This window comes from Haliotis rufescens, unplaced genomic scaffold, assembly GCF_023055435.1.
Source record: "Haliotis rufescens isolate VD_foot unplaced genomic scaffold, xgHalRufe1.0.p SCAF_15, whole genome shotgun sequence".
Taxonomy (NCBI): Eukaryota; Metazoa; Mollusca; class Gastropoda; order Lepetellida; family Haliotidae; genus Haliotis; species Haliotis rufescens.
In genome coordinates, this window is record NW_025963835.1 from 5,889,038 (window position 1) to 5,961,126 (window position 72,089).

Consider the following 72,089-nt stretch of genomic DNA (forward strand, 5'->3'; position numbering starts at 1 on the left):
TGACACCACGCCTCCTTGACTGACTGACACCATGACTCCTTGACTACCTGACACCATGACTCCTTGGCTACCTGACACCATTACTCCTTGACTACCTGACACCATCCCTCCTTGACTAACTGACACCATGACTCCTTAACTTCCTGACACCATGCCTCCTTGACTACCTGACACCATCCCTCCTTCACTACCTGACACCATGCCTCCTTGACTACCTGACACCATGCCTCCTTGACTACCTGACACCATGACTCCTTGACTGACTGACACCACGCCTCCTTGACTGACTGACACCATGACTCCTTGACTGACTGACACCATGCCTCCTTGACTGACTGACACCATGACTCCTTGACTACCTGACACCATGACTCCTTGATTACCTGACACCATGACTCCTTGACTACCTGACACCATGACTCCCTTACTGACTGACACCATGCCTCCTTGACTACCTGACACCATGCCTCCTTGACTACCTGACACCATGCCTCCTTGACTACCTGACACCATGCATCCTTGACTACCTGGCACCATGCCTCCTTGACTACCTGACACCATGCCTCCTTGACTGACTGACATGATGCATCCTTGACTACCTGGTACCATGCCTCCTTGACTACCTGACACCATGACTCCTTGACTACCTGACACCATGCCTCCTTGACAACATGACACCATGACTCCTTGACTGACTGACACCATGTCTCCTTGACTACCTGGCACCATGACTCCTTGACTACCCTCACACCCTGCCTCCTTGACTGACTGACACCATGATTCCTTGACTGACTGACACCATGACTCCTTGATTACCTGACACCATGCCTCCTTGACTACCTGACACCATGCCTCCTGGACTACCTGACACCATGCCTCCTTGACTGACTGACACCATGACTCCTTGACTACCTGACACCATGACTCCTTGATTACCTGACACCATGACTCCTTGACTACCTGACACCATGACTCCCTTACTGACTGACACCATGCCTCCTTGACTACCTGACACCATGCCTCCTTGACTACCTGACACCATGCATCCTTGACTACCTGACACCATGCCTCCTTGACTGACTGACATGATGCATCCTTGACTACCTGGTACCATGCCTCCTTGACTACCTGACACCATGACCCCTTGACTACCTGACACCATGACTCCTTGACAACCTGACACCATGACTTCTTGACTACCTGACACCATGCCTCCTTGACAACATGACACCATGACTCCTTGACTGACTGACACCATGTCTCCTTGACTACCTGGCACCATGACTCCTTGACTACCCTCACACCATGCCTCCTTGACTGACTGACACCATGATTCCTTGACTGACTGACACCAGAACCACTTGACTGACTGATATAATGATCCCTTGAACTGACTGACACCATGACTCCTTGACCTGACACCTTGACTCCTTGACTACCTGACACCATGCCTCCTTGACTGACTGACACCATGATTCCTTGACTACCTGACACCATGACTCCTTGACTACCTGACACCATGACTCCCTGACTGACTGACACCATGCCTCCTTGACTACCTGACACCATGACTCCTTGACTACCTGACACCATGCATCCTTGACTACCTGGCACCATTCCTCCTTGACTACCTGACACCATGCCTCCTTGACTGACTGACATGATGCATCCTTGACTACCTGGTACCATGCCTCCTTGACTACCTGACACCATGACCCCTTGACTACCTGACACCATGACCCCTTGACAACCTGACACCATGACTCCTTGACTGCCTGACACCATGCCTCCTTGACTTCCTGATACCATGACTCCTTGACTACCTGACACCATGCCTCCTTGAAACATGACACCATGACTCCTTGACTGACTGACACCATGTCTCCTTGACTACCTGGCTCCATGACTCCTTGACTACCCTCACACCATGCCTCCTTGACTGACTGACACCATGATTCCTTGACTACCTGACACAATGATTCCTAGACTGACTGACACCATGACTCCTTGACTACCCTCACGCTATGACTACCTGGCACCATAACGCCACGACTACCTGATACCATGGCGCCCTGACCATCTGATACCGTAACTCACTGACAACTTGACTCAGTCATCAGTGGCAACTTGACTACCTGACACCGTGACTCGTTGACTAGATCAAACTATGACACATTGACTGCCTGACACCACGACATCCCGACTACCTGACACCATAGTTTCTTGACTGACGACACCATCTCCTTGAGGGCATAACTCCTTGAACTGGCTGACACCGTGACTCCTTGAACTGTCTGACCTCATGACCCCTTGACTCCTTGACTACCCACACACAGTGACTCCGGGACTACCTCACAGCATGACTCCTTGAACTGACTAAAACTATGACTCATTGACTACCCTCACGCTATGACCTCTTGACGACCATCACCCCATGACTCCTTGAACTGGCTGGCACCGTGACTCCTTGAACTGACTGACAACATGACTCCTTGACTACCGACGCACCATGACCCCTTGACTGACACCATGACCCCTTGACTACCCTCACGTTATGACCCCTTGACGACCCTCACAGCATGACACCTTGAACTGGCTGACACCGTGACTCCTCGAACGGACTGACACTATGACTCCTTGAGGACCCTCACGCTGTGACTCCTTGAACTGACTGACGACATGACTCCTTGACTACCCTCACGCTATGACCCCTTGACGACCCACGCACCATGACTCCTTGAACTGGCTGACACCATGACTCCTTGATCTGACTGACAACATGACTCCTTGACTACCCTCACGCTATAACCCCTTGACGACCCTCACAGCATGAGTCCTTGAACTGACTGACATAATGATTCCTTGAACTGACTGACAAAATGACTTCTTACTACCCTCACAACACGACTCATTGACTACCCTCACACCATGACTCCTTGAACTGACTGACACCATGTCTCCTTGAACTGACTGACACGATGACTCCTTGACTACCTGACAGAATGATTCCTTGAACTGACTGACACCAGAACCCCTTGACTGACTGACACTATGAGTCCTTGAACTGACTGACATAAAGATTCCTTGACTGACTGACACCATGAATCCTTGAACTGACTGACACGATGACTCCTTGACTACCTGACAGAATGATTTCTTGAACTGACTGACACCAGAACCCCTTGACTGACTGACACTATGAGTCCTTGAACTGACTGACATAAAGATTCCTTGACTGACTGACACCATAACTCCTTGACTACCTGACACAATGATTCCTTGACTGACTGACACCAGAACCCCTTGCCTGACTAACACAATGACTCCTTGAACTGATTGACACCAAGACTTCTTGACTGACCGACACCATGACTCCATGACTACCTGACACTGTAATTCCTTGATTGTCTGACACCATGACGCCCTAACCACCTGACACCAGAACTCATTGACTGTTTGACACCACGACGCCTTGACTGAATGACACCAGATACTCCTTGACTGCCTGACACAAGAAATCCTTGACTGCCTGACACAAGATCAGCCTGACTGACTGACACAAGAACTCCTTGACTGCCTGACACAAGAAATCCTTGACTGCCTGACACAAGATCAGCCTGACTGACTGACACAAGAACTCCTTGACTGACTGACACAAGATCTCCTTGACTGACCGACACAAGAACTCCTTGACTGACTGACACAAGATCTCCTTGACTGTTTGACACAAGAGCTCCTTGACTGTTTGACACAAGATCTCCTTGACTGACTGACACAAGAACGCCTTGACTGACTGACACAAGATCTCCTTGACTGACTGACACAAGAGCTCCTTGACTGACTGACACAAGAGCTCCTTGACTGACTGACACAAGATCTCCTTGATTGACTGACACAAGATCTCCTTGACTGACTGACACAAGAACTCCTTGACTGACTGACACAAGATCTCCTTGACTGCCTGACACAAGATCTCCTTGACTGACTGACACAAGAACTCCTTGACTGACTGACACAAGATCTCCTTGACTGTTTGACACAAGATCTCCTTGACTGACTGACACAAGAGCTCCGTGACTGACTGACAGCGGAACTCCTTGACTGACTGACAGCGGAACTCCTTGACTGTTTGACACAAGATCTCCTTGACTGTTTGACACAAGATATCCTAGACTGACTGACACAAGAGCTCCTTGACTGACTGAAGCAAGAGCTCCTTGACTGACTGACACAAGATCTCCTTGACTGACTGACACAGGAGCTCCTTGACTGACTGAAACAAGAGCTCCTTGACTGACTGACAGCGGAACTCCTTGACTGACTAACACCAGAACTCCATGACTGATCACGACACACTGAATACTTGACCACCTCACACCACGACACACTGACTACTTGACCACCTCACACCACGACACACTGACTACTTGACCACCCTACATCACGACACACTGACTACTTGACCACCTCACATCACGACACACTGACTACTTGATCACCTCACATCACGACACACCGACTACTTGACCACCCGACACCTTGTTTCTTGACCACCTCACATCACGACCTACTGAATACTTGACCACCTCACATCACGACACACTGACTACTTGACCACCTCACATCACGACACACTGACTACTTGACCACCTCACATCACGACACACTGACTACTTGACCACCTCACATCACGACACACTGACTACTTAACCACCTCACATCACGACACACTGACTACTTGACCACCTCACATCACGACACACTGACTACTTGACCACCTCGCATCACGACACACTGACTACTTGACCACCTCACATCACGACACACTGACTACTTGACCACCTCACATCACGACACACTGACTACTTGACCACCTCACATCACGACACACTGACTACTTGACCACCTCACATCACGACACACTGACTACTTGACCACCTCACATCACGACACACTGACTACTTGACCACCCTACATCACGACACACTGACTACTTGACGACCTCACATCACGACACACTGACTACTTGACCACCTCACATCACGACACACTGACTACTTGACCACCTCACATCACGACACACTGACTACTTGACCACCCTACATCACGACACACTGACTACTTGACCACCTCACATCACGACACACTGACTACTTGACCACCTCACATCACGACACACTGACTACTTGACCACCTCACATCACGACACACTGACTACTTGACCACCTCACATCACGACACACTGACTACTTGACCACCTCGCATCACGACACACTGACTACTTGACCACCTCACATCACGACACACTGACTACTTGACCACCTCGCATCACGACACACTGACTACTTGACCACCTCACATCACGACACACTGACTACTTGACCACCCTACATCACGACACACTGACTACTTGACCACCTCACATCACGACACACTGACTACTTGATCACCTCACATCACGACACACCGACTACTTGACCACCCGACACCTTGTTTCTTGACTACCTTACATAACGACTCATTGACTAACTGACATCACGACGCCATGATTCCTTGACCATCGCGATTCCTCCTTAACTACCTGTTGCCATGGCAACTTCACTGTCTGACACCACGTCTTCATGACCAACTGACACCATGTCTCTTTGGCTACCTGACACAATTCTTCCAAGACGTTATAGCACCCCGTCTTACTACAATACCCAGCACCCACTCCCCACGTCAGCTCCCTGGCAGATAGCTGACATTCCATGTGTACATCTACATGGCGACTGCTATTCTGTAATCATGTCCGACCATCTCCTAGATCGCATTCCACGGTGGAGTCTCCAGTCAAGAGTTTGGCTGGAAGCTACCTCCCCAACAGTTCACGCCATATCGAAACACTTTCGTGTCGTCTGCTCCGACGAGGTGTAGCGGGCCTCTGTGTCGCCACCGTGTCGTCCACGACGTGCCCTCGGGCGGGTTTAGATGGTAGCCCGTCATTGTCAATCTGAGCGTAATCAGTGAAAAGTGACACGAGCGAGCTAATACTCCCTCGCCCTTCTACCTACCTCATGCGCCAGCTTCATCGAGATGGGGGGTAGCTTCAAGTATGATGCCAGCGCCTCGGCGCCATATCACCCAAACTTGTTATAGCAGATCAACTTCTTCAGGTTTGGTGCAAACTTGTGCACACGATACACCAGGTTTCTACCCTCAATTATGACACCAGCTTTCGCCGTGGATCAGCATCGTCGCGCCTCTCGTCTTTACTACTTACTGGAGTGTTCGCAAAGAATCCCCCGAAAGATAGCCGTGTAAACGTCCTGTGCAAAACGAGCCCACATCATAAAGTTATATTTAAGACTTATGGAGATAGTGCCACTGGAATATTTACGGCAGTGTTTGGTAAGAAGATGCTTGTAAGATGGTGTTACTATATTAGTTAATAGCTTGATGTAAATAGCTCGATGATTCAAACACATATTCTAGGGATTGAATTGAGGACAACATATCGGTGTATGGATTGGGGTTGTTTGTGATAACTTTCATATTATAAATAAGGTTTTTTACGTTTAGTTTCTTGATTACTTTACAGGTATGAGATTCACGTTTAGTTGAGTAGGCTTTTTCAGTTTCTTTTATATCGACCCTGCAAATCGTTAGCTCTACTGCTCAACAATGATAACATGGAGGAAGTAAATTTAGATTGTCTTCAAAATGGCGATTTTTACTGGTGACTGTGGTGTAATGCAGGCCAGGGTGATATAGTTGTCTAAGATGGTATTGGTGACTGTGGTGTAATGTCAAGTCAGGGTGATATAGATGTCTAAGATGGTATTTGTGACTGTGCTGTAATGTCAAGTTAGGGTGATATAGATATCTTAGATGGTATTAGTGACTATAGTGTAGTGTCAGGTCCGAATGATATAGATGTCTAAGATGGTATTGGTGACTGTGGTGTAATGTAGGTCAGAATGGTACAGATGTCTAAGATGGTATTGGTGACTGGGGTGTTATGTCAGGTTAGGGTGATATAGATGTCTAAGATGGTATTGGCGACTGTGCTGTAATGTAGGTCAGGTTGATATAGATGTCTAAGATGGTATTGGTGACTGTGGTATAATGTCAGATCAGGGTGATATGGATGTCTAAGATGGTATTGGTGACTGGGGTGTAATGTAGGTCAGAATGATATAGATGTCTAAGATGGTATTAGTGACTGTGGTGTAACGTAGGTCAGGGTGATATAGATGTCTACTAAGATGGTATTAGTGACTGTGGTGTAGTGTCAGGTCAGAATGATATAGATGTCTAAGATGGTATTGGTGACTGTGGTGTAATGTAGGTCAGGGTGATATACATGTCTAAGATGGTATTGGTGACTGTGGTGTAATGTCAGGTTAGGGTGATATACGAGGGGTGTCCATTAAAGATTTTCCCTAAACCACTTAGGGTTATCATATTTGGTTGAAATTTCACATGTGTAATGATACATGTATCTATGGGTTATGTCTGAATTTGCAGCACCGAACTATTAACCTTACCACTTTTACAGGTGTTATGATCGAGTAGGGTGTGACAATGGAGCCAGTAGAATACCGAGCAGTGATTAGGTTTGTATATTTGAAAGGTCGCACACCAAAAGAAACTTTCGATGAAATGAAAGCAACTTATGGGGAAGATGCCCCATCATATGACGTTGGCATCGCCAGTTCAAGTGTGGTCGGACATCTGTGGAAACAGCTGCCATTCCTGGTCGCCCCCATTCAGCCATTGACGAGGACACTATCCATCAAGTGGAGACCGCCATTTTGGCAGACCGACGTATAACTGTTTGCCAGTTAGCACAAGATGTCAAGATCAGTGTAGGGTCTGTGGAAAAAATCATCCATGACAATTTGAACATGCATAAGGTGTCTGCACGATGGATTCCCAGGTTGCTCACACCTTTCCAAAAGCAGGAACGAGTCAATTGCTCAAAGGATCTTTTGGACATGTGCCAAAAAAAACAGGCAAACTTTTTTGACAGACTTATCACACAGGATGAAATATGGGTCCATCACTATGATCCTGAGACTAAAGTTCAGTCGATGCAATGGAAGCATGTGGAGTCACCAACCCCAAAGAAGGCACGTGTCGAACCCTCTGCAGGCAAGGTCATGCTCACGGTGTTTTGGGACCAGCACGGAGTAGTGATGATGGATTTCTTGGCAAAGGGTACCACAATTACAGGAGCTTATTATGCTTCACTGCTGCGGAAATTGCGGGACGCTATCAAGCTTAAGATGCGTGGCATGCTGACCAAGGGTGTCCGTCTCCTGCAAGACAATGCTCCAGTGCACAACTCTCATGTTGCCCAGACAGAAGCGTGGTCCTGTGGCTATGAAATCCTTCCACATCCTCCTTACTCTCCTGACCTTGCACCATCTGACTTCCACCTCTTTCCAACTATGAAGTCATTTTTGAAGGGAAAACGTTTCACAGATGATGAAACACTGATTTCTGAAGTCAAGTCCTAGTTTGAGACGCAAAATGAGGGCTTTTACAAACGAGGTCTCCATAGTTGCATAAAACGATGGGAGAAGTGTGTAACTCTTGGGGGTTCCTATGTGGAGAAAGACTAATACCTATGCCAAGTTTCATTCCACTAGGACCATCGGAAGTGGGTCAGGGGACATCTTTAATGAACACCCCTCGTAGATATCTAAGATGGTATAAGTGACTGTGGTGTAGTGTCAGGTCAGAATGATATAGATATCTAAGATGGTATTGGTGACTGTGGTGCAATGTCAGGTCAGGGTGATATAGATGTCTAAGATGGTATTGGTGACTTAGGTGTAATGTCAGGTCAGAATGATATAGATGTCTAAGATGGTATTTGTGACTGTGGTGTAATGTCAAGTCAGGGTGGTATAGATGTCTAAGATGGTATTGGTGACTGTGGTGTAATGTCAAGTCAGGGTGATATAGATGTCAAAGATGGTATTGGTGAGTGGTGTAATGTCAGGTCAGAATGAAATAGATGTCTAAGATGGTTTTGGTGACTGTGGTGTAATGTCAGGTCAGGGTGATATAAATGTCTAAGATAGGATTGGCGACTGTGGTGTAATGTCAGGTCAGGGTGATATAGATATCTAAGATGGTATTGGCGACTGTGGTGTAATGTCAGGTCAGAATGATATAGATGTCTAAGATGGTGTTGGCGACTGTGGTGTAATGCAGGCCAGGGTGATATAAATGGGTAAGATGGTATTGGTGACTGTGGTGTAATATCAGGTCAGGGTGATATAGATGTCTAAGATGGTATTGGTGAGTGTGGTGTAATATCAGGTCAGGGTGATATAGATGTCTAAGATGGTATTGGTGAGTGGTGTAATGTCAGGTCAGAATGAAATAGATGTCTAAGATGGTTTTGGTGACTGTGGTGTAATGTCAGGTCAGGGTGATATAAATGTCTAAGATGGTATTGGCGACTGTGGTGTAATGTCAGGTCAGGGTGATATAGATATCTAAGATGGTATTGGCGACTGTGGTGTAATGTCAGGTCAGAATGATATAGATGTCTAAGATGGTATTGGTGACTGTGGTGTAATGCAGGCCAGGGTGATATAAATGGGTAAGATGGTATTGGTGACTGTGGTGTAATATCAGGTCAGGGTGATATAGATGTCTAAGATGGTATTGGTGAGTGTGGTGTTATATCAGGTCAGGGTGATATAGATGTCTAAGATGGTATTGGCGACTGTGGTGTAATGTCAGGCCAGGGTGATATAAATGGGTAAGATGGTATTGGTGACTGTGGTGTAATGTCAGGTCAGGGTGATATAGATGTCTAAGATGGTATTGGTGACGGGTGTAATGTCAGGTCAGAATGATATAGATGTCTAAGATGGAATTGGCGACTGTGGCGTAATGTCAGATCAGGGTGATATAGATGTCTAAGATGGAATTGGCGACTGTAGTGTAATGTCAGGTCAGAATGATATAGATGTCTAAGATGGTATTGGCGACTGTGGTGTAATGCAGGCCAGGATGATATAAATGACTAAGATGGTATTGGTGACTGTGGTGTAATGTCAGATCAGGGTGATATAGATGAGTAAGATGGTATTGGTGACTGTGGTGTAATGTCAGGTCAGGGTGATATAGATGTCTAAGATTATATTGGTGACTGTGGTGTAATGTCAGGCCAGGGTGATATAGATGTCTAAGATGGTATTGGTGAGTGTGGTGTAATGTCAGGCCAGGGTGATATAAATGTCTAAGATGGTATTGGCGACTGTGGTGTAATGCAGGCCTGGGTGATATAAATGAGTAAGATGGTATTGGTGACTGTGGTGTAACGTAGGTCAGGGTGATATAGATGTCTAAGATGGTATTGGTGACTGTGGTGTAATGTCAGGTCAGAATGATATAGATGTCTAAGATGGTATTGGCGACTGTGGTGTAATGTCAGGTCAGGGTTATATAGATGTCTAAGATGGTATTGGCGACTGTGGTGTAATGCAGGCCAGGGTGATATAAATGAGTAAGATGGTATTGGTGACTGTGGTGCAATGCAGGTCAGAATGATATAGATGTCTAAGATTGTATTGGTGACTGTGGTGTAATGTCAGGTCAGGGTGATATAGATGTCTAAGATTATATTGGTGAGTGTGGTGTAATGTCAGGCCAGGGTGATATAGATGTCTAAGATGGTATTGGTGAGTGTGGTGTAATGTCAGGCCAGGGTGATATACCGGTAGATGTCTAAGATTGTATTGGCGACTGTAGTGTAATGTCAGGTCAGGGTGATATAGATGTCTAGAATGGTATTGGTGAGTGTGGTGTAATGTCAGGCCAGGGTGATATAGATGTCTAAGATGGTATTGGTGAGTGTGGTGTAATGTCAGGCCAGGGTGATATAGATGTCTAAGATGGTATTGGTGACTGTGGTGTAATGCAGGCCAGGGTGATATATATGACTAAGATGGTATTGGTGAGTGTGGTGTTATGTCAAGGCAGGGTGATATAGATGTCTAAGATGGTATTGGTGAGTGTGGTGTAATGTCAGGCCAGGGTGATATAGATGTCTAAGATGGTATTGGCGACTGTGGTGTAATGCGTCCTAGGTGATATAAATGTCTAAGATGGTATTGGCGACTGTGGTGTACTGTCAGGTCAGAATGATATAGATGTCTGAGATGGTATTGGCGACTGTGGTGTAATGCAGGCCAGGGTGATATAGATGTCGTAGATGGCATTGGTGACTGTGATGACACTGGAGATGAGCTTAAGGTTAATGATGAGATGACATTGTACACGATGATAGTATTGATGATGGAGAAGATAATACAGATGAGGATTGTATTGATGTCTAAAATGGCATTATAGATGAGGATGGTATTGACTCAGATGGAATAATGGCATTAAAGACGGAAATGACATAAAAGACGATGATGGTGTTAACGAAGGCGATGGCATTACAGATAAGGATGGTATTGCTGAATGAAGTGACAGTGTAAATGAAGATGGCATTGATGACTGCAGTGGTGTTATAGACGATGGTATTGATGACGGAAGTGTTGTTGTCGATGCTGATGACATAGAAAAGAAGATGACAGTTTTGTCAAGTATGGCTTTTTGTGAAGAAAAAACAACGACACCCATGAAGAGTATTCAGTCTGAATTACGAATAAGGGTGAGCTGGGCAAAAAAGAACTATAAGATAAACATAAAAAGTTATAGTTCTAAAGGTAGAAAGAGTGAGTTGGGTTTAACGCCGCTTTTAACAGTATTCCAGTCATATCACGGCGTATCAGCTTAATGTGGGAGGAAAGCCCGAAGTGATGCAGGTCTCAGACGTTTACCACTTCAGTGATACCCACGAGCACGGGTATGGTGCTGACAAACCTAGAAACATAATCGTGGCGAACCGGGATTCGAACCCACAATCATAGGTTTCTGGCGTGCCCAAAAGGTAGAAAACACCGTACTAGCGTGTACACAAGTAACATAGGGGTGGCGTGTTTTTATAAATATAATGCCATATTGTTCTGTCGACGGATATACTTGATGACAATTTAAAACTATTTCAACAACAATAAGGGTGGAGACACATTGAGCTCAGTGAATTATTGGTAATCGAACTCAGGTCTTCGTTAAAAGGAGTGAAGTCCCACCCACCCTTGCTCTGTAGAGAAAATTAAATCATTGAACAACCATTAAAACGAATATAGCTCGATAAATAGTTATTGACGAAGATGCACCATTAGGGAAAAACTGAATATAAAAATCATTACATTTTATATTATAAAACTTTCTATTCCTGTTTTTTACAAAATCGGATATGCCATTCAATATAAATAACATGTATTAAAAGAATTAAATTCCCTTGAGTGTCCTTAGAAGTATCTCGTTATATTTGTGGAATTACGTGTTCAAATTCGACATACAGTCGCCATGTGACACAAAAATAAGTCTAGTCCTGTAAAACAAACCTTTGAAGTAGTTCACTCAACCCAAATGAAATTCGCCTAGATGCACTAGGCGAGTCTCTCTTGGCAATTTGTGAGGAGAATGATCAAGTAGGTCCCTCGTTACTCGAACCACACGAAAACGGGAGAAAAATAAAAAGGTAAGCGCCGATCACAATACGTTGTACATATATATTCTTTCAAGTTCAAAGGTACACAATAAAATCCTTAACAATAAATTATCTGTGATATGATTATGTTTAATAGCATCAATCGCTCAGTCTGGTCACGCGTCATCTTAGATGAATGTGTGATGTCTTGTCACAACATGACGCCATTCTTTTCAGTACTTCAAAGGGAAAGCTATCAATAATACAAATATGATTCAGTAGAGTACGATCAGTTAGGAAGAACTTTTAAGCACGTGATATCTGTGCGTGTGGGTGACGCGAATGAATCTTAAATGTATAGGTGTAAATTATTATTATTGACATTAGAAATTCAATAAGCTTATTTTGTCACAGGGACAGAACAAATAGCGGACAAAAAACTGTCGTTTAAGTGTAATTGTTTTCTACAATAGTGATGCAACAGATAACCGGATGAAGCGTTGTTGTCTTTCTTTTAGTCTATATTGTGAATTGCAAAAACTATTAACGATACATGATCAAATGACAGGTCAATACCTCAAGCTGGTCCACATCGTGTCTTTGTTTCTGCATACGGTGACAAGTCATGGTATATTGCAGCAAAAGAACCTGCAATACATGTCTGAATCATGAAATGAAACCAGTGTTAGTCAATCACGAATGTTTTGTCATACATTCTGTGAAACTATAAGATATCATATGTGGCTAGTCATGTATATAAAATCATAGATCAGAATAAGATGTATTGAGACATATACCTACACAATGTTTAATATTAAGTTTGGAAGTTCTTTAAACAAACACACACGAAGTTCTTTAAACAAACACACACGCAAGCACGCAAGCACGCAAGCACGCATGCACACACACGGACATACATGGTTTCTCAGTTGAAGATAAGTTTAAGAAACAAATCTGGCATACATTACCTCACAACGTCATAACGTCATAACGTAGATCACCATACATGTTACAATCAATTAAAAAGTGGACCTCAGTCTCTACTGAGACTGAAAGGTGAAGTTCAATCCTGGAGGGGGACAGGGGGACGACTGTACCTCATTGTTCAATGTTAATGGGGAGACTGCCACTGCGTAAAAGTGACAAATAGTGTCCTATGGATAAAATTTGATAAGACATCTGGCTCAGGCACTAGATCCTGTATCCTGTAGTGCCTGTATCTCGAATGCGTTCCTGCATAAGGAGTACTATGTAAAGGGTACAGACTATATATACAAACACTTACTTTTACTATATATAAAAACACTTACTTCTTTAGCAAATTGTGAGATGGTGGGTGCTTTCCCTTTTTGAGACATGCCTTCCCTTTTCGTGAACTCCTGATGTCATCACTGATTTTCAGTGATCCATTCAATGGAATCTGTTTTTGCAGATAATCGGGACTAATTTTTCACTTGGGATGACGAAGTTTTATAATTCCGTCATGAGGTAAAAAGAAATGATAGGACACACTAAATCCCACTGCTAATACACTATTATGTATATATTATGATTTCTGAATAACGTTAATATGTATGACACGTTATATAACAAGCACTACATACATACGTTGTGTGTAACATTGTCGCCTCCTGCATGAGGCCAAGCCATATGATGTAAACTGTCTTGGGACATCAAAAGTCAAATCAGTTTTCAAACTTTATCATGTGTCTTTACATGGGAGTCTTTTATGAATGGACACTAACCATTTGGCTTATACATTATCCTTTTTACAATGGACCTTGTAATTATAACAAAGTTGTCCTTTTAGAATGACATTTTGAATACAATGTCCTTATATATATATTATTTACGGATGGACATTTATAATATACGTGACCTTCAAGAATGGTTACTCTGAGAATGTGTGTGAGTATTGTTTAACACTGCACTCAGCAATATTCTCATCATATGACGGCGGCCTGTATCTTTGAATGTGGACAAGACAATCCAGTGATTGCAATCATGAGCTACGTTTCACCCTATTGGGTGTTGTTTTAAGGCGACCACCGCCAAATATACGTACACTGAAACATACGTCGCAAATAAGTAAAGTTATCGTTGTTCGACACACGTAGAGAAATGCTATGAGAGTGATAATGCATATGGAATTCGAATTACTGAAATGTTATGCCATGACACCAACAAGCCCCGCTTGCATAGATACGTCCATGTACAGGTGCATGACATGGTCGACCATGTCCACATACAATCATATACTCGGCTGTTGAGCAGACAAGACTCAGTATGGATATTACCGACTGTCGGGAGCCCTTAAAACTTTTCTTAACATGCGGCGTTGATTTGCACTACTGAAAGTTTACGTCTGAGGTCGCAATATCCGAATTATTATAGTCCTACTCATACCATTCGAATTATTGTAGTTCTCACTCATACTACTCGAATTATTACAGTTCTACCCATACTATTCGAATTATTAATCTTGAATGTGATAAAGTTACAGTGCCATACAGATGTCTCGAAAAAGGATAGTTCGAATTTACCACGTTCTCAATTTTCAGCATATTGCTTTCCAAAACTTGGTTATTGTCTTTCTGTTGATCACCTTGACACAATCAATGTGTGTGGTGGTATTTTGGAAGTAGATAACACTAGACAATGTTGTGCGTTTTACTTCTAAAATGGACATATTTTCACTTCAGTGTGTGAACACACCTTTGTGTACTGCATATATGCTCTGTCGTTAATCTAGACACGTCAAGGCGCTTGGTTGACTTTTTGACACCGGTCACTTGTTCTCGGTAAATTCCCCCCTTTTACCTTTACTCCAACATGTATATTTCGCACATACCTTAACAGTGCCTACTTGTCAGTCGTGAAATAGACAATAATCAATTTCCACATCAAATTTATGAGAACAGTCAAGTCAAATACTTAAATGGTGACTTTAAACACGGTCTACATTGACAACTCCTTGCGATCAACACATTCCATCATATTCCCACACTACGCGAGATCCCGCGAGCAGGTCACGTGAATATCCAAGGGAGATAATTGCCTACTTAGCGACTCTATGCTCCCTCCCCCATGTCAAACGTGAAAGGGGTCAAATGAATAATGAAAAGGATTTTAGTCTTTTCGTGACACCTTGTCAGAACGCTACGGGAGATGATCGGGGAGGCAGTAATTTTGTCTACAATTTCCTAAAGTGTCATTTTTGTATGTTATTGTAAACACTTTATTGTGCTCTCAAACCGCGGCTCCGTGTGTACCCCCAAACTGGGAATGTCATCACATGCCAACTGGCCAGGTGATGAAATCGCCATATTGCACCTTGCTGCACTCCCCGTTTAAGATAGCTCTACCCACGTGGCGTCTCTGAAATGAACATAAAGATGACCCAGTATTCTACCCAACTCTACCCAATTCAAATGAGAACAGATTTGAAACGAGAACATATAAAAGCAAAACACTTGTGAAAGTATTACACATTTAAGAGAAGAACACATTTAAAACCAAAAACACATTTGGAAGGGAAAATAGAACTCATCTGAATGCATCTGAATGCAGAACACGCATCACAATAGAACACGTTTGAGAGAAGAACACATATGAAAGTAGAACTCATTTGAAAGAAGAACACATTTGAAAACTATATATCATGTGTACCCATATGGGCAACTAACCCGGATATTCGGCGTGGCGAACTAATGCGTTAACCACTTGACTAATACCCTTCCACAATGACTTCGGAGAATTTTGGATATTGGCTTATCAATACAGGGAGATTCCAAACGACCTGAACAAGCCCGAATGCAAAGCAGACATGAAACCGGAACACATTTGAAAAGGGAACACATTTGAAAGAAAACATGTTTGAGAACAGAAAACATGAACATATAACACATGTAAAGGAGAACCCATTTGAATACAAAACACATTTGAATGCAGAACACATTTGAAATACCACAATATAAAGGAACAAACCCGGATCTTCGGCGTCGCGAAAAAATGCTGGACCATGCACCCTTCCACGACAAAAGCAATTTCTATTTTGAATTATCCAAATAGAGAGCTACCCAACTGCGTTAACACGCTTGAGTACAAGGAACCAGTAGACATTATGAAATTAAAATGGAAGTCGAAGTCACGGCGTCCCAGTATATGTACATATGATTTCCATAATTAACGCTTCTCTGTCATAATCATGACGTCACATATTTAAAATCCGAATGCCAGGATGTCATTTCTGCTGAACGTTTTCGTGTCATAATAGCAGTGCATGTTTTATAGCTGTACCAAACTAGCAAAGTGAGTGGGGTTTTACGCCGCTTTAAACAGTATTCCAGTTATATCGGGAATGCGAGAGGAAAGCCCGACGTGTTGCGTGTCTCAGACGTTCACCACGTTGGTGAAGCCGACAAGCACGGGTATGGTGCTGACAACTCAAGGGGAATCTTGGATTCGAACCCAACAATAGGGGTCTAGTAGCTGCGCTTGATGCCATGTATGTATGTGTGTGGTAGCTTAGTTTAATTGGCTTACTCGTCGTGTGTTCACTATCCATCCTGTTGCTATATTATCCTTGTGTTGTTATCAGTTCACCTACTCGTGTTAATTCCTCTCATGTATGATAATTGATGTTACTATTAATCCTCCTCCTATCATATATATTCTGTACCATGTTCATTAGTACAAGGATCCATATCGAAACGTCGCCTTTGCAGTATATAGAGAAGTTATCCATAAACCTTTTTTGTCTACTTTTCATCACCTTCTAAGAAATGCCTATCAGCTTCTGACGGAGACTGTGACCAAACAATTCCGTATATGTTCTTATGACAAGTGAATGGGAATTGCTTTCAAGCCACTTTTGAAAGTATTCCGCCATTGTTTCAATTTGGGTATTGAACCTCGGTCACCGGCGAGGTAAAACTAATTGGGACCATTAGGCTAACCCTTCGCACCTATTATGGAGAATAGTCATTTACCAGTGGTACAAATATCGACACGATACATTTAATTCATGTTTCTTGGTCATACATTTCAAACTGAAATTAAGGGCCACGAATCAAGTAACAACAAACGCTATCCCCTTAATGTTGTGGTTCTGTATATCAGGTTCATTGCAAACTGAACACGTGGCAAAGACAAAGAAAAATTATATATCTTATTTTTCACACATAATAATAATTCATACACGAAAGTAACGCTGAAAAACGTCAGAATCAAATGAGCCCGGACTAACGGGACCGTCTCACGGTCATGTGATTATAATAGGCACACGTGATACGTAGACCCGATCAAGCCTTCAGATTTATCTACAGGCTAGTCCTATGAACCTATTACAAATCCCGGGAGACCCGAGGCGATCAGTAATTTGTCGAGTGTAGGGAGGCTGTAAATTGCTGCTTGTCGAGTTTCGCTTGACGTCGTTGTCAATTGCAACTCCGATGTACATTTCAATGGAAGAATATACAACTGTGAATGGCGTCATTATCTCTCTTTACACATTTAGCGATACGATCTCCGCCAAGCTGGCGGTTGGTGTGTCCATTTTGTTAGTGTAGCTTGCTTCGGATTTCATACGCTTTTAAACAGGAGATGTCAATTTCTGTCTCTGTGGTGTCGATTTCATGCTGAAATGGCTACTTTTGGTGTCGATTGCTTCCCGGGTAAAGATTATGATAAGATCTGTCCATTATTTATATCTGCATATGATTGAAAGGGGAAAATTGAATTATGCTTATTTCAAATCCATATTCCCACGACTTCAACCGATTTCTGTTCATTTGTTTGTTTGTTTGTTGTTTAACGCCGCACTCGATTTCTGTTTATGTAAGGGGACTATTTGTAATACAATACCGACATACATATACATATTGTGTGATAGGCGCGTAATCTCTATCACAAAATAAACTTCATCGATGGATTATTATTGAAATCTAAACAGATTAAATGTTTTCTTTCTTACTCACGTTATTTTCAAATAGTCGGGAAATCCACGAATTCGGTTCATTCTGGTAGAATACGTGTGCGATCAACTTCAGCTGTTATATTTTATTTCATGTACAGAATCCATACTGGTTTCACAGCGATGTCAGAGGAAACCCCGTCCGGTTTAACAAGGTTTAACAACACCCGCTCAAAGCTATTTATAGGTGGTATTACTCCGAGTGAGTGTAGAGGGAACCCGCCCCTCGCCACCCCCTACCCTTACAACCCATACTGATATTGTGTCCCCTGTAATTAACTATTTTTAAATAATGTCCTTTCATTCCATTTCCACACTCAACATTCAAACATAAAGATCAACAATTCCATTAAACATACCCCAACACTAACTTCAATCTCACCCTCCTCAACCACCCTAAACAAATTTTCTACTCTCGTTTTATCATCAAATGCTTACTCCATGTAGATGCAAACGTCCTGTGTCACGTCGGAATTTGACACGCGGAGATATAACTGAAATATGTTTCAATGCGGCGTTAAACCCAACTCACTCACTCGTCCCGTAAAAGTGATTCCTCCTCGGCTATATGTGTGTACAGCGAAACCTCGTAATCCAAGACCCCGTTAAACCGAAAAACACATTCCGGGCGATTCCAGCTGGAATACAAAGTGAAATAACCCTGTTAATGTGGACAGTGGTTCATTAAGGCGATTACATCGGAAACTATACCGTCCGGTTGAACGAGATTTCCCTATATACCATTTCACTGAAAATGCGATGTGTTAAACGTAGAGACGAAGATTATTTGTGTTTTTTTACATATAATCATATCATTAATATAAAGCAACCTAATTTATAAAAATGTGATGCTGAAGGATAAAGCAAATGCCATGTTTATAATATCATATTTGACAAATCAATACAGTAATTACTTTAAGAATCAATACATCATTAAAATTACACGCTAAAAACGCATGGTAACATCGGCATTCGCTGCCATTCGTTTCTAGGACGAACAGTAATGATTGTAATGAAATGTATATGAGAATGAACCAGTATTCACATGTTATTGATTTTGCAGGGTTCTTGTTTATAGGTTTCATTGTACTTGTAACTGCGAACAAGGAACATAGCTTACCGGTATATATTAACGAACCCCGTCTTTTATGGGAACTGCTTAATTTCAGTCAGCGCCTACTGGTCTACGAGCTAGCAGCTACTGGCACGCTTGCTTGCTAGCCCTTGCACAAGCGGTATGCTTGTCTGGGGAGGTATAGGTTAATTATGAGCGATATTCTAGGACCTGCAAACAAGGTGCAAATGGAGTAAAACTGTCAACCTATTTGCACAAAATGGCTCTAAGGTCTGTCCTCCATTTCGTCACATTAACGAAATTCAGCTTAAACTGACACAACAAACGTGTCTCCAAATAACACAACCAACATCCTACACTGGTTGAATTATTATGACGCAACAATTTCTCTTTTTGTTTATGTCACATAAAACATTCCCCATTTTCACATGCAGTAGGTGTCAATTGATTATTCTCTCTTAATTATGTTGTCTAAAAGTGCACCTCTGCACATAACAGTGTAGACACTACAAACCAGATTGTGACAAGATATTTACAAGTGTTTTGTCATTTAAATATATTTTAATTGGGAGATTACATGTGTTAGTTTAAATGTTAGTTAAATTACAGGGAGTAAAATCACAATGTCTCATTGATGAAATGTTTATCCTAACATACAATTCATAAATATTATTTAAAATGGAGTTTTAAAAAAAAGAATTTAAAAAGGACACCAGCAACCATCCTATGTGAAAACCGCATTCAATCCACAGCGACTCTTATTAATCCGGTCCAAACCGTATTTTGTGAAATCTTCCGGATTAAAAAAGTCTGCCTTACAATATAGTTTAGAATGCGGAATTTCCGCACTATTGAGGTTTCAGTTTATCTAAATAGGGAGTTCATTGAGCTTGCTCCTTTGACAAACAAACAAACGAGAACATAGGCACGTACACTATCCATCCTGGTTACTGGCAGGAGTCGTGCCTTCTCAATTTCACTTGTTCATACACTTGTTAAAAAGAGAAAAAAAAAACACTAAAAAACTTAAAACTTGTGTGATTGATACATCTAAACGTATAAAATCATAACAATTCAGCGTTGTTCCTTTGATTCAACGATGTTGTTTATATTTTCGGAGTAGAAACTTGTTTTATTGTTTACACTCCTTGCTGTTATCAATATGTCTTATAATATACACTCTGGATAGTTGAAACTGGTTTTCCTAATGCTTAAGGCGTGTAATGTGTATTATTAGAATCCACACGCTTCACCTAGGATTTAATTAGATATCAAGAAGGTTTCATGTTTTGAAATTTCTTCGTAAAACAATATCTATTTTAAAAACATGTTCCGGTTCCTTTACCCGTCGAAGTTGCCATATCACTGGAAGGGTGTGAAGGTCGTTTTAATTATTTTTTTCAACAAATTCCTCTTGAAACGTGTTGAATAAGTGTGAATGCAACCTGACAACAGACACGGCCACGTCGGTCAGTGAATAACACAAACTTATCCCTTATATGAATATACCGAAGCTTTTTATTTTTAAGTTCGTTAGAATAATCTATTCTATCCGCAAAGATACTCTCGAGGAAAGGCTGAATGGAGTGTTTTTCTTTGGCTAAGAAATATATGCTATATGATTGACAACGATGCACGCGGGGTGGTTTTCAAACAAGTGACAGACCTTTGTATCTTCCTGAAACGTACGTACATTTTCGGAAATATTTAAAACATTATTTACATAAAACTGTCATAGTTCTTGCTTTTAATAACAACAGATCTAACCAAATCTAATCGAATACATGTGCGAAATTGGAATTGTCACATTGTTCTGGCCATGGAGTGTGTATATTTAGAATATATTGCGGGGTAATATCGCAGTAATTGCGAATCTCATTCAAATGTCAATTCTTTCAGGGTTGACGATTACATCACAAGATTAGTCTTTTATTATTCACTCTCTCCAACACCAATGACCGTGACAAGGTCGTGTATATATTTTCAAACGCAGTAGATAATTGCAGCTGATTGTGTTCTGTGAAGGGCTACTGTTATTTACTACATCTGTACAGAATGTGTGTCAACATAAATGTTTATTGACGGTCAATAGTGATGATAATATACTGTTGATCTACACGATCTGTCAATACATTTGCAGTCACTTATTGTGGACGTGTACTGTTATGCTTGAGATTGATGATCACCAAAATTTCTTGAAATGAAACAGCCTAGTGGGAGAACAAGCTCTAATTTTGTATGCCAATGGCATATATGTATGTTGTTAGGATAACGGACTATGAAAGTATAAACATATTAGCCAGCCCCCATATGAATGACATGTCCAGCGGAAGGACAATAGAACGCAATGGCCCGGCCTAACGTGTCACGGTTTTACGATGTTATTGCTCGTGTTCAGGTTATTTTATATACATGTTCGACAGCCTATTGAAACTAAATGACGAAATATTTTCTATCAACGCCAATTATCTGCTGGTTTCCCTTGTTAAGTTTCCACCTTTTGTAATCTTATTACTTTTGTTGTTCTTACATGTGCAAACCGGGGGCACCCCGTGCATACATATGCTCTGTCTGTGTATTTATTCACCTGATGAAGGAGTAGGCACGTACGGATATACTCCGAAACGTTGTGTTCCTCATAATAAAGAAGTTGACATCCATATATTCTTTTCCTTATGTGTAAAATGCCTTTCAAAGACTTGAAATAATATCTTTTCATATTTTTGTAAATGTCCATTCGTCCTAAACTTCACCTTTTTCTTAGAAAATATACATGTACTAGATGCGTCAGCTCTGCATCCGGAAACGATGCTCCGGAGGGACCTGAAGGCACCTTCTGTTACATATTTAGCATTCCTTCAAAACACTGTTTCCCATTCTTTATGCCGTGCCTACGTTATCGGAGAAATCTCCGCATGAATTATTATAGTCGCACGTTTTTCAACAGGAGGCGATGACGGGAGAACAATACTACAAATAAATTATTCACTCATGTAATAATTCTTTCTCCAAACATCAGAAGCGAACCGTCAGTGGTCCCCCACTTGATATATGCACCTAAAAACACAGAGCCACGACAAACCACAGGCAAAGCGTTCATTCTTACCAGTAACAATTACTGTAATTTCCAGAGGGTCAAAGATCAACACTTAATCAGACTTCAAAGGAACGAGAAAAATCAACCACAAACCAATGTAATACATATCCTGTGACATTTATTCAGTCAAGTCAGAAAAAATACTCTTTGCGCATTCGTCATCAATATACATTAATTAAATTACTGTAACAACAATAACAACATATTTAATATCCTATTGCACGCACTATTTCGCGCCATAGTCTTCAGACTGTTGGCTCCAAGGGATCAAAGGTCGTTAATTTGGACCAAAGACGGATAATGAGAACTCGGCGGTCTATTTTGCACACCCGTAATCTAAAGCACCAATTTTCAGTACATCTAGCGCCCGCGCTTGAATCGGAAGTTGACAGACCACGTGACCCACGGAACCGGAAAGGCCTATCTCCCTTGACTAGGAATACTGTGAAGAAACATCTGAAAAAACAAAAATGAGATTATAAGAAATTTTGTAAAAAATATATTATGATTATATTATCTGAAACATTTCATTGTCTTATATCCATGATTATTAATGATCTTACGTGATATGAATTCTGTAGCAGTGTTGAAAATAGTCATATAAATGTTGGTATACATACCTACTATTATTTTCGACGTCGCCGGTTTTGAACCTCCATCATTTAACATCGGTGTAGACTCGGACATCCAGTAAGGGATTTTTGGAGCAATTGACGCCATCGATAAACAAACACAGGGAGAATGTTCCACAGTTGCTGAACCACACACACAAGTACATTGAGCACTATGAACACAGCTTAACGTTAATCTCATGCTGAAAGGTGATCAGGGGAGAGGGAATGACCTCTCGTGAAATCTCGCACAGGAACGGGACTGATGACTGAGCCAGGTGAGGTGCTTCCGGCTGGAGAGAGACTTGGAGACGATGAATGGGTTGAGTTCGGACTTGAAGGACTTCTGCCTACCACTGGTGACGTCATGGGTGACAGACCGTATGGTTGAAATCTCGAGTTGGACGAGTGTGACGAGAATACGGGACCCATGTTTCCGGTCAGACCGGAAGAGAATGAGTAACGCTGAGCAAGCGCAAGTTGGGACATGGCAAGCTGCTGTGCGAAGAGCGGATGAGACGATGATGATGGCACTCCATACGCCGACGTTGACAGAAGCGGATTTCTCAGCTGCGCATGTGCGGCAGAGTTGAGGAAGATGGAACTGAGTGGATGATGGAATGCTGAACTGGTTGATGGATACAGAGAGGATGTATGGACGGGGAAAAATGGATTGTTCATGGATCGTTGACACACTGTAACATTTGGTGGGCTTTTAAGTTCTTTTACGGGGTTGTGCGTGTGTTTAGACTCGCTCGGCTTGAGCAGGCTAGCGACAGAATGGTCCTTGACATTTTCCTTCGTCTCTTCAATGAGTCTTTGTCTCTTTGGGGGACTTTCTTTCACAACACTGTCTTTTTCAGATTCACTGTCACTGACGTCACATTTGCTGACATCACTTGATCCGATGTCGCTTGACGTGTCCTGCTCTCTGTTTCGTGTGTCCGCTAGTCTATCATCTTCAATCTCCTCTCGCTTCTCGCTCACGAGGCTGTCCTCGACTTCCGACACACTCTTGCTGGTCGAGAGGTCGTCAGCATCATCAACGCAGATCTCGTCATCATCGTCGGTGTGGCTTCCTTCTAGTGAGGACGTTTCATGCTCTGACTTTGAGGAGCCCAGTGGCCTAAAAAATAAAGCACCAATCATTAAGTTATTTCCATATTAATTGTAAAATTAATTACATATCTAATAATATTTCACCATTTCGTCGATAAATAATAAGATTACAGTGCGTAAAAATTGGTGTTGTTTATTTTACGAGTGTTGATTTCAATACATACCGTTTAACCTTGCTACCGCCGCCATTTTCCCGGAAGCCTTTTGCAAAGGGATTGTGGTCAATCTTCAGCTTGGTGATCTGGAATGTCAAGTAGTAAATATGAGTCCTCGAGGTAGACTGGCGCCAGTCTGATTATCATCTAAGCTCACCCTTCAAAGAGGCCAGCGTTAACACCTTACAGATCTCATAATATTTCCTCTCATGTTCAAATACCCCGAGGCGTTCTCCCTACATATTATATGAGCGTTTTGACACGGATAAATATGCTAGTAAGTAATCATACTGATAGGTTTAAGTAACAAAATTAACACCAATATCTCTTTAAAAATGGAGTGTAATTGATTGTTCGATGAAAGAAGAATCAGCTTTGTTGGAGGATATGTTGCTTGTTAATGTTTTTATATTAAATTTTATTTAATAATTTAATATAAAATACAGTTTGTTATATAACTGAATAATGTATGTATCCCTTTTCTTTTACCTTTTCATTTTGATAGGCAGTCACGGCTATAAACTGAGTTTCTGGGAACACAAACGTCTTGCTTGAGCTGTATGGCAGTCGAAGCAGATCGCTGGCACGGACAAGATGGAAACGAGGCTGGTACTTGTGCATCGAGTTGAGAATTGTCTGAAATAATAAAATATTCATCTGATTAGGCAATTGGACAAGTACTGGCGGTGTTAATCCGGTGCGGAGCTTCAATCAATACCCACATCGCGTCTCAGTTGATCCGCACGCTTCCCATTATAGAGCATTGGAAGGTGTCAAGTAAGGGCATAGATATAGCATTTATCGATCGTCCATACTGGCCTGTTAACACTCATATATACAGGAACACAGGGATTGGTCGCCTATGGCATTGAAGACCTGCGTTATTTTGTTATCGACTGTTGTCAATATCATGTCGATTTCATTTTACTGTGTGTTATTAATACAAGAAATGGTTGATTTCATGTCGATTGTCGATTTCAATATTGACTGTAAAACAGTTGTCAGTATCGTGTCGATTTCATCTTACTGTCTCGATTCATAGTGTTATTACAGTGTCAATGTTAAATAAAACAAATTGTCGATTTCATGTCACTGTGGCCTTACTACACATATGGAAAATATTTCCTTGGCAAATAGTCGGAGTATTTTGGTGTATTTCGCTGAAGGGCTTTGCTCTTTTTGAAATCTCACACGACAAATGCCATTATAAACAGAGACAGCTATCGAGACATCAGCTTGTTCATTTCAAAGTGTTATGTGTACATTTCACTTCGCGCTCAGTGTATATCGGTATTCGAGGAAGCTTGGGGATGATATACTGCATCTAAGGAAACATCTATTGCCTGATACAAGCTGTTATTTCCGTCAAAATGCTCTTAGTTCTAAGAAGGCTACGAGGACCGCTTACGACCGCGTCTACGCGTCGCCACAATGAGCGATATAGGTTGAATATGAGGGCGAAAAAGTTCCGCTCTATCCTTGTTATCTATCAACAGCGGCAGAAAGCAAGAACGATATATATCTGTAATCTACATCTTCTACCCTTGCCTACACGTGTAGACAACGTGACAATGTATACAATAATTATTCACAAATAAACATGTTGAGAGAGACCGTGTGAAAGTGCGTTGTGGGACCCTGTAGCTTGGCGAGAAAATTAATTAAGTCGCGTTGTGCTAAATGCCCGTTGGATATATACAATGACAGATTGTTTTGTTTATAGTGTCAATGTTTTCACGGTTTGTGATCGAAAACTATGACTCTAGCAACCCGTTTACATTCCCTGATGCAATGACTGTAACAAGAACGTACACCTTTTGTCTTCGAGTGCAAGCGCATGTCAACGAGTTCGTTGATGTATCCCTTTATCTAATGTACATTGCACGAACTGCCCCCTCACTCCAGCCAGGCAATATCAATCTATGACAGGCGAAATAGACAATCGCATGTATTTTTACACACGACTGAGCAAAGGGTCAAAGCATCTTCTATGCCGACACTACTCGCCCAATGAATGTAGAACTGTACTACTTACAGTAATATGTAACATTTATGTCTAATCAATGAGGCACTCCCTCAGGGTATATTAATCATTGCCAGACACTATATCACGGCGTACGTTTCGGTGTACATTTCACCTACGATGAAATCGACAACTTTTAATCTGAAATCGACAAGTTATCATACGAAATCGACAACTTATCATACTAAATTAACAAATTGATGTGTTATTACATGAAATTAGTAATTTAGATAATTGCAATATCATTTGGACAAATGTTCCTGCAGTTCTGCTATATATAAAGTGCCAATCATGACGTCACCACTTTTTAGAGCGTTAATTGTCATGGCACTTTTCGGCGAACGATGTAATGTAAGTTACAAAGACAAATTAATATCAAATAATTACGGCTTATTGACAAGCCAAGTCATGTTCAACGATGCATGGCAGAATACAAAGGGATCTTCCCAGACTCTCGTACTAAGTGACTTGACCGATGATTTGCTGTTCTAAACCCTGCCTCTGTCATTATGAAGCTAACAGCTAGTTTGTTAGTAGTCATTGACGTGGGTTATCGAAAGTCTTTTAACACGTTAACTAACTCCGAATGAAGATATTTGATCATGTTTCCAAAGTGTAATGCCACGCAATACTGATTAAAAACAATAACGGGGTTTCCAAATAGCTTTGTCTAAACAAAGTGCACTTAATATTTAATATCATTCGTTGTATCTCGATGATCAGATTTTTTTCTATGGCGATTGATTCAGTTTGTGTATTAACTGTCGTTATTAAAATTAAAAATAATTATTAATCCAAAGATCACTTACAAATCCGTGTTTGTCCGAAATGTTGTTTGTGAGCTTCAGCTTGTGGAAGGATATCGCCTTCTGCATCCACTGTTCCCCGGTGCTGGGGGAGTCGGGGTGGATGTACATCCTCTTGGGCATCTCGGGGTCAGCTTTGCCGGCCACTGTCCATTTACCGTTGTGGAATTTGTAGCGGCAGTCGTCGACGGGAACGACATCCATCAGCAGTATGTATTTGGATTTTTTGTCCAAGCCAGACAATTTCACGCGAAATCCAGGAAACAAGCGCCTGAAATTTGAATAAAATAGGTTTAGTTTCAAAATTTAAAAATATAAAGGTTTGCAATAAATATTATTCGCTTTGGAAGTAAATATATATACATTTCTGTCGATTTGTATTTCCATTCTCTCCTTATTTATCGCCTTTGCTTCTTATCAAATTCCCAAAGCTGCGTCTATATCTACGGTTTCTCCGCACGACTGGATAATATCTCATTAGAAGTTATATCAATAATCTACATTAACAACAAGGCAAAAGTCCCCTGTTAACTGATTCGTTTAGATGACAAGCACAATTAGTTGTCTACAAAATTACAAAGATAGTAGCCACACTCGTCGCATGGGACTTGAAACATTATAGGTACACCATCCATTTGGCTGGCGCTATAGGCCTGATAAATTTCAATGTTTCGCTGATGAGCTTGATAAGCGGTTTGTATCGAGAAAGGACCTTTAATATTCTCCCTAATCGCCCAAACCAGATAGGGCAGTGAGCGTCCCGACAAGCTCCATTCTTTATCACAACTTCCCGACTTTGTGACGCGCTCATGTCGCGAACTTGCAATGCTCGTTTCACAACATAAACTCTACGGCGATTTTGTCCGACTGCTCGGACCTTCGTTCGCTTCATTGAAAAAGATGGTGTTGATATAATACAGCCTGCTGTGAATTCGCAGCTCCTTTGGCGGAAAACACGGCGATGTTACATGGAAACTACGCCAGATTTAGCAAGATATCTATTCGCCAGGCGCCACACTTTATGGGACTCGCCACTTTATTAGTTAGCTGTCTCAATGTCGGGTTGTTTTGTGCAAAGAGGAATACTCTGAAAGATTTATTCGAAGATTTCCTTTCTCAAGAACTACCACCCACAATGCGAGATTATGATTTAAAGTTTACACTTGCAGGCTAATGTTTATCGAGCTTTTTTAAAAAAAAATAGAAATGGTGTTTACATCACAGTCTTTGTTATTATATGGGAAATAGTAAAATAGGAAATGTTTTCTTCTATTTCTTATGAATGTATATGAATACTAAGTTAAACAATACTAATTAATTTATATTCTGAAAATCATACTCTATCTATATCTATATAAATAAGTCTTGTTTATCAGAAGTCAAGTAAACAATGTCATAAACGCAGATTTGGTTCGTTATATTTAAGACTGAATGACATTTTAAAACTGATCAACAATAAATTCAGCTCCAACAAAGGTATATTCTTTTATAAATTGCCTTTCAAACGTAACGTGTATCATAATTACCCTGCGATAATCACCAATACAACTAAATTATGTACAATAAAATAAATCTAGCGGTTGCAATGTTAATAACACTTTTTTCACAAAACATACACAATATACACACGCCACGAGTGACTCACTTTGACATTCGGCGTATGTATATTTCGCAGTCACATTTCGTAAACATGTTCACAGTTACAACATACGGGACACCTACCTTCCCGATTTGGTAATAACCATTTCCGTGCCGTATTTGTGAAACTGTTCCCAGAGATCCATAGCTTCCAACTCGACGTTAGGATCATCCTGTACGTCGACATCCTGAACGGCTTCCATTCCTCGCAGTGATCGGTACGGATCATGATGAGAGAGAAGATCGGCAGGATTCATCCCCGACCGTCCGAACTGCTTGCCTAGCATCGATGCAGCGAGTCCAGGGTGGGGCAGAGACATATGGGGGGAGAGGTACTGTGGCTGGTGAAGCATGGAGCTAACACCGTACTCCACAGGTCGATGCATGAGGAAAGGATTGTATGCCATGTTGGTACTCTCCGGTCGTGTTTGAACCAACATGTGCTGTGCTGCGCTAGAGAGCGAGAGAGCAACTGAATGTTGAAAGCTAGAGCGTAGCCGCTATATATCCAGCCTGTCAAAGCCGACGCCACAAGGGTTCATTACTGTCGCCATCGTATGAACAGCCCTCCACACGCTAATCTCATCACGCATTGATTGGCTTAGGCGCTGCGCCTGACCAATGAGAGCGCGAGGGGGCGTGGTCTTTTCCGGGCGTGATGGACAGGCTAGACTGTCTGTCTGCGATCTCCGAGTTCTTTATCAAGCCTGACAGTATGTCAACACTTGGGTTTGACACTCCTTCAGCGCGTCTCGTAGTAATGTATTAATTAACCCATCGACAATATGGCTTATCGGCCCCAGTACTCGAAGTCCCGATAGATAGAGAAAGATTTTGGCGAGACATTTTTAAACAAAGCATTCACTCACAAACGTATGGATTTTTTTCAAGCTTGTTTTATCTGGAGCTGTTTGAAGACTATCAAGCCCAGCCCCCCACAACTTGATTGACATTTTTATGTAGAGCTATCGACTCTGACGACAAGCATAGCGCTGTTTACATTTGGGTTTAATCCCCTTGAAGCAGAGCGGGTTGGGATATCTTACGACATTTAAACAGTCGCAGGTTTTATTAAGACTTTAGTGCTGGACAGTCCTAACAAGGGCAACGGGAAAAATGTATAATATTGCGACTTCTACTGGATATACGGCGCTTCATAAAAGGTTGCCCATGTCGCGTGCATTTGTGAGGGGCTACGGCGCCAGTCTGTAAAATATGGCTACTCATAAATAATCAGCTAGCGCCGGGCCCCAGATGTGTATATTTCATCAACGTAGAACAGAGCCTATACAACCTATGAGTGACTCTTTTTAATTCACAAATGACTGAAATCGAGATATGTGTATTGCATGTTAACAGCAAACGGCTTTATTGTCACAAGTCGTAGTTAAAATGATTTTTTTTTTAAAATTATATGACACTAGGTTTTTCAACATTTTCGGTATGTGATGTTTCGGTGGTCTTGTGAATCGGATGTAAATTTTACTCTCGTTCAGACTGTGTGATTTCAACTATCAGACATGTTGCGAGAGGTTTCAGCCACTGTGGCGTCAGTTTGAGAGTTCAATAAAAAGGATTGCTGAGCGATTTCGTCTCACACATATATTACGGCTTACAAATGAGATAAGTAATTAGCGGCTGTGTCACGGTTCGGCAAGGATTTTCTTTTGTCACGGCACTAATCGCTGTTGATCATTTCAACATTCGCCTAATTAGTACTTTATGGCTAAAACACCAAAGGTGTGACTTTTCTTTATAAGTTTCAAAACCATGAATAGTCGGGTGCTTGCTCTCAATCTATCTGGCGCCGGGCTGAGCCGGCCGAATGAGCAATTTGTTCGATGTCCGTTCAGGTGGGAAACAAGCTATTCTCTCCCCTATTTGTTTTTATACCTATGTCGCCACTGAGGTCCCTACAGACCCTAAGCCCTTAATAGCAGGCTTGATAATGCCAGTTATATACACTGCTCGCCCGTTAGGAGCGAGAAAGTTGCGGATTTAGACCCCAAAGCCTCGAATAATAACCCCACAGATGAGAAGAAACGATTGAAAGGTGTATGAAAGACGTGTTTTGTTCACTAAATTCTCATTCAACACCTTTAACAAAACGAAAGTTTTTCGTTGTTGTTTCTCAGTTTTTCATTCCATCTGCGGTGAAACTGTGTATACCAATAGTTTCATTAATTTCATTATTCCATTTACGTCAACGTTACCACTGTACGATTATGTGCAATTATAGATATTAGTGTTATTTTATGTTCGTTAGTTAAATGACTTGACACGTCAGTCAGCTTTTTACACTTTTAACGAAACATTACATGCAGTGCATATTAATAAAATGTACTACCACCATTTTCTTTGGTATGTGGCGGAGTTCGATGATAGAGTACATATTTACTCCAGAAAGATATTTTAATATAGTTCCAATTGTTGTGAAAATGATGTCATAAAATTAATCAAAATCCTCTAATTTCGTAATGAATTTGGGAGAGCACACGTTTGGTGAACAGCCGTTGTCACTAATGACACTAGACTTTCATTAATCGCACGAGACAATAGCATAATGAGTCATTGCCTCAAGTCCTGCATTGACTGTAAGGGATTTCATCCATTGTCGTAAACATGTCAGTTTCCTTACTGTCAATCAACAGCACATCCTATCAATGTGCAAAGCTATTGACAATTCACTGTTTCAAATGCACAGTGACATTAAGGACGAAATTAACCATTTGCAACTTGATTATACAGTAACATTGACAATACATTTACTCCTGCTATATACTAAAGTCACCAGATATACATTACTAGTATTGACATCTCTCAACATCTTTCAACCCGGATAACATAATCAGTGTTTGACTATGAGAACCAACTGTTTTGGAAATGATATTAAGTTATATCTATTTAACATGTCATTTAAAACAGGATTTTTACTAAAATTAGGTATTTGTGGCTTAAATTTCGTTTCGAAAACGAATGTTTTCGATCTCGAACTGAACTGATTTGCACCCGATTAACATCGCTGGGTATTGTTAGAGTAGCTCAGACTACCAGTTGCTGGACGCATTTCTAAAAAAACATAAGTCACAAAAATCCTTCAAATCATCTCTTTTTTAAAAAAAAAAATATATATATTGCAATTATTCTTTAATTCCTGTTGCAACAACCCACGTTCCAAAACCGTTACTGCAACGTTATTTTAAAGCCAATGCAAAATACATACATTGAAGTCTTTGGTAGGTATTTGGAGTTTGGAAGACTATGAGCCTTTAATGGATAGCTTAAAGCCTTACTCTTTTATTATTTAAAACGACATTTCAGGGCTGCATCATCACTGACTGATCTGCCTGTCTTCAAAAGAACTATTTGTGAAACGTGTAGGCTTTTATGTTTTTACTCAGTAAAGTAAAATTGTAGCAATTATTTTAAAGAAATGTAAGTAATATCAGTTTAATTATATGTAATGTTTGAAACAAAAAAGTAAATTTGGATTTTTATGTGCTTACTAAATTATTGGTTTTAACTGTTTCGAATGTGCTTCGTATTTAATCAGTAAGCGGGCTCTAACTGAGTAATCTACACGACTACACATTTCTTTTCGAGGCGGGCGAATTACTCTAACAACATCAGGTTTAAACTGGCGCCTTCTCCCTTGATATTAGCATACCGTCTCGGTGAACTCGCACAATCAGTCTATCACATTTATCGCCTGTTTGATAGAATTGTTTTGACAGCAAGGGTAACTGATTGACTAATTTTCACTTCAGTCGATTTTATTGTGTGTTTTTCTTGCAATCGACATTGTTTCTCGAGCAAACTTCAAAGCCCCGCGCCACTCCGTCGCGCAATGTATCTGGGTTTGTTTGTTTTTGACAATAGGTCGTAAATTACAGATTAGGGAGAAAATGCTAATTTGGCTAATTTCACAACCCCCACTGAAAACTACTCACGATCACGAACCTGAATGTTTTCACTTGATAGATCTTGTCTATATCTTTTCTTTGTCAATCAAGCCAAGCGTTGTCATTGACTCCTCGTTGACGTGTATTTGTCAACAAGATAGACAACGAGTAGGGATTATTTCGGTGAATCTTCAGTCGTAATTGGATTCGCAATAACCACCTAATTATGCTATTTGAGAATTTTGTGGTCCTAAGAACAGATAAGGTAATTACGATATTTTTTTTAATTTGCCAAAAAACCGACAGGCGCTATTAATCAGTATTTTGTCAGTGAGCAGACTTGACATGTTGCTAGAGTTGCTATGCAACTGTTAGTGTGATATTTATTTCAGAGGCGGCGTGAGATACACACTTTATTTTTAACACCTAAGTGAGAATATATGAGTCATGTTTGAAATTTATCGAAATCACATTTTGGAAATATAGATTTCAATCTAAATATTGAAAAATCAATTGACACCCGATATGCCCTGTGATAATTTATAGTAGGACCCGTCCATCTATCCCTCTTCATGTACAGATGTCCAATCAACAACGTGTACATTTGTGAAAAGAATCATGTTTTAGAAAGAAATGTACATTCAGTTTCTCTCTGATCATTTAATATCTGCTGGTTCATGTAATATTTTTATTCTAGAAGGTAATATACTCTTTATAAAATAAATAAAATAATTTGAACTATTATGTGAGTTTGGGTCAATAGCTTTGGTTTATGACTTTAGATATACACACAAAATAGGTGAATAGATTGATACATCTGATTAATTTCGTTTCCCTACCAAAAGCCACATGTCCAGACATTAGCAAGTACCAGGTACCCTAGCACTGTTTACGAGCCCAGTATCTCCCGAATCACTGCATTGCATAAAGCTACCGGTTATTTGCCAGGTAACAGTGCCTTGTAACAGCACGGGCGGTTAATCAGCGAGCTCCCTGCTGTGGGCGAGGTATCTCGCCACACGACAAAAGAAAGGGGTACAGAAGAGAGTCATTACAACCATGTTTAGCAGACATGCAGGTGGGGTCGGATTTAAGACCCTAGGGGTCCACTGTGAAGGAGGGGAGGTTTTGCGGCATACGTTCTGAAATTTGATAGGGATTAACCTTAAAACCTAGGCAATGAGGGTTGGGGAGTCGGCATTAGAGCATGTGAACCGATTAACTTTAGTCATTTACAGAAAGATTGTTATATGGTCCATCCAAATACTTAATTTGATATAATGTGAACATCCATAAATGTCTTATGAATGAATGTAAGTTCATGATAAAGTCAGAGAAAACACAACTTCTGGTTTATTGTTGTTGTCGATAAAGTAGTATGTTTTCTTACTTACTGCCAACTTCTAGAATGCCAATCAAACAGTTAATAAAGTCACAGGAAAAATAGTTACAGAAAATAATAATTTGTCTCACATTTTAAAACAACAATTTGTGTAAGACTATCACACATTTTGAGAGAGTATTAACTAGAGGGAGATAATTAATCTTAAGGTTAATATGGGGATATGTCATTTTAACAAGATTAAAAGATTTGATGCCATTGTCAAAATTAAGTACAATTCTACCAAATGCGATTCTCTGAAGAATGTACAGGTACATACATATTAACAGCCATCTTGAATTACATATGTGTATATATGTATTTATTATAATAATCTCTTTACCCGCGTGAGTGATTTATGTTGAATAAACTGACTGATTGGTAAAAAAAATATAACACTGAATGCACGGGAAATTAAACTTACCTTTTCAATAAAGCGTGGAATAGGATTTCGTTTTAATGTATTTTCACGATATTATACCAAAAAAGAGAAGTATCAGACATTTCTGAAAAAAGATCCTGCTTATGTCCATAGACACAAATGCATCTGTAGATTCTAAAATGCCACTCAGAGAAGATACACATTACCATTTAAGAATCAATTGACTGCTAACCATGAAATATACAAGCGATATCAATTTCGGCAAACGATAACGTGCAGTCTCGCAGCTTCTTTCTTTGAAATATACACCGCAACTTTAATGTACATAACAGAAAAGGTCACGCAAGATGAGATATTTGTAAGACGGGCAGTGTATCAATAACAAAGTGAAACTTCTAAATGCCTCTCAAAGAAACAGTGAAATGAAATTAACCACTTGCCCTGTCAGTGTTTCTTTGCGTAACAGTTTATTTGATGTACAGTCATCTAATGCAACGTCGCATGGGGTCGCAACAGCGGAACAGCGCTATCAAACTCAGAGTAAACTTTAAGGGCCGTAAAATCGCGGGGACCCCTACGTCTGGATTGAGGGGGAGCTTTCGTAACGTTGGGGCAAGAAAGGGGGGGATTACGAACACCATGGGGTGGCGATCATTATTTTGGAATCGTTTACTGAGGTCATTGAGCTAATGCAGCTGGGAATCGGTATATTCTGCTGTTAATCTCTCTGCAAATCTTCACAATTTGATGATGATATTTTTCTGACACGAAGAACAGAAATGACATGTTTATATCGGGGCGGTTAAGAAAAATATGTTTTAGCGTTGAGGTGTGAATTTAAGAAGGATTAATCGGTCATTAAGTGTTTTGAAATTGATTTAATTTGAATTAGGACGTGTGGTCAATTAGTGCCAAGGATTGAAATGTATTGAAATCAACATGGTTTTGTCACGCAATATCTCTAGTAGATATTGCAATGCATTACATGTGTCGTTACATTGTTATGAAATACTGATAACCTAAGACGTATAATCTACACATGCTTGGTAAAAGCTCACGCCAACATAATACTGGAATTTTTATATTGATCGTTTCATGAAATATATTTTGAATCAAAATCAAGTTACATCTTTACATATGGTAGAGAAACGTATTCGAAAACATGTTATAAGTAAAAAAACCATTAATTTCCTTTATCGCATAGCATTTTTATAAATATTTTATGTGTTTGATTAAAATTACCTTTGTATCATGTATTATAGAAATAACTGTGCATCGTTTCGCGTATCTCCAACATCACGTGTCTCTGTATGGCTGCAACACTGCCGATGACACCTGATGTTTGTTGCAATGTTGCAATATCAAACGAAGGCCGCGCATTCAGGAAAACCCGCGAGTACGTATAGGACACCGGACAGTGTATATCGATTTATAAAGGTTCCGAGGCAAGTTTAGAGTTATTATTGGACAAGAATTATACATTGCAAAACCCTCGTGTTCGTGTTTTTTTCGTTTCCATACCAGACATGGGAATGGACCCTTCTTAATAACCAACCAAAGAGGAATGGGTGGTGACATGACTCATTATATACCAATACCCCGTTGCTCATGTTGTCAACCACTGGTTTAAGCGGACCCAGACTCGATTCTTTACAGACCGTCGTGATATATCTGGAATATTGCTGACTCAACATTTTAAACTGACACGTACAGGTGTGATAATTGTTGCTATATAGAAAAAAACAAAAAAACAACAATATTTATCTCCCAGTGTCAATGTACTTCTATGAAAAAACAACTTGTCCAAACTCGATTGTTTTCATGTTGCGATGTAAACAACATCAATACAACTTTCGGTGCTGTTTTGATGTTGTGGAATGATATTGATAATATTATTTTTTGTATATGCTCAAATCTATTACAGTGAGAAAGGGGAAGTGGGGCTGCATCATTGATCCTGTAAATGTTCGAATGCATTGAAAGAAATATGTGAAAATTCATATATACACATCTGGGTTTCAACCCCATAGCAAATGGAACGTTGATTATAGTAAATTTACCTGCTATTGTACACATATATGGGAAATATTAACAATCAGTATAAGTGCTTTATTTTTCCCCGAGAAACCTAATACATATACAGTCCGAGTGAGAAGTTAAGGTGTCATCTTGGGATGACAAAACGACCTACTAAAACAAATAATGACACAGGTGTTCGCAAAAATGATAATTGTACACCAATCACGGAGACGTTTCCCAAAGTAACACATCACCATGAGACATGGATACATGATATAATTTACTCGCTAAACAAAATCTTATTAAAGAAGAATAAACATCACGCAGCCAACTGGCGAACGCTGAAATTTCGTCGGGACTTTGGAGATAAGAAAACAAAGCCTCGGCAAGTCTAGATAAGCTCGCCACGCGAGGTCTGATTGAAGCACTTGAATGTCAAGCACTGTGTGCCTCGCTGAAGTGCTCGTCTAGTATCCCTAGTCTAAATATCTCAATGAGAGCAAGGCGGCGCTGATGCTGTGTGTTAACAACGGGGTAAACCTAGAGACGAGCGGAATGTGGGCCTCCGCAGGGGGATGTGTTTTCCCTGTGTGATTTGCAGTTAAGACTCACACTAGGTCTTGTCATAGGAACACTGGTACGAATCTATACACATATGAACAGGTTTATATTTATTTTGAAGTAGCTGCGAAATTAGTTTGATAGCTGGGACCTCTTAAACTAGACTTGAATAATTTGTTTAATTAAATCGCTTTGTCGCTGTGATATGAAAAAGGAACCTTGATATAAGTTCGAAGGAAATGAGACCTTACGTTGATCCCTATACATTCTGAATTTTGAATTTTCTGATATTTTTAAAATAGTTATGCCTCACACATTCGACAGTATGCTGTTTAGTCTCTGTGATAGATCAATGTACATGAAGTAATACAAATATGAATTATTGTTTTAGCTCGACGTAGCTGCTTATTGTGCATGAAAACTTCAAACAAGACTTGCTTATTTTTCCCCATCGTTTTGCGTATTCGTAATGTTTATGCCGATACATTACGAATGTAGATTTGGTTGGTGTGAGTTTAACAGAAACATTGCTAAAACAGCCTTAAATAGCAGCTGTGCAACATCTGTGATACTTTGTGGGTTGCCATTTTCTAATAAAATGCATTTAATGTGACTCTAGAGTGTCCACAGTATAAAGGTATTCATGTTTATACTTCAAAAAAGGCAAAAGAAACTAAACACTTGAAAACTGGACTTGACCCAATAATTACAAACGTTATCAAAACGTTACTCCCTGAATAATGACGCCGAAATACCGCAAACTCTAGATCCGAAACACAACATTTATACCGGTATCAAATTTACCATCAAATAACCGTTTCTTGCCTGTTCCATTTTTTTGCCACCACCAAACAAGGGTGTTTACTTTCGTTTGACTGTTTCGTCGGACATAAAAAGCAACACATGAACACTTTATATGTAATGTTCACACCAGGTGTGACCCGAGCCTTGGCCTACCTGGCCTGACGCAATGCAAGATGTCGTATATTTACGCGCCTACGGCATCGATTTTTAGTATCAACCCAAGGTCTACACGCTATCAGGTTACAGTGTGTACTAGGGCAGTCTATAGACTATAGCTATGCAACAAAGTGAAAGGAGACATGAGGGACCCATTTCTCTAAAGCCTGCAATTTGCTATGCAGAGTCGCGCCCCTTGGGGCGTGACAGGATCCCATGATCGTGAGTTGGACTCCCAGAACTACCACCGGCTTACGATACAGTGCTACTACCCCGAGTTGCTATACCTGGTTATTGCATGGTTGTTACACGGGGACGCCATACAGGTTTGCTACAAAGAGATTATTGTATGAGCGGACATGTGTTATGCGGAGTTTACGAAACGAGTGTCAAAATTTTTGTATTTCCCGAGTGAGAGTGAGGTAACACATGAATTCTTACGCAAGTTTCGTAAAATCAGTATGACACACATGTTGGTGTAATAGTTTCTTAACTTCCCATTATTTATTACCCTTTGGAAGTCCCCTTTAGAAAACGCCGTCCAGATGACGTACACAATACACTGATGCGCGCGAAGTGATATTTGCACAAATGCACATTCGATTTTCATTAACTCCGTTATGGGTATAAACATGGTTACTGTATGGGTTTACTGAAAGGGTTACTGTACGGGGTTACTGTACGGGGTTACAGGGTTACATCACACACATTACTACATGTGTTAATGCTTACATATTACTACATCGGCCACCACACACACACATAATCACATGGGTCACAACACACACATTACGACATGGGTCACTACACACACATTACTACATGTGTGAATGCTTACATATTACTACATCGATCACCACACACACATAATCACATGGGTCACAACACACACACATTACGACATGGGTCACTACACACACACATTACTACATCGGTCACGACACACACATTACTACATCGGTCTCTACATGCACATTACGACATGGGTCACTGCACACACATTACTACATCGGTCTCTACATGCACATTACGACATGGGTCACTACACACACATAATCACATGGGTCACAACACACAAATTACGACATGGGTCACTACACACACATTACTACATCGGTCTCTACACAAACATAATCACATAGGTCACAACACACACACATACACACACATTACGACATGGGTCACTGCACACACATTACTACATCGGTCTCTACATGCACATTACGACATGGGTCACTACACACACATAATCACATGGGTCACAACACACAAATTACGACATGGGTCACTACACACACATTACTACATCGGTCTCTACACAAACATAATCACATAGGTCACAACACACACACATACACACACATTACGACATGGGTCACTACACACACATTACTACATCGGTCTCTACACAAACATAATCACATGGGTCACAACACACACACACACACACACACATTACGACATGGGTCACTACATACACATTACTACATCGGTCACTACGCATACATAATCACATGGGTCACAACACACACATTACTACATCGGTCTCTACATGCACATTACGACATGGGTCACTGCACACACATTACTACATCGGTCTCTACATGCACATTACAACATGGGTCACTACACACACATTACTACATCGGTCTCTACACAAACATAATCACATGGGTCACAACACACACACACACACACACACACACACACACACACACACACACACACACACACACACACACACACACACACACACACACACACACACACACACACACACACACATATTACGACATGGGTCACTACACACACATTACTGTGTAATGTGTATCGGTCTCTACATGCATAGGGGGCGGTCGGGTAGCCTAGTGGTTAAAGCGTAGAAGACCCGGGTTCGATTCCCGACATGGGTACAATGTGTGAAGCCCATTTCTGGTGTCCCCCGCCGTGATATTGCTGGAATATTGCTAAAAGCGTCGTAAAACCAAACTCGCTCGCTCGCTCGCTCGCTCTACATGCATATCACGAGATGAGTCACTACACACACATTACTATATCGGTCACCACACACATTACTACATCGGTCACTACATGCACATTACTACATCGGTCACTACACACACATTACTACATCGGTCACTACACACACATATTACTACATCGGTCACTACATGCACATTACGACATCGGTCACTACACACACATTACTACATCGGTCACTACATGCACATTACGACATGGGTAACTACACCCACACACATTACGACATGGGTCACTACACACACATTACTACATCGGTCACTACATGCACATTACGACATGGGTAACTACACCCACACACATTACGACATGGGTCACTACACACACATTACTACATCGGTCACTACATGCACATTACGACATGGGTAACTACACCCACACACATTACGACATGGGTCACTACACACACATTACTACATTGGCCACTACACACACATTACTTCATCAGTCACTACAGACACACATTACGACATGGATCACTACTCACACATTGGTAGATTGGTCACTACACACACAAATTACTACATTGAGCACTACATACACATTACTACATCGGTCACTACATACACATTACTAGATCGGTCACTACATACACATTACTAGATCGGTCACTACATGCACACATTACTACATTGGTCACTACACACACATTACTAGATCGGTCACTACACACACATTACTACATTGGTCACTACACACACATTACTACACGGGTCACTACACACACATTACTAGATCGGTCACTACATACACATTACTAGATCGGTCACTACATACACACATTACTACATTGGTCAATACACACACATTACTACACGGGTCACTACACACACATTACTAGATCGGTCACTACATACACACACATTACTACATTGGTCACTACATACACATTACTAGATCGGTCACTACATACACACATTACTACATTGGTCACTACATACACACATTATTACATTGGTCACTACACACACATTACTAGATCGGTCACTACACACACCTTACTACATTGGTCACTACACACACATTACTACACGGGTCACCGCACACACATTACTACATCGGGCACTACATACACATTACTAGATCGGTCACTACACACACACATAACTACATTGGTCACTACACACACATTACTATACGGGTCACTACACACACATTACTACACGGGTCACTGCACACACATTACTACATCGGTCACTACACACACATAACTACATCGGTCACTGTACACACATTACTACACGGGTCACTACACACACATTACTACATGGGTCACTACACACATTACTACATCGGTCACTACTCACACATTACTACACGGGTCACTACACACACATTACTACATCGGTCACTACACACATTACTACATCGGTCACTACACACATTACTACATGGGTCACTTCACACACATTACTACACGGGTCACTACACACACATTACAACATCGGTCACTACATACACATTACTAGATCGGTCACTACACACACACACACATAACAACATTGGTCACTATACACACATTACTACACGGGTCACTGCACACACATTACTACATCGGTCACTGTACACACATTACTACACAGGTACACACACATTACTACATCTGCCACTACACACATTACTACATCGGTCACTACACACACATTACTACACGGGTCACTACACACACATTACTACATCGGTAACTACACACATTGCTACACGGGTCACTACACACACATTACTACATCGGTCACTACACACACATTGCTAGATCGGTCACTACACACACATTACTACATCGGCCACTACACACACATTACTACACAAGTCACTTCACATACATTACTACACAGGTCACTACACACACATTACGACATCGGTCACTCCACACACATTACTACATCGGTCACTGTACACACATTACTACACGGGTCACTACACACATATTACTACACGGGTCACTACACACACATTACTACATCGGGCACTACACACACATTGCTAGATCGGTCACTACACACATTACTACACGGGCCACTACACACACATTACTAGATCGTCACTACACACACATTACTACATCGGGCACTACACACACATTGCTATATCGGTAACTACACACACATTACTACATCGGGCACTACACACACATTGCTATATCGTCACTACACACATATTACTACACGGGTCACTTCACACACATTACTACACGGGTCACCGCACACACATTACTACATCGGGCACTACATACACATTACTAGATCGGTCACTACACACACACATAACTACATTGGTCACTACACACACATTACTATACGGGTCACTACACACACATTACTACACGGGTCACTGCACACACATTACTACATCGGTCACTACACACACATAACTACATCGGTCACTGTACACACATTACTACACGGGTCACTACACACACATTACTACATGGGTCACTACACACATTACTACATCGGTCACTACTCACACATTACTACACGGGTCACTACACACACATTACTACATCGGTCACTACACACATTACTACATCGGTCACTACACACATTACTACATGGGTCACTTCACACACATTACTACACGGGTCACTACACACACATTACAACATCGGTCACTACATACACATTACTAGATCGGTCACTACACACACACACACATAACAACATTGGTCACTATACACACATTACTACACGGGTCACTGCACACACATTACTACATCGGTCACTGTACACACATTACTACACAGGTACACACACATTACTACATCTGCCACTACACACATTACTACATCGGTCACTACACACACATTACTACACGGGTCACTACACACACATTACTACATCGGTAACTACACACATTGCTACACGGGTCACTACACACACATTACTACATCGGTCACTACACACACATTGCTAGATCGGTCACTACACACACATTACTACATCGGCCACTACACACACATTACTACACAAGTCACTTCACATACATTACTACACAGGTCACTACACACACATTACGACATCGGTCACTCCACACACATTACTACATCGGTCACTGTACACACATTACTACACGGGTCACTACACACATATTACTACACGGGTCACTACACACACATTACTACATCGGGCACTACACACACATTGCTAGATCGGTCACTACACACATTACTACACGGGCCACTACACACACATTACTAGATCGTCACTACACACACATTACTACATCGGGCACTACACACACATTGCTATATCGGTAACTACACACACATTACTACATCGGGCACTACACACACATTGCTATATCGTCACTACACACATATTACTACACGGGTCACTTCACACACATTACTACATCGGGCACTACACACACATTACTAGATCGGTCACTACACACACATTGCTATATCGGTCACTACACACACATTACTACATCGGTCACTACACACAAGGGTCACTACACACGCATTACTACACAGGTCACTACACACACATTGCTACATCGGTCACTACACACGCATTATCACATGGCTTACTGCTTAAGTTTCACTATATCTGTTGCTGCACTTGTTTTATCAAACGATTCACTGCACACCAGTGTTGCGAAACAACAATCCTTAGATCTCAAGATAAATCGAATTTTATGCAACAATCAACATTTTAATTGTCAGTCCTAGTTATTGTCGGCGAGATATTTAACGCTCAAGTCTTTTAATACTGAAAGACCCATCCATGAGCATCATACTGCATAATTCATCATTTGGTCGCATGAAATATTTAATTTCATTTGAATTCTGTATCCTCTGGCGAAATAAGTGACAGATTTACTGCTATGATTTCAACATTAACAGTAGATGATTGTGAAATAACAGCCTGTCAATCAGTTTCGGTAATTATATTTTCCTAAGGGCTATATCTAATACAATGAAAAAACTCCAGTCGATGTCGTGTTGCATGGTGGGTTGATGTAATGTGAGTATAAGGTTTGAAATAATGATATAAAATGTAATTTCATTTCATGTCGAATTGATTTGTGAACTATAACGACCAGAGTTTCGTTTAAGAGAAATGTTTCAAGATATTAAAATGATATGGTCACGTGTAAAATAAATCCTAACGGCGTTGTGTTATGGATTCATATCTCATAGAATTAGTTGTCATTTACAGTTCCTGGCAAATGTTAAGATATGTATTGATCTTTATAATACAGAATGGAATTAGAGGTTCTGCTTGTATTTCAATGTATATAGTTAGAACTTATTGTACCCAAACAACTTTTCCCCCTTTTCTCTGGTCAATAAAAAAATAGTAGACCTATTACCGATATGTCTACAGATGGTATTCCTGACACGCCATCTGTCTGCAGAAAAGCGTAGGTTAATTTCTTAGTGACACGATATAATTTGAATAGATACAATATGATTCCTAGTGATTTTAGGAAATGGAACGAAATATTTCTGACACGTCATTGTGACTGGGAAGACCTAATTCTAACAGAAAAGGGAAAACTTAATTTGTGACACGTTATAACAGACATAGGAAGACCTATTCCCAACACGTTATAACAGAAATAGGAAGACCTATTCCCAACACGTTATAACAGAAATAGGAAGACCTATTCCCAACACGTTATAACAGAAATAGGAAGACCAATTACCAACACGTTGTTACAGAATTGCGCAAAAAAACTATTCCTGACACGTATTACAGATAGGAAACCTATTCACGACACGTGTTTTTTTTATCGAGATATGACCTATTCTTCTACCACGATATCTCAGAAATATGAAGACCTGATCTTGGCAAAAAAGACACTTCAACACTTTTATATAGAAACGGATATCTTCAGCATAAAGTTTCCGAAAGAAAACATAACATCTTTCTTTATAAATTTGTATAAATGCATTAAATAATCAAAGTATTTTCTTTCTTGATTTAGCTTTATTTTACCACTTAAGCTGATTAAACCCACGATATTGACGCAAAGATTACATATTACTAACGTCCGGATGTTAAACAAATAAGAATATGTATATGTATGTATAAATGCAGAAGATGTTGGTGAATTTAAGGGATTCTTGTTGTAGTGATTCCAATGCTCATCCATGTGAAAAACATGTTTCTAATAATACAGCATGTTCTTGTGGATATATACATGACATTGTATCACACTATTTCTTTTTCTGTCCCACTTATAATGAAATAAGAATTTTTTATTCTCATTCTCTGATGGAGTTGATCTTAACACAATATTGAAATTTAAATACTAATTTTACAAAAATAAGTAATTTAGATATCTTGAAATCAGTACATTCCCACAAACTTTATTCCAAAAGGCTTAAGCTAGTGTATGTAATAAATGCCACATATATACTGATCTTCTACTCATTACACCAAGCTGTTGTTAATGACCACTACCTTCTGTTAAACGTATTTAGTTTATCAACATGTATCAACAAATATACATGTATTTGTATATTGTACTTTGTATATTGCCTTCGTGAATATAATTTGTATTGGGGAGGTATGAAGAAAGCCTTCTTGTCTTGTTTATAAATCCAGATTAATTGAATAAAAATATGTTGAACTCCTACATGTAGTGTATACAACCACCAATTACGGCAAACTTTCGACATGCTCGCTCCAGTTACTTCTTGTACGTCAATTACGGAAACGATGTAGATAAACAGATAGCCTGATTGTTTGACTGGCTATTGTTCGCGAACATACCGACTAATTGTTTACAAATCCGGCAAAATACGCCAAGGGCGAGTGCCATACTGCCGCCTATGGACAATATGACACCGGAATTCGATGTCATGTCGCTGAAGTTATACGGCGACACGAATTTCCCCTTCTAATCGACTTATCTATCTTGCCCCTCCCCCAACACTTAGCCCCGAGACATCCCCGCGCGGCCGAAGGGCGATGGTCACTAAAATATGCTGGACATAGTCTCGGCCGCCGTCCGCCATTTGCAATTTAGAGCCGCCGGCGCCATTTTCATTATGAGCTACCGGAAATAAGTCGCTATCAATTAAGTTGTACGATGTCGTAAAAGCAGTGACACCTTTTGAAAGCGCTCATCGCTTATCATGTGAATATTGTATCAAGGCTATCAGGTTTAACGATGGCGAAAGACAAAGGGCGATTCTTAAACAGATTTGACATATTCAAGTGGATTAAGTTTGATTGACTCGTATTTCTAAGTGACCCCGGAATATGTTTCGGATGTCGATATAGACAAATTGTAATTTTGGTACCGCTCACAGGCATTTATGTCAGACTGGTAGTCACGTGTACGTGGACGGAAATCATGGATTAATTTACAACGATTGGTAACAATTAAGTTGAAATTAAAGGCTTATCGTTTTGACAGTTGAATGATTTCAACAGAATGAAATATCTCCGTCCACCTCATGGTATTGCACATGAGGTCATAAACTTGACAACTTTTGTTTGAAAATTCTAACCTCATTATGAAGACCAATTAAGTCTAATTTCTTACAAACAATAAATGTGACGTTAATTTCAACAAGCGGTTGCTCATTTCTTATGCAAATTGACTTGTTGAAACAATTTACAATAGTATAATAATATGATTTTTGCCTTTTGGTACCTGTGCAGGAAAACGTCAGTATATTGGTATTGTAACATATTGTTTCTTAGAATGTGTTGTTTTTATTCATTTAAAACAATATTGTCATTTTGTGCATAATCTCGGATACATGTTGATAATTCTATCTTCTTGCCGATTTTGGGATTTTGTCTGAGATGTTGGCTTTGCTATATGATACTGCGATGTCGTTGTGCTGGATGTAAATAATAACGTAACTGTAGTATCCAGTAATTAAACACTTACAGAACAATACTTATCTTTAATGCCAATTATACAATGTATGCTATTTCTCATGTCACTTTCAATACATTGCTATTTGTATATGTATCATGTTTGGGAGGGGCATTCAGATAAGCAAGATCTGCTTGTTTGCCAATCCCTCCACTTTATGGAAATAAATATGTTTAAATCATAATTATTTATTTTTTCGGCAGAAAGACGTTTTTACAGTCATCCATGTAAGAATCACTATAGATGCTCCTTATTGCTGTAAACAATATCATCACATCATTTTGCGCTTGAGTATTTACTGGGCTTTGGTTCAAATTCCACTGAAAATATTTTATCGGTTAGACCTGTTTTCTTGTCATTACAATGTTCGTGGGTATCACCGAAATGGTCAACAACCTGCTTCACTTTGGGCTTTCGCTGTCCGCCAACTGTTGTACTGTACAAAGAAGTTAAACATCACTCTGCCAGCATATGCGTTCTCTGTTTGGGCATCAAATTGCAAACTGACATACGCAAATGACAGTATAACCTCTTTATATATTGAGTCCACACAGAACATCATATTCGTTTGAGCATTGATACACGGGTTTGCTATTTTTGAGTTAGGCGTACATCTTAGCTTTTTGGACAAACTCTTGACATTCGAAGGATCAATATATACTATCATATTGTGTTATTAATAAAACGTGTACGTATGTGTAGACACAATACGCGTGTGGGTTCAATGACACTATCATACTTTTTCATGCATAAAAAAATCTTCGCATGTTTGGAAGTACACGCACTTTTCATGTTAGTGGGTTTAATGCACACTATCATAACGTTATATTAATATAACATCTTCGTATGTTTGGACACTATACATGTCCTTTTCATGTTTGTGGATTTAATATACAAATCATACTGTTTTACTGGTAAAACCATGTTCCTGTGTTTGGATGGTACACACGGCCTAGTCATATTTGTAGGCACAACTCCTGCAGCCTCCGCAACAATATGTACCACTATATAAAGAGAGTTGACTTGGATTCAGTATTATATCGAAATTCTACAACATCTACTAATACTAACCTTGCTATTGTACAATCTGTCCATTGCAAAATCCAAAAGATTTAAAATCTAAATATGTCTTCTTTACGATTACATCGATCAAATAGTTGTTTGTATGTGTGATGTGCTGGTATGCTGTTCGTTTATGCATCGATACATGTATGTGTGTATTTGTGTGCGACTTGTATATTCGAAGCATAATATTTGCAACAGAAGGTACAATTAATCTAAATTTATTATTTTATGCACAGTTTACTCTCATTAATTGTTAAATGTCCTTTGTAGGGAGAGGTGTTTAAATAGGTTGAACCTGTTCACCAATCCCATTACTTTTTCTTGTAAATAAATATTGTTTAAATCATTTGTAGGCACAACACATGTTTTTCCTCCTGTTTTACTAATCAAACCATCTTCGTAAACCATCTGTCTGTAGGCTCAATACACACCCGTGCCATGAGTGTTCTTAACACTCTGTTCATAAAGCTGGACTTATAAATGGCCAAAGAGCAACAATTGAAACAGTCTGTTAATATTTACGTCACAAGTGTTGAATCGTGACTTTATTATGCGTTCCACTTCGACCATACACCATCATCTTTCGACACTTCATTAGCTCATTCTCCACAAATATTGTCTTTCTAGTTCTATGGAACCTTACACATTCTTACCCAACATCACGTCCCGTGATAATGGACTCACAACTTTTAACAATATGATATTTCGACGTCAACGTCCCAGCGTGATGAAGTGCTATAATCGAACGAAAACAATGTCTGGGGAGGCGACTGAGGAAAGTACGTCGTCAAAACATTGGCGGGTGGAAAATGAGGCATTGAAAATCAGTTTTCACAATTCTTTACATTTATTGACATAAGGGTGATCGAAGTTTGCCTACGTCTGACGCTATGTTTGCATCACAGTTATAAGGACACTAATCCTTATAACAATCGATAGACCAGTGGCGCCAGTCCTTTTGACACTCGCCCGTGGTCAGTTTGTCCGCTGTCCTCTTTCTGCCCTGAGCATGCTAGTATATCGCACATCATCTTCGCTAACAATGGAAATCACTTATGTTGTAATGGACGTGTTTTGTTTGCTTTTCACACAATGGAGAGGCGCGGAGGGGCGATAATCCATGGAAAACCCAACTACTCGAGATTGGTCGGGTATTATACTCGTTTTTATCTAATTACATCTGGTGGCAGATTTAGAGCGGATTAATTCATCTGTGTGTTTTAGATGATTTTATAAGATTTTAATTAATTGGGGTTTATATGCGAAACATATTTAGTGAGTGTCGTTTTACGCCGCTTTTAGCAATTTTCCAGCAATATCACAGAAATGGGATTCACACATTATACCCATGTGGGGAATCAAACCCGGGTCTTCGGCGTGACGAGACAACGCTTTAACCACAAGACTACCCCACCGCCCCCCATATATATGTAAAATATTACACGGCATATGACAGGGCTACTTAATTGAGAAACCATCATCTGTTTTGATAAAGCATATTTTACATGAACTTTGTTCAAACGATATTGTAAATATTACATGATAATATAAAAAATTAAGAACCGAAATGCGTTAGTCATGTTACCAGCTAACACGAAGAGCTGCCTTCTCCTATTCTCCTAACAGCACGCAGGATCCGCACGTTTCACATCACTCTGCTCTATCTCTTGCATAAAAGCGCAGCATGAAACCCCCAAAATAGTTGTTCTTACGCGATATTCGACAATATTATATAATAACCGATAATTTGCATCACCGGTGATGGTTAGCGATAGTTGAGGTGATTATTCGGATGGAAATTGTACCATTTATGTGGTTATTGTGAACAACGACAGTGAGCAATTTCACTTACAAACATAATCACCGACGTTTTAATGGAAAAGAGTTAACACGTATTCAGATTTAGAATGAGTAAACGAGTTGATATATTTCATAAATACCAATATAAATCACTAAACCAGATTTGATAACAACAATGGTATTTAAATACTCATAACGAAACGTGTGCGTGTTTTTAAGTAAATAATTAAATATATTGAACTCCTGAATACATTTTAAAAAGTTGGTTTGGTTAGTGAAAGGTATGAGCCAGATACTCGAGTAGTAAAGTTTACTGTTTTCCACGTATTAGATAATCTGTATATAATTAGAAAGAAATTGTTTATTTTCGTGTCATCAAATTGTAAATATAGGTATAAAACCATCTTTACTACCAATAGATTATTATGTATAATGGCCGCCTTAAAAGTGCTACGATAGACAGTATTATCTAATTACTGGTTCACACTCTACGATGTATAGGCTCTTTGTCTTCATTTAAAAACGCTTATGAAAAAACATATCAAGCAATGTACATCACATAAGGAACTCGAGGTAATCAGACTACTCATTGTTAACTCGACTTGGTTGCAGCGACCGAGATGGACACAAATTTGATAGTTTTATTAATGCTATCTCGACTTGTATCTGTGAATTGTTCTACGAAGACAGTCATCATTATCTTTTGCTGTGTTCAAGTTTCAATGTAAGATCCAACAGGTTTTTTTTCTACAATAAGGGATACAGTATAACGACTATATTGTTCGGTCGCTCAGATTGTCCAGATGCATTAAATTTAAATATTATTGAATCGGTTGCTTATTTTACCCCACCAAATCGCTTTGAAGTTCAAATCGCTTTAGAAGTGTTACGTGATTATACAAAACGATTATGTTGTGTAAATTATATTTTACTGCCTTAGTCGCGCTGTTACTATCTAACACATATTTGTTATAAAATTGTCTATACTAGGTGTTTCTGAATATTGTATAAATTAGGTGTGCTGGAGAGGTCTTTAAATAGGCATTATGACCGTGACCAGTCCAGGTTTTCAATAAAATATTTTAAAATAGACACAATACATATATAAACATTTAATAACCTATTCATGTGTAATAACTTTTTCATATACTGTTATTAAAAAGAAACGTGTATATATCTTTTGAAACTGTCTTACCACGTGTAGCATTCCATTGTGTGGAATCAGTACTCTTATTGGAGAGCTGTATTGCAGCCACTTATCCATTTGTACTTGTTTGCAATTAAGTCTTGGAATGGCATTTAGAAGTGATACACATACGGAAGAGAATTTATGGATGTCAACTTCATTATTATGAGGAAACAACGTTTCGGAGTATATCCTTACCCACCCGATGAAGGAGTAAGGACATGCTCCGAAACGTTGTGTTCCTCAAGAAAGTTGACATAAAAAAAATCTCTTCCTTTTGCAATTAAGTTTTATAAAAAGTTTTGCATTTAAAATTATCTGTATTTATTTAGAATTTTATAAAGTAACGAAAAATTAAAACATATAGAAGGACGTTCGTGTTATTTCTATATTAGATATTTCTAACTTGAGCTGAATTGATAATTAATCGTGTGATGTGAAGATGTTTTGTAAACAAAAACCTGATATAAAATGATTTGCACAAATACTGGACCCGCCAGACACGTCGCGCCACAGTTGGTACAGCCATAATTGAAATGCACTACAAGTGAAATTAACATCTTTATTAACGCTGACATATGTCCATCAAGCCCTCGAGTACAACTCGAAGATTTCACGGTTTAAGAAACACAACAGCCGTGTGTTGACTGCACGGCGCCGTTAGTCTAGCATGTGTATAAACAACAAGGTAAATATTCCTACCAATTGTGTTTCCACGAATACATCTATTACACCTGATGCTCGACGCGTAATCCCTACGGCATGTCGACTATTCTATTATTGAGCATTGATGGTAATATGTAAAATAATTAACACCTTTGAACTGTGGGTGAAGTCAAGGGTGAGAGACTAGGAGATATTTTGTATCATGTTTTGATCGCCTTTTATTCTTCATAATTAGTCGTATTATACATACGAGATAGGAAAGTTGTCTGTCAGCCACGTGAAATGAATACAATGTTGCACAAAAACAGAATGCCCTTAGTATAACTACATACACATGTGTTGACATTATACATGTGTGGTCCGCGTTGTGGAAAGTACACAATTTGTAGCTTGTTGATGTAGGAATTATTGTGAATTAGAAATTATTCCAGCTGTCATTATACGATTGAGTGAGTGAGTTGAGTTTTAACAGTATTCCAGGTATATCACGGCGTGACAGCTGTATGGGGGAGGAAAGCCCGACGTGATGCAGGACTCAGACGTTTACCACTTCGGTGAAATCCACGAGCACGGGTATGGTGCTGACAAACCTAGAAACATAGAATTCAAGAATATTCAAATTATCGATAACCAGTAAGCTAGACAAATTGCTTCATAAAACAAATATCCTGAAAAATGTCATTAATGTGTTTCCTTATTCTAGTGAAGCATATAGCATTTAATCTCAACTTAGGATCACGTTTAGCTACTTGTAGAAGCGGAATAGATCAATGATATTTTCAGCAACTTAATTTTGACATATTGTTGTAAACCTCAATACGGATGGAACCCGATGTCTGTCGCCTCTCATATGTTTTTAAAATGAAAGAAATGTTAAGTTTATTTTCCCTGCATGTGTATGTACCAGCACTGAAAGTGATGCAGGTTTCAGACGATTACCGCGTAGAATAAACCAACGTGCATGGGTATGTATCAGCACTGAAAGTGATGCAGGTCTCAGACGATTACCGCGTAGAATAAACCAACGTACATGGGTATGGTGCTTGCAAAATTAGAAAAAAATCAGGGGTGGTCGTGGAGATTGTGGTAGTGGTTTTTGTATGTTGTTTAATGCCGCACTCAAGTGCACGACGTCATAAGCATCGATCTGTGCTCATACGACGACGTGCAGACAGACAGCCAATAGTTTATTTTCGTCTCACTTCTGTAAAACATTGAAAAAGCATGATTATTACACACAATATTTGCAAAATTATGCACAGAACCATTCACTAAGAATTATGAGAGACGGTAATACAAATGATAAATAAACAGTATATATTAAAACAGTATAAAACATTAGCCATATAAGACATTGTGCATGAACCAAGTCCTCGAGCCTGACTACCCGATCCCGTCAGTCGCCTCCTGCTACAAGACCAACGCTAAGCTAGTCGCCATTGGTGTGATAGAATATCGTTTGAAATTAGATGTGCATACATTTAAAACAACTTTTGTATAACTATATCTTTTTATTGAAGATCAAAGCAAAACAACGGCTTGGTTCATATTCGACTATTCAATGGTGGCTACAATTTCATCTATATAGATATATCACAGCCGAGCATATTGGGTGTAGTTTTAATTTTAATTACTATATCTACACACATTTCATGTTTTAAAAAATTCTTGCGAAACATATGCCAGATGAAACCACATGTGTATGATACTTGAGGCCTTATCTCTATAACTGAGCAGTATATGAAACCAATCACTTACTCATCTGTAACGAAATCAATTTTATGCCTGGCTTGTGATAACGTAGCCAGTTAAATTTCAAAACAGCTTGTGTGTAACATTCTTCCACGTGAGACCCGCACAGCAAGGTGGCGTGTATTTGTTGTCGCCTCGGCGCCAAATGTCTAACACCCCAAAAACAACACCCATTTCAATATTGTTCTTCTCTTTCAGGCCTGTTACACACTAGACGTTGATACGACACGAATGGCATTGATTGAAATTAACATGTGTAATGAACATCGGTAGATAAGAGATGTTTTGATGCTGATTAGACAGGCTTTCAGCAGCAACTGTTCCGAGAGTAAGGCGGTCTATACAGTGGGACGACTCGCGGGTGGAAGTGGTTTACCAAGATTCCACGCTCTTTGTCACGAGTGCATGTTGTGTTACGCCACAGCCAGCAATATTTCCGCAAACTCACGGGGGCCTGTAAATAATCGCTTCACGGCCAGACAAACCAGTGACTGAACACACGAGCAAAAATCCACGTACGACTCACAGACACATATTTTATTTGAGAAGAAGATTCATATTTCAGTGTCACGCATTGTACAGTGTAAACAGTACTATATATATCGGGTGGGTATGTACGATGTCATCATCATCATCATCATCATAATCATCATCATCATCATTCCCCAGCAAACCCCAACATCCATCTCACTATATCTACATAAGCCCTAATGTATACATACATACACACCTCTTACCATTCCCCTACATCCATCTCACTATATCTACGTTAGCCCTCGTGTATACATACATACACACCTCTTACCATTCCCCGACATCCGTCTTACTATATCTACGTTAGCACTCATGTATACATACATACACACCTCTTACCATTCCCCTACATCCATCTCACTATATCTACGTTAGCCCTCGTGTATACATACATACACACCTCTTACCATTCCCCGACATCCATCTCACTATATCTACGTTAGCCCTCATGTATACATACATACACACCTCTTACCATTCCCCGACATCCGTCTTACTATATCTACGTTAGCCCTCATGTATACATACATACACACCTCTTACCATTCCCCTACATCCATCTCACTATATCTACGTTAGCCCTCATGTATACATACATACACACCTCTTACCATTCCCCTACATCCGTCTCACTATATCTACGTCAACCCTCGTGTATACATACATACACACCTCTTACCATTCCCCGACATCCGTCTCACTATATCTATGTCAACCCTCGTGTATACATACATACACACCTCTTACAATTCCCCGACATCCGTCTCACTATATCTACGTCAACCCTCGTGTATACATACATACACACCTCTTACCATTCCCCGACATCCATCTCACTATATCTACGTTAGCCCTCATGTATACATACATACACACCTCTTACCATTCCCCGACATCTGTCTTACTATATCTACGTTAGCCCTCATGTATACAAACATACACACCTCTTACTATTCCCCGACATCCGTCTTACTATATCTACGTTAGCCCTCGTGTATACATACATACACACCTCTTACCATTCCCCGACATCCATCTTACTATATCTACGTTAGCCCTCATGTATACATCCTTAACACCTCTTACCATTCCCCGACATCCGTCTCACTATATCTACGTTAACCCTCATGTATACATACATACACACCTCTTACCATTCCCCGACATCCGTCTTACTATATCTACGTTAGCCCTCATGTATACAAACATACACACCTCTTACCATTCCCCGACATCCGTCTTACTATATCTACGTTAGCCCTCATGTATACATACATACACACCTCTTACCATTCCCCGACATCCATCTTACTATATCTACGTTAGCCCTCGTGTATACATCCTTAACACCTCTTACCATTCCCCGACATCCATCTCACTATATCTACGTTAACCCTCGTGTATACATACATACACACCTCTTACCATTCCCCGACATCCGTCTTACTATATCTACGTTAGCCCTTATGTATACATACATACACACCTCTTACCATTCCCCGACATCCATCTCACTATATCTACGTTAACCCTCGTGTATACATACATACACACCTCTTACCATTCCCCGACATCCGTCTTACTATATCTACGTTAGCCCTCGTGTATACATACATACACACCTCTTACCATTCCCCGACATCCATCTCACTATATCTACGTTAACCTTCGTGTATACATACATACACACCTCTTACCATTCCCCGACATCCATCTCACTATATCTACGTTAGCCCTCATGTATACATACATACACACCTCTTACCATTCCCCGACATCCATCTCACTATATCTACGTTAACCCTCATGTATACATACATACACACCTCTTACCATTCCTCGACATCCATCTCACTATATCTACGTTAGCCCTCATGTATAAATACATACACACCTCTTACCATTCCCCGACATCCGTCTCACTATATCTACGTTAGCCCTCGTGTATACATACATACACACCTCTTACCATTCCCCGACATCCGTCTTACTATATCTACGTTAGCCCTCATGTATACAAACATACACACATCTTACCATTCCCCGACATCCATCTCACTATATCTACGTTAACCCTCGTGTAAACATACATACACACCTCTTACCATTCCCCTACATCCGTCTTACTATATCTACGTTAGCCCTCATGTATACATACATACACACCTCTTACCATTCCCCGACATCCATCTCACTATATCTACGTTAACCCTCGTGTATACATACATACACACCTCTTACCATTCCCCGACATCCGTCTTACTATATCTACGTTAGCCCTCATGTATACATACATACACACCTCTTACCATTCCCCGACATCCATCTCACTATATCTAAGTTAACCCTCGTGTATACATACATACACACCTCTTACCATTCCCCGACATCTGTCTTACTATATCTACGTTAGCCCTCATGTATACATACATACACACCTCTTACCATTCCCCGACATCCGTCTTACTATATCTACGTTAGCCCTCATGTATACATACATACACACCTCTTACCATTCCCCGACATCCATCTTACTATATCTACGTTAGCCCTCATGTATACATCCTTAACACCTCTTACCATTCCCCGACATCCGTCTCACTATATCTACGTTAGCCCTCATGTATACATACATACACACCTCTTACCATTCCCCTACATCCGTCTTACTATATCTACGTTAGCCCTCATGTATACATACATACACACCTCTTACCATTCCCCGACATCTATCTCACTATATCCACGTTAGCCCTCGTGTATACATACATACACATCTCTTACCATTCCCCGACATCCGTCTCACTATATCTACGTCAACCCTCGTGTATACATACATACACACCTCTTACCATTCCTCGACATCCATCTCACTATATCTACGTCAACCCTCGTGTATACATACATACACACCTCTTACCATTCCCCGACATCCATCTCACTATATCTACGTTAGCCCTCATGTATACATACATACACACCTCTTACCATTCCCCGACATCCATCTCACTCTACCTACGTTAACCCTCGTGTATACATACATACACACCTCTTACCATTCCCCGACATCCATCTCACTATATCTACGTTAACCCTCGTGTATACATACATACACACCTCTTACCATTCCCCGACATCCGTCTTACTATATCTACGTTAGCCCTCATGTATACATACATACACACCTCTTACCATTCCCCGACATCCATCTCACTATATCTACGTTAGCCCTCATGTATAGATACATACACACCTCTTACCATTCCCCGACATCCATCTCACTATATCTACGTTAGCCCTCGTGTATACATACATACACACCTCTTACCATTCCCCGACATCCGTCTTACTATATCTACGTTAACCCTCGTGTATACATACATACACACCTCTTACCATTCCCCTACATCCGTCTTACTATATCTACGTTAGCCCTCATGTATACATACATACACACCTCTTACCATTCCCCGACATCCATCTCACTATATCTACGTTAGCCCTCATGTATAGATACATACACACCTCTTACCATTCCCCGACATCCATCTCACTATATCTACGTTAGCCCTCGTGTATACATACATACACACCTCTTACCATTCCCCGACATCCGTCTTACTATATCTACGTTAACCCTCGTGTATACATACATACACATCTCTTACCATTCCCCGACATCCATCTCACTATATCTACGTTAGCCCTCATGTATACATACATACACACCTCTTACCATTCCCCGACATCTGTCTTACTATATCTACGTTAACCCTCGTGTATACATACATACACACCTCTTACCATTCCCCGACATCCGTCTTACTATATCTACGTTAGCCCTCATGTATACATACATACACACCTCTTACCATTCCCCGACATCCGTCTTACTATATCTACGTTAACCCTCGTGTATACATACATACACACCTCTTACCATTCCCCTACATCCGTCTTACTATATCTACGTTAGCCCTCATGTATACATACATACACACCTCTTACCATTCCCCGACATCCATCTCACTATATCTACGTTAGCCCTCATGTATAGATACATACACACCTCTTACCATTCCCCGACATCCATCTCACTATATCTACGTTAGCCCTCGTGTATACATACATACACACCTCTTACCATTCCCCGACATCCGTCTTACTATATCTACGTTAACCCTCGTGTATACATACATACACATCTCTTACCATTCCCCGACATCCATCTCACTATATCTACGTTAGCCCTCATGTATACATACATACACACCTCTTACCATTCCCCGACATCCGTCTTACTATATCTACGTTAACCCTCGTGTATACATACATACACACCTCTTACCATTCCCCGACATCCGTCTCACTATATCTACGTTAGCCCTCATGTATACATACATACACACCTCTTACCATTCCCCGACATCCGTCTCACTATATCTACGTTAGCCCTCATGTATACATACATACACACCTCTTACCATTCCCCGACATCCATCTTACTATATCTACGTTAGCCCTCGTGTATACATCCTTAACACCTCTTACCCTTCCCCGACATCCGTCTCACTATATCTACGTTAGCCCTCGTGTATACATACATACACACCTCTTACCATTCCCCGACATCCGTCTCACTATATCTACGTCAACCCTCATGTAACGAGTTCATGCTTACATACATACACGGCCCCTCTCACCATAACCCCCACCCCTTCATACTTCCATCATCACTTCTTTTCAGTAGCTAAATAAATAGATTGAGGATAAAAGAACTATTCCCGTTTAATGGCAAGCAACTTCATTGTCGTGTCTTTTGAAAAACTTAGTCAGATATATACAATATTCTCTGTTGTCAATGTTCATTTCATCAATATTCTTGAAAGTTGAAAAAATGTGTACAACTATCTGAATTGAACAACAAATAATTCACTGTGGGTTTTTTTTCACATTTCCATTCGATTTCACACACAGAATCTTATTTCCATCGTTGTATTTCACACAGTACACTTTTTCAACAGTTTATCTTCCCTTGTGTTGAAATGGTTCAAAAACAAGAAACGGTCCGTGGATCTGAAAGAGACAAGCTGTGACTCCCAGGCAATGCGTGAATGCCATGAGAATAGGTTTCCAACAGCCACAATTGATCATATGTTGATATAGGTCAGGCTGATGTAAGGACGTTTTGTCGGTTGATTGAGTTGTCACGAACATAAAGTTTATAATAGAATTTATATTTTACACTTTGGAAGGTGAGTGAATGAGTGAGTTATCGCCCCTTATAGTATTTCAGTTATAGCACGGCGTGCCAAATACTCAACTTCCAATTTGACAAATATCGAAATATGGCGCATGTGTTGCACGCCTCGAGTTTTCTCGAAATATCTGTTCACGTGATAGAAGGGTCACGATCATAATACAATATGTCCGCATGCATAGCAGTGCATAATATTGACATAAACGTATGTTGTTAGCCTTTAGGTGAAGCAGTCAAAACAATTATTAATTGTACATATATTTCATGTAATACTTTCATGCAACATGTGTGAAAAATGCGCATGACCCAGTGCTTATGGAGCCAAACACGTTTCCCAGCTATGTACAGTGCAACCCCCTGCAACTATAACATACGGTTGTTCTCAATAATGCATTAGTGCCATGCGCCCCGTGCGCGTGCAAACCATGTTGTCGATTTCTTGCATAAGTAAAATGTGTCTCATGTGCTACTGCGCGAGCCCCGCGTTTTAATGGTGTACATTTCACGCGAGAAATGATCTAGTGACGCTTCGGGGTTATGTTACGCTCTGTCATAAGCCCTTATCATCAGGTGGGTTGATGGTGAAATGTGCGTCTGTCCGTGATGGTGTTATGACTCGGTGAAATGAACAACGTGTTGTATATTTCGTGCGTCTGTAATGTACAACAGCCACACAGTGTCAGGTTAGTCGTACACACGCTTCCGTAATGTAGATATACGGTGAGGACACCTGTTGCGAAGAGCTCACGAAATGTTAATTATGTACTAATATTCACTCATAATCGATATTTTTTAACAAAACGTAATCGATTTTGATGCACATATTCTCCGTAAATGGCTTACCCAGAAAATAATTCACGTACAAGTAGTGTCCATGGCCCTTGTTCAGTGCGTGAAGAATATGTACTTAGACCATTTTTTTGCTGTAAAAGGCGAATGTGTGTGGATTCTGTAGCTAGATAACCTCAGGTTAACCATTACTGTCGTAACAGCCGACGAATTGTTTGTTTGTTTATTTGTTTGTCGCCGCACTCAGCAATATGAAATGATGATGGGGCGTATCACACCGTGTTATGTTGTTTTTTCTTGTAACGTCAATCTATTGTTCTGACCGTGTATTATTTCCCACGAACAATTTCAGCCAAATAGTTGACACCCCACCCACCCCTACCCACCCCTACCCACCCCTACCCACCCCTACCCACCCCTACCCCTATCAACATAAACCATTCGTTCACCACATGCAACGGGTTTTGTACCCACCCACAGCAACTCGAACTGCACGTGCAACCGCCTGTTTCATCTCTACTCCCGCAAGCCTTGTATGATGTATGTTAATAAATACCTCAAGAATGCGTATTCGTGAAAATAATAAACTCGGGCACTCCGCGTCATCCTGCATTATTTTTCACGTATACCCGCTTTTTCGTCGTGACATAATACCAAATAGTGGTTTTCCTAGCCAAGACTCGATTATTTACTGGTTATTATAAAGCCGCAATGTCTCTATGTCAATCCATTTCCTCAATATATGGAAATAAAACTATTAATATATTTCTGTTGTTTCAGCGACAGCCCCCCAGCTATTTCGTTTATGAAGAGCCTAAAACCGGAATCACGGCCCTGTACACAAAGCGATATCAATACAAGTATTTGCTAATGAATAAGAGCACTGTATAAATAAGATATTCATGCAAGCTAATTGAAATGTGAGGTTAAATAAGAACCGTTCCACATCATTATCTTGGCGCTTCTCTATAATCAAATATATACACTTGTAAACGTCAAAATGTTGAACAACTGATGCTGGAAAAGTGTAATGTTATTTTATTGTTGTTCAGTATTATTAACAAAATAAACACTCATCACACTGATGGTGCATGGACCACATGGTCACCGGACCGTAGATCCATGGCATGGAAATCACAGGCCACATAACAGTGGCTTCTTTGCGCGAGGTATCCAACCTGTAACTGCTTGAGGGAAACAGTATATGAGATATTTGTGTTCTATGTTAGTAACTTTCAACCCGCAAACTGCACCTTGTTAACTCGAAATTGTGTGTATATTTGTTGTTTAACGCTGCACTCAGCAATATTCTAGCTATATGACGGCGGTCTGTAAAAGAGTCTAGTCTAGACCAGACAATCCAGTCATTGACATCATGAGCATCGATCCACGCAATTAGGATACGATGACATGCGTTAACCACGTCAGCGAGCCTGACCACCCGATCCCGTTAGTCACCTCTTACGACAAGCACAGTCGCTTTTCACGGCAAGCATTGGTTGCTGAAGACCTGTTCTATTCGAGTTGTTAACTCGAAGTCCATCCCAGGACTAAAGGTGTCGAGTTATCAGCAGTTCGGTCGAGTTAACCGTAGTTCCAGACCAGCAGCGTGGTGATATCAAACCATAGTGCCTTTTTGGCAATCTTAAGAGAATATAACGGTAAATCATCTTGATCAAGAGAAAGGAGTAACTAATAAAACATACCCAGGTAACATTTAACCATCAGTATGTACGAACCCTAACAAACTGCTATTTTAATCAAATATCCATTATATTTTCCTCTTATATGTACACTCAGCTTAATTTCTGTTTTTAAAACATGTTAAGACTAGACTGATTGAATAACGGTCTTTGCTTTTTATGTTGAAATTAGCATGTGTGTGTGATTAATTAATACATTGCCCTGCAATGAGAACGTCATGTGTCGTTATACAATCTGCCACACACGTCTTATGAACGTAATATGAAGTGCTGCAACCATGGATGTTTATTCCCGTAAAATCCCCCTGTACATCACCCGGGCTACAGACACCGGCGCCTCGGGAACACTCCCAGGCATTCTATGCTATCGGAGGAACTCAGTACATATAATTTGGAGAGACTCACACTTTGTTTTCTATCTCCAGCATGTCCGATGTTGGGAAGAAAATTAACGATTTACTTATATACGCGATAGGAGTATAATAGAATCATTGGCCGGTGTAAATCTAGACAAAACAAACTGTCAAATGTGAGAGGAATGTTATCTTCCCTGATGTACCTTGGGTTGTTGGAAATATCATTTCTTTATTATTGTTCAACTTTCATTGAATAAAATTAAATACGAAATACGTAATTCTTCAGAAAAGTTTTCAATATAATGTTATGATCATTTCTGCAGCAAAGAAGGGTTCCCGAAGCGGTTTTGGTGCATATGGTATGCCCCGTGTCCCTTACTTGCTGTGTACCACGGGCACTAGTCTGTCACACAGACCCTGAAACAAATATATCCACAATAGCCCATGCAAGTCTATAATAGTGGCCAAGTCTAGATTACTGCAGTGTCTGACAATAAGAGAGTCTCTGGGTTCTTTTTTATTATATTTTATTAAGATAATTTAGCAACTGTTTCATTCTGTAAGATACGTTCATTACAGAGACTAGATGTTAGTCTATAAGGGCCAATTTTGGATTCGAACCACGACCAACTGGACATGAAACTACAGAGTAAGGAACAGGTTAAAACATGGTGATGCGGTAGGCCACGAACGCCATTGCAATGGAGTTAGATAGATGGAGATTTTATGGTCCTAAAATGAGGGGCAAAAGAAAGTTTGTTTTCAACGCAATTGAAATAACTGTTGTTACATTTGATTACGTCTATTTAACCATCACTTATTCCTGCAACAGTTTGTAAAAAGTAATTTGTGGCTGGATCAATCGCACAACTGGGGCGAAGACTGGGGTAAGAAATGAAGGTGCAACCACATGACCCCTACCATGTTTGTTGTGAATTTGTGCCGAATAAGGCAACTTCTTTGATTTTCAAAGATAAGATTCTAAGATATCCATCATCAGTTGTGTACTTTGCGAAATTTGTTTTATATTTTTGAAAAATACAAACATGTAAAAGTATTAAATTGGTTGGTTCCTGACTTAGCGCCAGTTCAGTTCATATTTTGGATACAATGTCGCTAGCTTAGTATATTTTCAATTGAAAATCAAACATATGACAAAATCAACCAAAACGTATAGTTTCCTTTGCCCTTCGTACAGTTACAGGATATATTACAGGATGCGATAAAACCTTTAAAAAATGCAACAACACAACTCCAAAACACCACAACATCACAACACTTATTCTTTGTCTGGGATATGCGCCATGATCGGGTACACAGGTTCCGAAATATTAAATTTCCCATACATACAAAAGCCTGATGAATTGAGATTGTCAGTATATGTGATATCGTTACGGTCCTTCGGTTTCAGTGATATTTATTGTGTTTATTTAAATAGCATAGTCACTCATTCTCTAAACTTATGCAAATTCCATGGAGTCAGTGTGTCAGCCTAACGATCGCATACACATCATATGACCCGTGACGATCTGGAGAAGAATAGGTCTTCAGCAACCAATGCTTGCCGTAAAAGGCGACTATGCTTGTCGTAATAGGCGACTAACGGGATCGAGTGGTCAGGCTCACTGACTTGGTTGATGCATGTCATCAATCCCAATTGCGTGGATCGATGCTCCTGATATTAATCACTAGATTGTCTGATCCAGACTCGGTTATTTAAAGACCGCCGTCATATAGCTGTATTATTGCTGAGTTCGGCGTTAAACAACAAACAAACAAACAAACAAACAATATAAATCATATACGCATGAAATTATTTTTGTCGGAAATTCGATATGTTCTTCGGGTTTGTTTTCACTGCATTGGTTCATTGCAGTTGTTGCATGCGTTTGTTTGACACTGCCGCCAGGTGACATAGATTGTGTAAAGTCAGCCCTATTCCAACTATACCATGGAGGCCTGATGATAATACAATTAGGAACACACGAGCCAATGATTGAAAAGCATTATCTCTCATTACAAAAATAATTTGTATTTTAGGAAACTAAGAAAACTGTCTTGTCATTTTGTTTCTTTTTAAACCGTGAATGTTCTGTGTTTCGGCCTCTGTTTCAGCCCAGCAACGTTTTGATAACGTTCGTAATATATTAATCAAATCTAATCTAAGACTTTCTTTTGCCCGGCATTGTAAGTCATTGCCCTCTGATTCAGGCCTTGCATAAAATGTGTAGTAGCTGTGAATGTATAATTATGTAATTGTGTCCGTGATATTTTATAAACACACATTTAATCCCCTATATTTCATTTCAGTTTACCCTCCACGCCATCTGGACACGATGACACACAACAGGACAGGTCACAGCCACCTTATTCGGTAAAGTCCGCCCGTGAAGATCCGGGATAGAATAGGTCTTCAGCAACCCATGCTTGCCGTAAAAAGCGACGATGCTTTTCGTAATAGTCGACTAACGGAATCTGGTGGTACCATGCCGTAGTTATACATGAATACCCTACTCAGGCACAGTGACTCCGAGCCGACCAGTCTTTGTTTTAGCCCCCAAATGCCGAACGCCAGGCAGGGTAACAACAAGTACCGTCTTTAACGTCTTTTGGTATGACGCGGCCAGGGACCTTCGCTCTCCGGGCAGACGCTCTACCATTTGACTACGGGGGGCGGGCTATAAGCCTATTCAATGTCGCATAAGCCTATTAAGTCTAGACGATAGGACACTTTGTAAATGTTTTATTATTGTTGCCTATCATGTGGCACTTAAATAAACTAATTCTGTCTGTGTGTCTGTATGTCTGTCATTTTCTGAAATAATATAACTGAATATAACGTAATTCAACCGAAATGACGTTGAAAGCGGCATTAAACCAACGCACCCACTTTTAAGAATTGTTTCAAAATGATCTGATCTGACTTCATCTGATTCTGTTGCCAATATCGGGTTGTCGGTCATCTTTAAATGAATATCATCTTCACCTGTTCGGACCACCAGACACTAAACTGAGTCGTACAGAACTAGGTTTCACGGTTTGTAACATTTTAAAATATATGTTTTTTCTCACTACCAGGAGAATTGATGCATTACTATGGTGAGTTCAAAGAAACAACGACCGCCTCCGCGGTCTAGTGGTAGAGCGTCCGCCCGGAGAGCGGAAGGTCCGGGGTTCGATCCCCGGCCGCGTCATACCAAAAGACGTTAAAAGATGGTACTTGTTGTTACCCTGTCTGGCGCTCGGCATTAAGGGGCTAAATCAAGGACTGGTCGGCTCGGAGTCAGTATACTGTGTCTGAGTGGGGTATTCATGTTAAACTGTAGCATGGTATCTCAGGGGGCTAGCACTATAAATCGGCATCAGTCCGGACTAGTACAAGCAGCCACACACACACACACGTGCATGCACGTCGCTATTTAAGTGCAATAATCTTGGACGCGACGTTAAACCCAATTTCACCTCACCTCAAGGTAACAACAGTATGTTCTTATAAACTTTTAACGTGCTTGGGGACAGACCAAGAACAGGCAGGCCCAGGGTAACTACGCCCAATGAAAACCTGCACTTGCGTACTTTGCATCTCCGGATTCGATTCCTGACAGTGAATAATCAGCGACGAATGCCCTAGGGCATATGGTTAGTCGACAGGCAGTGGCCATGCGACTCAGGGCTCAATGAGTTAGGGTTTACAGGCCTTACAGAGGGCAGTTATTGACAGTGCAACACATCTCAGCTTTAAATTGATGAAATATTTCGTCCGATTGTCATACAATTTCTACAACAGCTTCCACGTGGTGTCCTTTGTGAGCATGAGCAAGACTCCATACAACCCGAATCTTACAGAGCTTCCTTGCAGCCAACAACGTAAATGTATGCCGTGGCCTTCATGCTGCCCAGACATGTCGCCACAGAACACGTCTTGGATGTTATGGATCATCGTCTTCGACAGCGACCTCATCCTCCAGCCAGCCGACAAGAACTGATCCAGGCCCTCCAAGAAGAATGGCGATGTTTCCCACGTTACATCATCAGGCGACTGACTTTTTTCTGTGCACCCCAGAGTTTTTGCGTGTCTTGAAGCAGGGGGTGGTCAAACACGCTATTAATGTGACGTGTCTTTGAACTTGAGCCATTTTAGATGTGTGTGTCCTTGGTCCACTACGTTGAAAACTTGTCGCTACCCCATGTCAATTACGGCAACTGTCAATATCGGATGCGGAATGAATGAGCTGAGGGGATGCGTATGGGCTGCAAGAGCTGAGACGGGGGTGCGTATGTGCGGTTAGAGCTGAGACGGGGGTGCGTATGTGCTGCTAGAGCTGAGACGGGGGTGCGTTTGTGCTGCAAGAGCTGAGACGGGGGTGCGTATGTGCTGCTAGAGCTGAGACGGGGGTGCGTATAGATGTGATTTAAAAAAATTATAATATATGCCCTGATGTCTGCACGAGGGACTGCAAGCTCACTGTCTGGACCCAACACCCCCGCATTCCCCCGTCCCCTCCCGTGCTGCCCCCAGCACGTCGGTAATGGCGTGAGCAAGCAGTTTAATCCGAATTCCCCGTCCACTTTGATAAGGGGGATTTCAGGCGTGTCATTAGCAGTTTGTTTTACGTAAGTGATCCCGGTATCGCTTGACCACTGAAATTTACATTTAATGATATTTGATAAAGACACTGGACGTTTTCCACTCTGTACGTCTGGTATTGAAATCTTATCTCTTTCCCGATTACGCTTCATCCATCAAGCCCCTCTCCCCTCCCCACAAGCAACGCGCTTGGGGTCAGACTGCAATAACCTGACCACATGGACGTAATGACCGGCTAATTGTCATTAAATTGTCGCGGGATGGGTATACAGAGTCCGTTTCATCAGAAGTTTATCAAACCGTGGTCACTGTAAACTGCTTTGAAGTGACCAACGACTACCGGTGGCTTGTGGTGCATGGGAGTTCTGTCCGGGATTTGAGAGTGACCAGGGCTCGGTGATGGCACGTGTTGTCATATCCTGTCAGAGATCTAAAGAGTTTATGAAACTGAGGACGTCGTTAGATAAATGACGCCGTTTTCGTGAGAACGGAGACAGTGTTGGGTAATTACCTCCCTTCAAACACATCACTGACGTCATGTTACGAAAACTGTTTTCACAGTTGGGATAATTTCTTCTGAAATATAGTAAATTGTCATAACAATGACATGTATTTTTATGTTTTTCGCACGCAATTATGTATTGTCAAGAGTTAAATAGCTTCTGTTGAGTCATTGTCGATTTCCTGTGTATCCTGTCACCTGTGACAAATGATGTGCTGAAATAGACTTCGCGTGTCCATCCAAACAGGGGTGAAATTTACACCAACACCAATTGTCACGTCATAAACAACAGGCGATTTGCTGACGGACAGGTGTAGTTTTCATCCCGACAAAATCACATGTACCCGAAAATCGCAGCCTTTGTGCGAATGTTTAATTTTATTGCCTGTTTACTCTCAACTATCGTTTGTTTCCTGCTTCCACGTCTTATCTGGGAGACCCGGGTTGAATTACGCCAGCGTCTCAGATGTTTATAACTTAAGATGGCGTGATTACGAATTAATCGTGTTTGCACCATCTTAAGAGGTCAGTAATCATACCAAGACGCTCTATAGAAGGTGCCTGTCCACCCTTAACCCTTGACCTATGGTCAATTTAACACTGTCCGCTTTGGTCAGCAAACTAAACGTGCCATACGCACCACTCCAATAAAATAATTAACACCTCGTTTACACGTCTAAAGTGGGGCTAAAGGTTCTCTTGTCAAATTGTACACAAAATTATCCACAAGTTACAGCACGGCTTTGTGTCACAATGTTTGGAAATAATAAATTCCTGACCTCTAAATTTCAGTGTCATATATTTCAACGACTCGGGACCAAAAGTTTTCAAATTTCAAATTATGTCTGTTGTTTATCTTCTTGTAGTTTGAATGTGTTCGGTATGTAAACATATTTCATGATAAGGTACTATTTTTACAGGGTCCATATTCATGATTCAGTATTTCAGCATTGGAGGCCTCACGACACAGAGTGCGATACATTTATACATACTGTATATCTGCTTCTCAAAACGGTTCATGAGGATTCGAACACTGTTATCACGAATACAGTTTTATGTCGAACATATTCGAATTATACTGTCTGTTCGAATTATACTGCTATATACATGTCTATTAAAAGAGGAACGTTTATTTTACATACGCGGTAATACTCGGTAAGTCTTTCCATTTAAGTCGAAGTTGGGTTCAAATACTGAGTACTGATCAAGTACTAAAAATGAGTATCATGCAAGCTTTCGTACTTTATCTTTTCTTGAGGCATAGAGGCATGGTGGTGTAGACGTTTAGTTAAAGGGCTGACTTACTGCGCCGAAGGTCGGGGTTCGGTTTAAATCATACGTACATTGTGTCACGCCCATTTCTGATGCCCCCTAATATGGCTGGAATATTACTGAACGCGGCGTAAAACCACACTCACTCACCCACTTGAAGGCGGTTCTTGGTTCAGTTCCAAGCATTCGGCGTCGTAATGTTGCTGCATTATTGCGTAAATAAATTTTCACTCTGACATCCTTTATTTGCTTTCAATCAGTTCAGGCTTACAATTTGCGTGTTATTTTCTTTATACTTCTAACACATACCGTGCCATGGTCGGTCATTTGGTAACCTTGCTCCCCTCGAATGTGTGGATAACTCGAAGTGAAACTCCCCTAACCCCCTCGTGTTCGGGGTAGGTTCGAGTGTATATGGTAGATCTTGGCCTGAGATCAATTGGGATCTGTTCAGTCATGCTTTTGTTCAAGAAGAAAAGACGAAATTGATCCGATACTTTGCGTGTCTTGTTCATTCGCCGCTTGTGAATTTCAGATGCGAATCTAGTCAATGGCATTTGAGCCATACCGTAATCTTGATAATTACCCGACCCCTTTGTTAATACGACGTGCAACTATCCTATTGCATGATATACAAATCTCTACAGGTATCCGTGTTTTTCTCAGTTTCGCCCCTGATCTCGTGTCCGTTGAGTATCTTGGCCAGCCGTACATGTTGTTAATGTAGAAGATTCATTTTTTCTATGTTGATAATAAGAGCGTTTCTTAAGATTAATATATGTGACCCATTAGAAGAAAAGATACCTTGTGGGTACTTGGATGCAATTGTGCTTTGACGTCATAAAGAAAGACGTTTGACATCAGCCAACTTCTATAAGATCCGGGGATAGAATAGGTCTTCAGCAACCCATGCTTGCCCTAAAAGGCGACTTTGCTTGTCTTTAGAGGCGACTGACGGCATCGGGTGGCTCGCTGACCTGGTTGATGCATGTCATCGTACCCCAATGGCGTGGATCGATGCTCATGATATCAATCACTGGATTGTCTGGTCCAGACACGATTATTTACAGACCGCCGTCATCTAGCTGGAATATTTCTGAGTGCGGTTAAACAACAAGCAAAAAACTGTAAAAAATCGCCATGTGTCCGAACAAATGTAATGAAAACATTATTTCAAAACATTTCGACAAACATGTCTACTTTTAATTAAATTCATTTTTTTACCAACAATAGTCAACAACATATTCATCCTGATAAAGATTTGATAGTTTTTCCTGTAGTTTGGCTTTAGAAGGAAGTAGACAAGAAGTGTCAGTTTCCGTGGGTGTGTCCTTTGCACCAGATGTTGTCGGACAGCCAAGAGGTTTTTATTGTCTGAAAGGCCACATATATATAAATATTTTTTTATATATTATTTTACTTTTCATTTCAATTTCAGAACCACTCCAACCTCCTTTAACATTGCACCACATGGAACATCGAACAAAGAGTGCGTGTTTGTGACCATTATAGGTTGTCAGGACGGGTTATATTAAAACGTCGTCATATAAAGATTCAAAAATGCGGAACAGGAAAAGGATTTAGCATGGACTGTTTTTTAAACTATAGGATCGATCTGTGAAACGTGTCGCCTAATAATGCTTTGAAGCTTATGACAAAGGATATATAGGGGGAATCGGTGAGGAAGCTGGCAGCTGTGATTAGGGGACATTGGGTAAAATTCATTTCGTAAATGTACATTTGAAATTTAATTAGAACTTACCATATTTTTCAATATTAACATGTTTATTATGGTGAACTATGCTGAATGTTTCCGTAGATATGTTCAAGTATGTGTAGTTTGGTGCAGGCCTGTAGTGTTTTGTTTAGCTTCCTGTAATATACATTTTAAATGGGTATCTGAACATATTCTAGGAGGCAAGGGTGGCCCAGTCGTCTATGGCGCCGCGATTCGCTGTGCAGAGTTGCGTCCCTTGGGCACACCAGAAACCTATGATTGTGGGTTCGAATTCCGGTTCGCCCCGATAATGTTTCTAGGTTTGTCAGCACCATACCCGCGCTCGTGGGTTTCACCAAAGTGGTAAACGTGTAAGACCTGCATCGCTTGCTGACACGCCGTGATATACCTGGAATGCTCTTAAAAGCGCCGTTAAACCTAACTCACTAACTGAACTTATTCTGATCTGTATATCGCCAGTTCTAGGACAAGACTGTGCATACAGGTACGTGAACTGTCTGTTAAATGACCTAGTTATTTTTAGATAAAATACACCGTTACCATAAAAATCTATGGGAAAACATTTGGTTGTGTTTTTCCCCCAGCGAGATGGTGGATCATTAATTCCCTTGGAGATTTCGTTTCGGTAATTGCCTCCCTTGAATTCCATCACTGATGCAATCTTACGACAACTGTTTCACAGTTATTCATAGATGAGAAAACATCAGACCCGAGACATTTTTTAAAATGAGGAAAATATATTGTTTCGTGCGAATAAAAAAGCGAAGATGAAATATGACCTCTTAACGTGTGCCTTCATTCTATCATAATCCACGCTTTGACAAAAGACATCTGAAATAGGAGTGCATTAGATTATATTTACACATTTACTTTGTATGTGGATTTGTCATATTCTGTATCCACCTAGTGAAACAATGATATAAGACTAAAGCTTTTAATGCTGTGTGATCGAATACCCGCTGTTTGCTGTATAGTGTCTATGATAGCAAAAGCCGTCCACCTGAGGAATATTAAACCCTCATTACTAATGTGTCGTCTTTCCTGCTTGCCAATATACATTTCAATATACACGTATTTCTTGTATACATTTATTCAAATGTCTTTAAATATTATATATTTTCGTGAGAGGTTATGTCAACGCTCCTATAGATCAGTTTCCATATCTTTATATCTATGAAATACAACATACGTATTTTTTGGTTATACAAATATATGATACAATCACAGTGACACCATGCTGAAATAAACATTAAATCCTAGGGAAATAGAGAGAAAAGAGAGAGAGAGAGAGAAAGAACAACACTGAAAACAAATAAATATCTTTGCGTGTATGATCATTTCACTACGCGTCAATCAAAGCCCAGGAAGGTTGTCAATGGTGGTCCCTATCAGGTCGGGTGGATCTTCACCTTGCTCAACTTTCATTCGCGTCTTGAGGGTGAATGTCGCCGGGTCATCCCCATAACGGGTGAAGTGTTAGATTTTCACCGTTATGCATAACATCTCTGCTACGCGAGATAAGTCCGCGACGGCTGTTCTCTTAAAAGACCCGTAAACATATATCGAGACACCCCTAAAGAAGACCACACAATTGTTGGCAAGACGCCCATCAGATCGCGGAAGGTCTTTTATTCCACTCTGAAAGGAAAGCGAAATTAGCCTGATTATGCGATTATGCAAAGTGGGAAAACTGGCTCCATTACCGCTAAAGTTACCCCCTGCAAGAGAGGGGTTTGATA

The 72,089-nt window shown here is 40.4% G+C and overlaps 2 protein-coding genes across 3 annotated transcripts in view; both read right to left on the minus strand.

The window, feature by feature from the left end:
* LOC124135026 (keratin, type I cytoskeletal 9-like) overlaps positions 1 to 129 on the minus strand; it is an 882-nt gene extending 753 nt beyond the window's left edge. The window contains exon 1 of the mRNA XM_046500181.2: positions 1 to 129. This exon is cut by the window's left edge and continues 753 nt beyond it. Coding sequence (XP_046356137.2) covers positions 1 to 129 — 129 coding nt within the window.
* Positions 130 to 22,797: 22,668 nt separating this feature from the next.
* LOC124135002 (T-box transcription factor TBX2-like) lies at positions 22,798 to 29,564 on the minus strand. Of its 2 annotated transcripts, none has more exons than XM_046500155.2 (6): positions 29,133 to 29,564; positions 27,414 to 27,681; positions 25,071 to 25,217; positions 24,591 to 24,667; positions 23,321 to 24,433; positions 22,798 to 23,152 (listed from the first exon to the last, which is right to left on the minus strand). In XM_046500155.2, exons 1-5 carry the CDS (start codon positions 29,486 to 29,488, stop codon positions 23,506 to 23,508), a joined length of 1,776 nt encoding a protein of 591 aa, XP_046356111.1. In that variant the 5' UTR covers positions 29,489 to 29,564; the 3' UTR covers positions 22,798 to 23,152; positions 23,321 to 23,505. The 2 variants fall into 2 exon arrangements, with proteins under 2 accessions (XP_046356111.1, XP_046356110.1); XM_046500154.2 differs by having other exon boundaries at positions 23,317 to 24,433.
* Between the last annotated feature and the right edge of the window lie 42,525 nt (positions 29,565 to 72,089).

Bases quoted from the DNA above. Each gene is read 5' to 3' on its own strand.
- LOC124135002 (XM_046500155.2), bottom strand. From the start codon at position 29,488: ATGTTGGTTCAAACACGACCGGAGAGTACCAACATGGCATACAATCCT. The intron at 27,682-29,132 runs GTAGGTGTCCCG...TTCAAATTTCAG, and splicing joins GTTATTACCAAATCGGGAAG to GCGCTTGTTTCCTGGATTTC. The intron at 25,218-27,413 runs GTAAGTGATCTT...TTATTATTTCAG, and splicing joins TTTCGGACAAACACGGATTT to ACAATTCTCAACTCGATGCA.